Below are 60,948 nucleotides of genomic sequence, written 5' to 3'. Positions count from 1 at the left end.
AAAAGGCATTTAAACAAATAATATCAATGACAAGGATATGATGGAAATCTGGGGTCTTCCCATGTGTTTTTTTTTTTTTTCAAGAAATAAAGCCAATTTGCTCAGGTTTCAAATGGTTAGGTCTAGTCAATAGTTCAAATTCAACTAAATTATTCTGAGAATATGCAGAGAATGGTCACATATACTCTGTAAATAAACAAAACAGCTGAATTCTTGAATCTCAACTAATTAGCTGGTGAGCACGGCCATTAATGTAAATAATAATAATAATAATAATAATAATAATAATAATAATAATAATAAAAAAATAAAAAAAAAAAAAAAAAAAACATGACCAAATATTGTTTTGCAAATACACTATGATACCTAGTAGGCTTGAAATTTATATTTTTTGTTTCTGTGTAAAAATGCATATATTATGAGATCAAATCTGTTGTTTGTTTGGGGGGATTTATTGAGGTTTATTTGTGTGCATCAATTTATTTTCAATTCGGTTCATCCCATTTTTTTCTGTCTGATTTATTTATATTGATTATTCGACTGACTATTTATTTCATTAAAATTCTTTTTTCCTTTACTCCATGGCATTGTCATTTAATGTGTGTGTGTTTATGTGTGTGTGTGTGTGTGTGTGTGTGTGTGTGTGTGTGTATTTATTTGTACCTTTTAAAACTCTTTTAAACACCTTGAGGGAGATTAGTTTTCTTGTGCTGCCTTCAGATGCCTCTCACAAGCATTCAAACATGAGAAATTGGTTTCATATCTTTAAAAAAGATGGAAAAAGGCAACAAGAAACTCGGCAAGAAATGTCTACTGAAAAATGAACTGTCAAAGTAGGGGAGAAAATGACCTGAAAATTAGCTGGGATGATTACTGTGTATTATTAGAAAAATAGTTGACCAGGGAGGGAAGGAAGGCGGAACCTTTGTTCCCTTATCTTTGTCATCCCCTCGGGCTTGTATCAACGTTGCACAGGTCATCGTTTAGAATGAACGCATGCATAGCAGAATAACCTAACAGGACGGTCGCTCTCTTGTTAGCCATTTATATTGTTTATAATAATTTGTTTTGCACGTTTGACTTAGCACAATGAGCAGGCGCGTTTTAATTATTACCCGGCTTCATTTATGACAGTTACTTTAGCTCGGTTAGCTAACCTGTAGCAGAGTCCCAGCTGTCATTCATGCAGCCCAACTTCAGCGAAAGTTAGCTGCGCATTTATACGCGTCCGTTAAGCTAACATCATGTCACAGGAGGAGCTTTTTCTAGACTCGGCACCAGCAGGACAATTAAAAAGCGAAGTGAAGGAGGCAAAGAGCAGAAGTCGGCTCGGTGTGGTGGTCACAGGGGTGCTGGGAGGGTCTCTGGTCGCCCTGTACGCGGTGGCTGCTCCGTTTGTGGCTCCTGCCCTCAGGAAAGTCTGTCTCCCGTTTGTCCCCGCGACTACAGCTCAGGTGGAGAATGTCCTCAGGGTGCTGCGAGCCCGGTCAGGGACGCTGGTTGACATTGGGAGTGGAGATGGAAGGATAGTAAGTGCTGTGTTCAGTGTGGATATAGAGGCATAAAAAATAAGAATCAGTGCTATAGAAGTAAACAGCAATATTGGTGACATGCTCATTATACTGATAAATCCCTATGTGCCTGTGGTAAAACACATTTTCTCTATTTTTCTTAGTCATAACACTGTTTACTGTTACTGAACGCCAAACCTGTCTCCTCTGTGGCAGAGTTAAAGTCCCCATATTGTAAAAATCTGATTTTCATGACTTTTTGTCATTACAACACAGGTATAGGTCTTATATAATACTGTTTAAGTATCAAAACATTCAACCCACACAGAAATGTGCACAGCCCATATTCAGAAGCTGTGGCTTTAAACAAGCTGTCAGGACTTCTGTGAAGTTGTGATGTCACAAGCATATTATATGAAGAGCCTCAGTAATGAGCCCTAAAACCGTAAAGGGGTTAGCATCTCAGCACCTCTGGTTCCCTTGTCTCTCTTCAATGTTTTTTTTTTTGATTGTGTTTTTGGTTAGAAGCCTAAAACTGTGGTTAACACAAGCTTCAGTGAAAGTCATGATTAGTTCTTTGACATAAATACATCATTAAATACCCAATTTGTGAACTAAGAAGCTCTTATTTGTCTTTGAAAAGGTGGTTGCTAACAAGTGACTAAATGAGACTAAAGAATGTAATCACATCTAGCTGTGCCAAAAACTGCTTCCCGGCCTCATTTTGGTGGTGACTTTTAATCATTTGATTTAAGTATTGTTTGTTTATAGTGTAACATTAGCTTTTAACTCCTGCCAATCGCATTAAACCAAAAACATTCTTAGATTCATCCTAATGCAAGTGTTGCTACAGTTACTTCACGTTGCTGAATTGAATTCTCCTCAGTTGTCCTTCCTCCTGCAGGTGATAGCTGCAGCCAAGCAGGGCTTTCAGGCATCAGGCTTTGAGCTGAACCCCTGGCTGGTCTGGTATTCTCGCTACAGGGCTTTGAGAGAGGGAGTCCACCGCTCCACCTCCTTCCACATCTCTGACTTATGGAAGGTCAGTGATACATGATTGGTAAAGTATAGTATATGACTACATTTGGGGGAAATGCATTTATTTGATAATAGCAGTCAATGTATTTTTGTTGTTATAGGCATACGGTGTCACATAAAGGAGCAGTGTTTAGGATTTAGTGGCATCTAGTGGTGGGGATTGTGTTCATTCTTCAGAAGGTTTTTACCGGGAGCTGAATTATCTGCGAAGGTCTCTTCCTCTCCAAAACAAAAGCACTAGGTGATTTAAATCTAGTGGAAATAGCATGTATTTTCTCCTAATGCTAAATATAGTAAAAACTATGTAATCAGGTAGAAAATAGTAAAAGTGACAAATCCCAAGGCAAAAGCTCAGAATAACATCTAAAAATAATACAATGCATGCTTTTATACTTTGACAGCTGTTGGATTTAACAATTTAACAGTATGAATGTAACAATTTTGTTTGCACAGTGTATTTTAGACTTACTGTAGGAGCTGAGCTGGAATTTCCAAGATTAAACAAAAATACACAATCTTGCTAAAATGTATGTCATATGCATGAACACAGCCAAAATGATCAAAAAAATGAAGAATGGAAAGTGTGTAAAATGCACCAAACAGTTCCTAAGAGTTAAAGTAATTCCATTTTTTACTCCAGTGAATGTGTATATTTTGAAAAACTGTATGTTATGTCTGCATCTGCCACCAGTTGATATTCTCTGCAATTAGGTGGAAAAACACATGTGTATATAGCAGTATCAGCAATCAGCCCAAATGAGTTAAAAAGTTTCAGCATATCAAGTATCGGCAAGAATCCAATATCGTACATCCCCTAAAAAAACATACTTGTTATATTCCACTTCTTTCTGATTTCTTTGCAGGTCAGTTTTGCTCAATACTCCAATGTTGTCATTTTTGGAGTCCCTCAAATGGTGAGTTCTTCTGTTTGCGCTGCTGTCATTTTTAGCAGCATTTTTATTATTGCATTTTAAGCTTATTATCAATGCCATGTTTGCTAATGGAAGTTACTAAATTAGTAAAGCATATAGTCAGTAGGTGGGTTTCTAATACAGACTTGCGCAAAACATAAGCAATATTTTCAACTGCATTGCCACTGATGGATATTTTGCGCAATGTTGTGTGACTTTGCTCTCGTGATAACATTACAATAACCATGGCGATGGATGTTCAAAACTTTGACTGGTTTATTTCTATTGCAGCCACTCAATAAAGCCAATCAAATATCAGCGTAATTTCTTTGTCTAGTATAATAGTTAAGAAGATCTCTGTCTCTTCCTCTGTCCGCACATACTAAGCCATGTTTTGTAGAATGTATTGTGACTTTGTTGTACTTTGTCTTCTTTGGGTTTAATGGTGGTTGGCATCCATAAAGTCCCATTACCGCTACCTGCTGTTACACATCATATAAGCTATAAATGCAAAAAAAGTGTTTCCATTGCAGTTTTGCGAAATATGCCGAAATTGCCGTGTTTCCATTAGGCATATTTTGTATCCGCAATTTCATTTTGTGCAATTTGAGGGTTAATGAAAAACCTGTTTAGAGTGTGCACTCTGGTTGGCTAGTTTAAGTAACTGAATGAAATAGTACAATAGATAAAATCATTTATTGTTTGTGAGAAATTGCACCATCCACTTCACTAGAGAGAGCAATTAAATATGATCAGATGTTCTTGACCTCGGTTGTATCATTGTATTGCCTGAGTGCTCTTTTTTAAAATCGCCAAGTAAGTTTTCAGAATCCCAAAGTGGTACCCTTGATGTTTTGATTGTTGCTTTCTGTGTCTGCAGATGGACCAGCTGGAGCTGAAACTGGCAAATGAGTTACCGAGTACAGCCAAGGTGGTGGCCTGCCGCTTCCCCTTCCCTACTTGGATCCCCGAACATACCGCCGGGGAGGGCATAGACACTGTGTGGGTGTACGATGCCAAGACATTTAAATCACACGTACAACGTGGGATGACAAGGAAGACAACACCAGAACATGAAGATACACCAGATTCCCACACATAAATGCCAACAATCAGATATTGTTAAATTTTCATCATGGACTGCAACCCTGAGATGTGGTCCTGTTTTGAATCCATGCAATTTCCTTTGTGGGGTGGATCTGAAATGGGTGGAAAAAACTGATGTTCAAGTTTTAAAATGTGCCAAATGGTAGTAAGTCTTTACACATCAATGTCAAACTGAGCGAAGTAGAAAGACAAAACTAATTGGCACTTGCCTTAATGAGTGCTTATACCATGCTAAGGGGTAACATCAGTATTTTTCAACCTGGACCCTATTTTCCCATGTTTTTGTGTCAAAGTCACTAATAGGAGCAACAATTTTTAAAATTGGTCCAGTACTGAGCGAGAGAGTTGCAGCCGTAGTGGCAAATTTGTGCACTGTCAATTAACGTCTATTAGAGCCCAACCGATATATCAGTCAGCCCATTTTATCAGCTGATATTGGCCTTTCACAGATATATTGTTATCAGTGTATATGTTGTCCCATATGTACAAATATGAAACTTTTTTTTTTTTTAACAGAACATAATTTAGAAAAAAATGCTTGAAGTAACATATAATAATAATATAATAATATAATAATTAAATTCCCAAATAGGTGTTCTGTTTCTGTGCACTGATTTTATTTTGCCAGTAAATGTTATTGTTAAACTGAAAATATCCTGCCTCCAAAACATATCTTTGTCAAAAGTGTTTTATAACCATATTAGAGGGATAGCTGAAATAGATCAGATAAGATAGATAGTATATCTGCTGATATATCAATATCGGGATTATTTTACTCCCTAATATTAGTATTGACATGGGCCCTAAAAATCCAGTACAAGTCAGGCTGTAGTGAAAATATGGTGGCTCTACGCACACTTAAATTCCGGTTATTTAAGTGGAGTTTGGTGATAATTTGGGGGCTGTTTCTGGTGAAATAAAAAAGATATTACTCTTCAACAAAAAGGTCACAGACACATTCCAATAATCAGAGCCTGTGAGTTGCAAAAATGAGCATGTTTACAAGTTGTAAATTGATGATGCACAAATGCCCCACATGGCTTATTTTGCTCAATTCTGGACCAATTCTGTTCCCATAAGCCACTTAGACACAAGAAACATGGGAAAATAGGATCCAGATTAACCCCCCCCCCCCCAAAAAAAAAAAAAAAAACAGTCATCCTTCAAAGTCAATTTTCTCCAGTTATCAGAGGACAGTCAGCTCTGCATATGTGCACACTAGTGAAACAAATAGGTATTTCATGTTCCATACATTTGTGGGGCTCAAAATCAGACAAGGGATTAAAAAGAACATCAGTAGTAATGAGGTCAGTGTACTTTTTGGTCTTTTAATTGTCTTTTCAGAAACAGATCAATGAAAAAAAAAAAAACCACTCAAAACTATTAGTTATTTCATTTTTATTACAAAATCCAAAAAGGACAAATTAAAAACATCTGTTTTTAGTGTTCAGAGCAAGAAATGGAATATATATCATAGTAATGTCACTTTATTTTCTTTTTTTACTTGTAAATAAATAAATAAATGGATAAATAAATAAATACCAAGAAAATTAAATCAGATGTTTTGGGTTGTTTTTTTCATTTTCTGTAACTGCCGTTAAAAACCGAAAACATTGTTCAATACGCTGGCACCAAAATAGTTAGTGAGAGTGAAGTGAAGACTGGAGACTGAACTTATTGTTAAAACCAGCACTGTAATGGCTTTGGAACCACATTTTGACATCATTTTTGACTTGTCATAACAAGGTCTAGTGGTTTTTTTCTGCCAGGTGCACAAAAAGGGGAGTTTTTTTGGATAGGTGGGGAAAAACATTGCACTTCCCAGGTGAAAAATGTCACCCTTTTGAATAGGAGAAAAAAAATGGCATTTCTATTCTGTAAATTTAATAACTTATTGCTTTTTTCATTTCTGTTTCTGGGAGGAAAAATGAAAACCCAACAAGTACACTGCCCTAATGACAAGAGAAAGTAGGGCGAATTGTACTTGTCACAAATGATAGCATAAGTTATTATGATGATTTTAATGATTCAGCACAAATTGAGTTGTTTATACTTCCCAGACAGACACGTGTGTTGCCAAGACGTGCTTGGCAAATGTAGCAAGCCTGTCTACTGCTGCGCTGTGTGCTATTTTTAGCCGTGTGTGTATTTATAAATAAAACCACTCTGTACTCGTGAAGCTGCTTGATTGCGCGTGGCTGTCATCTAGTGGTGAAAACGCCGCACAATCACACGTTATTTCTGTAGCCACGTCCTGACCGTTAGCCGATATACTATGAAGTCAAACTGCTGTATTTAATTTCGAAGCGCACGGTCACGTTAAAAATGACTGGAGCTTGAGCTAAACAGCAACTTGAAATGTTTCCACGGAGATAGCTCGTTGTTACACTGACTGACCAGCCTGCCTGAGTGTTGTGGAGCAGGGCTGCCTTGTAGCCAGTCAAGATGGACACCGCCGAGGAAGGTAGCTAATGTTAAAACTTGATTGCCCCAACTGTTAGCGTTAACGGGCAAGCCGGTACTAACTTTGTCTGTATCTCATTTTAACTTCTTCGTAAGGACTGCTTGTGACAATGACCCAGTGGACATTGTGTTACACTTTTGATAAAAGTTCACCAGAAATGTATAAAACTGTTAGCCAATAAGCATTAGCTAAGTAGCTAACTAGCGTTAGCTTTCTCCCGTTAGCTATCAGCTGTTACAAATAAAGTCGGCAACGTAAGATTTCCGTTGCTTGCTTTGACTAACACGTTTTTATGTTGTGGTTCAAGACGGTCGTTACATATTATAGTCACTCAAAACTTAGCGAATTGTCTAGTTAGTCAGACGCTGCAGTTAACGCTTAATAAGTTTAATTCAACCGTTATCATAATGTTACGTACAAGCGTTAACTAATTTAGCTAACTTTGCGTTCACACGCTGGCGGTCCTGCAAATTGATAAGGTGTGTTTTAAAACGTAAGACCGATTAATACAAAAGATAAAATATCGCAAACATCCTGAACCTACTCAAAATAATTGTCGCATTCTTGGACAAATGTAACGTTGGACACCACATTTTTCCTGAGTATTATTTATGCAACAGTACACACGCTTGGTGTTCAGGTTTTCTGGGCTCACACATTATTACTTGGCTAGCTTGTTTATGTTTTTGAATATAGCTAAATGTTTACATGTGAGGTCAGTCAATCGAATGTACTCTGGGTATCCTAACTAGTGGTATGCTCTTGCATCTTGAGCTAATTATAGTTATTTTATTTTGGTCATCCAGTGACGGGTAATCCAAGGATTACAGTTCCTCTACAGTGTATATGACCTGTCCTGTTGTAGACCTGTTGTATTCACTGAAGATAAGTGCGTATGCTATCCCAAAAGGTTTTAAAATTCTGTAACTACTATGAGCGTAAAGATCTTGCAGAAAGCTTTCATGCATTTTTTCCCCTTTTTTTTCAATTTTATTTTTTTTAAACATTTTGCAGTGAAGATTTGTCCCCCATCCAAATAACAACATGAAAATTGCAAATATATAATGATTCGAAAAAGTTAAAGACAGTTCAACCATAAATTGATGCATAAAACCAGAATAGGGCTGCATGACAGATCCTAGATCATTTTCACAGTTAACTCTTTGAAAGTTGTGCAAATTGGTTTGATTTCTTTCAAAAACATGGTAAAAAGGCAGTGAGCAACCTAGCAAGAAATTGCCCAAAAATCATTAAAAACTTGCAAGAATTATTTATGAAAGTAAGAAGAACAAAGAGAGAAATGTTTTCTGAACATTTACCCCCCTTTTTTGATAATTTTTTTTTTCAGGTCATTTTCCTCTTACCTTTACTGATTTCTTGCAATTTGTGGGTCATTTCTGGCCAGGTTGCTCATTACCTTTCCCTGATTTTTTTTTTTTAAAGAAGTCAAACTCAGCTCAGGTTTCCAAGGGTTCAATAAACAGAGCACTGCTTTGTTACACTGTTACATTCATGCTTATGTTAATTTTTTTTGCATTAATATAGGACTAAAAACAAGACTCTTTTCCATCTAAAGTCAGTGCATCTCATATTGATACACATCCACCATTGTATTTGTTTTTGTTTTTTTGTTAAGTGAGCGAAGGCTGGAGTTATGGAAGTGCTTGATTTGATATGCAGCTGAGTTTCTAGGAGCATAGCACATATTTTAAATGCCAATTTTGCATATGGTCTAGTACATTTTATTTAGGGAAGCCAACATTGTGATTGTAATTAAGCTTCTAATGCCCAAATTTGTTGGAGAGGGACCTCAAGTCCTCTGTTTCATGTGTTCCCCATAATGTTGAAACAAAACCTGCACCCCAGCAAAGGGCTGTCATGAGTTTAGTAAATTACTAATCTGTTGATGGAATGAAAAGAAATTCAACGTGCCAAGTTGATGAAATAAAATATGTCAGGAGTAGGATCATGTCAAATAATGTTATTGTGTGTTTTTTGTACAGCAGATATCTGTCGGGTTTGTCGGTCGGAGGGCACCCAGGACAAGCCGCTCTACCACCCCTGTGTCTGCACCGGCAGCATCAAGTTTATTCATCAGGAATGGTAGGTTAAGTCAACTTTGTTTAAAACTGTGCTTAAATTTAAAAAATATCCATGGTTTGGTTATTATATTCATTGTTTTCCCTTATCTTTATTTGATTAAATTTTCTTAAAAATAGGTTGCAGTCTGTTAATCTTGTTGCTTTAACAGTTGTTGAAGTGTACTCCAACATGGGGAAATAATTCTCTGGGCAAGTTAGAGAGTAGCAGCGACTATAACAAAGAGATCACTTCATGGGAGTGTACCTGAATACAGTTTAGATGTAATAACACACCTGAAAAACAGTATTAACAATAAGACATGAAACAAAAGTATTTTTGAGCCAAGGAGCGCTCACATTTTAGCTGTAAAGAATTGTGGAAAAGCTGTGTGGTTTTTAAAATTCTTGCACAAGTGAAGCAAAGTTACCATGCACGGTCACAAGAGTAAACACACAATGTGTTTCTTTTGTTTTCACAGCTTATTGCAGTGGTTGAAACACAGCAGGAAAGAATACTGTGAATTATGCAAACACAGGTTTGCATTTACACCAAGTAAGTTGTCAATCAGTAAGTTGGATCAATAAGCTAAAAATGTATTTGTTTGTTGTTAGCTCCTCAAGTTATGACAACCTGTTTCTCTCATCTCTTTTCCCCAGTCTACTCTCCAGACATGCCGTCTCGCTTGCCTGTCCAGGACATCTTTGCAGGGCTGGTCACCAGTATTGGAACAGCCATCAGATACTGGTTCCACTACACACTGGTGGCCTTTGCCTGGTTAGGCGTGGTGCCTCTCACAGCATGTAAGTCACACCATTTCATTGTAAAAACAAAATAAAAAGAAGTTTTATCAGCAGTTGTATATTGTTTCAGCATATCGTACATATCCCTTAACTCCAAACTAAACTTAGGGAAAAGTTAAATAGAAGGTGAACATTAAGCAGCTGTTCAAATTGTGTAAGAACTGAAACTAGATAAAACAAACTCAAATAAACCTTTAACCCACTCCGCAGCAACAAATGAACTTGACAGTTTGAACCCACAATTGACTGCTGTTGTTTAGGGAACGGAACTAAGCTACTTTAATTTGTTCCCTTAAGCTGTAAATAAATTCCTTATTTATCATGAAACACAATACAGTTTAGAGGACTGAATTTTGATTGGGATCCTAAGTTATTCAACAGAAATCTTGTGGAATCAGGTGGTTTAACTTTACTGCGGGGGAGCGAGTGGCAAAAAAAACCAAACTGGACCCGGATTCTGTTAGAATATGACAAATTAAGAGTAATACTGCTGAGTAGTGTGTTAAAAGCTTTAGTGGCCCTCTCTGTGGGCCTGTCATTTACTGTTTACCTTAGATTGTGTGGGCTCACTGGCAAATCACATATTACCATATTATTTGAGTTAAATTTGGTTAATGACATTTGGAAAGTCCAACAGACTGATGATAACATGATGTGTCCAAGGGATTCACATAAACGTCGGCACATTATCGGTATTGGCAGATATTGGCTTTAAAAAGAAATGTTGAAATCGGCCAACATGCTGATGTCTGCAGATATGAAAAACATACATTTTTTATTGACAAAGTGAACATTGAACATGTGAAGTGAACCATTAGTTGAAGTATTTTTGTTATTCCCCCCCAAATACAATTCAAAGAAGATTTTAGAATTTGGAGCATAGTTTTTAGATTTAGTTTTTAGAAAATGATTCTCAGATTGATTTTTTTTGTCTTATTTTCTTACAGGTCGCATCTACAAGTGTTTATTTACTGGCTCCGTGAGCTCTCTCCTTACCCTGCCATTAGATATGCTTTCAACGTAAGTATGAATGACTCTCTGGTCTTTGTTTTGCCCAGATTCTCTCACAGTGTTATGCTTCTGTTCATTTTGGGTCTGTGTGTTCTTTATGTTTTTATTTACCCTGGAGTCTGAGTGGTGGTCAAAGTGTGGTTATCTGTAAAAGCCCTCCATCCATCATGTCATCTTTTCTTTCCCTTTGTCCAGAAGAATTGTGTGAAATCATTGTGATATATCTCAGAAAATCATAATGTTTCTTCCTTGCAGGCAAAACCTGCTTGCCGACTGCCTCCAGGGCTGTTTTGTGGTCACTTGCACGTTGTGTGCCTTCATCAGCCTAGTGTGGCTCAGAGAGCAGATTGTCCATGGTGGCGCCCCTCAGTGGTTGGAGCAGAATCCACCCCCTCTAGTTCCAAACCAGCCCAACGGTCCCGCACCAGCTAACGAGGTGAGATCAGTTTATAGTGCCAACTTACTTCTTTTTTTTTGTACCTCCACACAGAGCTGAGGGAGGGGACCACGAAGCAAGATTAGTGGGTTAGCGAGGTATGTTACGTCTAAAGCCATAGTTTTCCGTGTCACAATGGTGGTTTTCTTGTATCCTAGGTATATTGCCATGGCAATTTATGCTGCAAGATTAACCTGGTTTAATAAAGCTTTTGTTCAAAGTTTGACTTGACATTGCCTTAAAAGTGCCTTCCATCAATCAACTTCTTTGGAAATAGCATCACTCTATGGTCTATAGAAAATCTTGTGCAATATCAATAATGCTTACTGTATCTATTGTTTTTTTAAAATTTATTTTATTCAGTGTATCACTGATACAGCGACCTACAGAAGGGTATTAGGTACAGGGATGACAAAAAAAATTAGATGAGAAGGATTTTTTTTTCATTATGCACTTCAAGAAAAAAGTTGAAATGTCAAGAATAAAATTGAGATACAATGTTGAGAAAAAGTCAAAATGTTGAAGGTCTGGGTATCATGGGATACTTTGTAACTCACTTGCCATTTTAAAACCAAACAAACCAAAATGCCATTTGGATAACCATATAAGTGAAACGTTATGCAAGCACCAGATCTGTACAGCGTTAGAAGATATTTGGGCAATATAAATGAATCTCACGACTTTTCTGCGTGGTCCTGATTTGCCAAAGTCAGTTTTACACTGCAGTTGTATCACAGCAAATAGAACGTTGATTAGAAAATGTATTAGTCTGTTAGTAGCCTATTTATCAGAGAAAACAATCAGTCAATAAAACTCATTTCGCTTTTTAATGGCCAAAAACTAAGATTGATTTCAGTGTATCCTTCATTATAGAACAGTGTCAGCGGGGTAGGAAATGAACCTTTTTTGGAAGCCTGCCACTGTGGTTGGTGGACTCCAAAATCTCCAAGCCTCTCAATAGATAACCATTGTTATTTTGGCTGGTGAGTGAACCAAATCTAGCAGCATATTTCATAGGCATTTGGCTGGTGGCTGGTTGCTGGTGCCAATTTGCACCCCTGGTGTCAGTATACATAAGGTAAAGGCAATTCTTCAGTATAGTGTTTAAATTTTCTGCATCAAGTTTAAAGTGTTTGAGCTGTAAAATGTGCAGCTAATATAATCAATCATGTATTTATCACATGGAAATAATACAAGGTACAACAATGTACAAATATCCGATTGGCTCCTTCAACTTATGCTCTGTAATTTATTCCTTTTCCTTTATAATTGTCCAAGTTTCTGGATGATTCTGTCAGTCCATGATTTCTGCTTTGTGGAATGATTGAACTGTCCACACATCCCAGCCCCAACAAGATGTCTGCATGGCATTTACACAGTTAATTTTAAGCCATTATTCCTCTCTCACCTTAACAGGAGCAACAGTGTTGCTTTTTATTGTAATACATTTTTTAAGTATTCTTCAGCGGTGGAAATAAGTGGCATGCAATCGATCATTTTTAAGAGTGAAATGACGCACTGAATGCGTCATTTTACTCTGACGAAAAAAGCCTGGGTTAACAGAGCAAGTTGATAACCACCGTCATGGTACTCATTATCTCTTACTGAGGCTGGAGGCTTTGTCAAGCCAGCTACGGCAAAGAAAGCTTGGCTTTGTTTAACTTGCTCCCTGGTTCACCCCTATAGGCAGACAGTGGTTTACTGGCTTCCCAATTTACTCTACCACTAATGCACTCTGACACAGTTGGCACAAAGACAGGCTCATATCTGTAAATGATAAGCCAGTGGAGTTTGTGATTACCTAAGGCATTCATTCTTAGTTTGATTTCGTTTATTTAAAACGGGACATTAAAATATAGTCTTTGGATTTAGTGAAAAATAATCACTCCAAGTTTAACTTTCTCCCACATTTTGTCAGATTTCTGTGTCGGGTCACATTTGTTTTCTGCCTGCTGGGACTGGCCAACGCTTTGCCTCAGGGGAACCTTCAGGACTGTTATCTTTTCTGATAAAGAATGTGCTTGCCAAGCTAACCCTGACATTTGTCTGTGTTTACACACAACCAGATGAGGAAAAAACAGTGCTTCTTAGGTTGTTTCAAATCTCTGCTCTTTCGTTATGGTAATGAGCAATACAGTTCAGGACTGAAATGTCTTAGTTACAAGTGTCAAAACAGTTGCTTAAGAGTTTTTCTCTCTCATGTTATAAGTTTGAGGAACGCAGCAGACATATCCAAAGATGCAATAGAACTTTTTGAGACAGAAGCTCCTTATTTCACACAGAAGTCATCAAAAGGATCTTCACCATGCTGTGGTGTTAGCGTTAGCCAGCCTTTGCTTTCTAATGTTACAGCTAAGTTAACATTAATGACTTCAGCTGGGTGGGCTTTAACTACAATCTCTTGCTACAGTTGTCCAGTTGTCAAGGGGCAAAATTACTAAGACTAAGTTGAACACATGACATGATGAGCTAAAGTTATGAAGCTGAAGTTGGCCATAACGGTAGCTGCGATTAGCTAACTTAAGCTAAGTTACCTAGCAGAGTTTGCTGCAAGGTGACATGATACACGATGTTGCTGACATAATGTATGAGGTTATATATGCTTGTCACTTTGCAGCAAATTTTGTTAACATTATGTTGCCTTACCTTACAATAAATGTAGACATCCCTGTTAATTATATTCACTTGCCACACAGCTTAATCCAAAGTAGACACTTTGCTCTGTTTATGTGAGGTTTAGGGAATGATATAAAATGCACTCCATTCTCCAACCTCTCAGGATACCTCATATCAATGTAACATTTATCCGATGCAAATTGTTTGACCATTTTTCAAGTAATAACTGCATAAATTAAAATAAAACAGAAAATCAAAATTTCTGATGCTTTTCTATGGAGCAGGATGTCCGAGTACATTGTGTAGCTGTTCAGAATGTGATTGGCTTGTGGCATTCGACGGTGGGGCGAAGCAATACGTCAATTGAGCAGGATTGATACACATGCAAGCCATATTATCTTATTTAACAGAATTCAGGCGATGCTGTATGTCAGGACCTTTTGTTATTTCATGACTCTACAGGTTCCAGATGGTAACATTGGCGTCAATGCTCAGGCTGCTGCAGAAGCCCAGCACCCTGCAGACATTGCCCCAGATGGGCTGGCACCTGCCAACCCACATGAAGCCGGCAATCACAGAGATGAAGGCGAACTCGACGATGAAGAAGATGAGGACGATGGAGAGGAAGACGAAGAGGAGGATGATGATGAAGAAGGCAGGGAAGAGGACGCTGGTGATGCAAATAATGGAGGGCAAGGTCAGTGTTAACATGGAAACATAGGAGTGTGATGCACTTTAAAGGTTTTCAACCTTTTTACATAACATTGTTGATTGCCCACAGCTCTACTGTGTGGAACTGACACAAATTTTTTTTTTTTTGTGGTAAAGAAATTAGTCAACTGATATAATAAAATTGAAGTTATTAAATTATTATGGTTTTGTTGTTGGGTGACCAATTTAATTTAACAAGACTGACATAAATGCTTTAAGAAAAGTTTTAAACACTTTTTTTTTTTTTTTTAAACCAGAAGGGGTCTCTCACTCAAAACAATAACAAAAGGAGGAGCAATGCCATCAATGAAGCCAGTCAGAATCCCTTGAGTGTTCATTTTTCAGGAGGATCTTATTGGGTAGCCGAATTATTCAGAGAAGTCTCTTCCTCCCCAAAACAAACTGACAAGGCTTCGGAAGCAGTAAATTGGCTCGTCACTGCCTCTGCATAAGCATAAGGCATCAAGTTTTTTGGTTTTCCATCTGTCTGTCCAATTCTTGTTATATCTCAAGGACACCTTGAGGGAATTTCTTCAAATTTGACACAAACGTCCCCTTGGACTTAATGATAAACTGATTAGATTTAGGCGGTTAAAGATTGAGTTCAGTGTGACCTTGCATCTGTCTTATTCTTGTGAACGCAATATCTTAAGATAATTAGATTTTCATGGTCATAGCTTGAAGTTCAAGGTCACTGTGACCTTGTCTGTCTCATTCTCTTGACATGATATCTCAAGAATGCTGTGAGGGACTTTTTTCAATTTGGCACAAATGTTGACGAAGGCCACTGTGACATAACAAACATGTTTTTTCCATTACTCCAAAATTAATACACTTACTATAGAAAGATTTCACACAAATGTCTAAAAGTATATAATAATGAATAATTACATTTTATATCCAAAGATTCAAAGGTTTACAACGTAATGTTTGCAAAAACGCTTTTCAAACCATTTCTCACATCATAAATCAGGAACAGAAGGGAAGACATTTGGTCAGATACTGAATTTGTGACACTAAACTTGGATGCCCACCTTGAAACTGAAAAAAAAAAGCTGCTTGTAGAGATGTTCTATGCTGCCGGGGGGAAGATATACAACAAAATATGTACATTGGTCTAGTCAATGTCAGCCAATTTAGTGCAAAAAAGTTATACATTATATCTTTAAGAGAGAGCTCCCTGTGAGCTAGTGTCTTCATTCCTCTATAAAGACATAAATAAACCAAAATCATGGCAATGGACAGCAACCTACATAATAATGCAGCCACAGAGGCATATTTAAAGTACACATTTTGTTGTTTTCTGATTGTCCTTTGCAGAAGATTTGAACTGGAATGCCCTGGAGTGGGACCGTGCTGCAGAGGAGCTGACCTGGGAAAGGGTGGGAATCTATATTTTGTTTATCTGTCTCTTGTTCCATTAAGTGGTTTGATGTAGCTATAACACGATGCTAGAAAGAAAAGTGTACACAAGGAAGCAGTTAGTTGGCAGATGAATTTGGGCTAACAGAAAATATCCATTTTGGTTTAGTGTGTTAAAGCAGCACATCTTGCCATTTCTGGGGATGCTGTTAGCTTGGCTGTCAATAAATGTCATCATCGTATTAGTACAAGTTACAGGTTATATTAATTACTAGCAGGATGTTCATTTACTTTGTATGTATCATAAAGGATCAGTATATGACATTGCTTTTTGTTTGTGTCTCAGATGCTGGGGCTGGATGGCTCCCTGGTTTTCTTGGTAAGTGCACATGCTCTCTTTCTACTCTTACACACTTTCAAGTTTGCCTTCAACGTATATGTCAGTCCAGCATATTTCCCTTAAATGTGGTCATTGTGACTCCACGGATGCTTATTTTGCACTCCTAACCTCCCTAATAGAGACTCAGAGTAACTTGATGAATCATTTCTTTGTTTTAGTTAATGTAGTAGCTTTTGTCTCAAAAAGTGACAATTTGGTCCAGCCGGCCTCTTCTTTTTTTCTTCTTTTCTGTCTTGATTTTCAGGTGACATACATTAATTTGTTGAAATTTAGTGACACAGCTGGGATCATTGTCATTTGTGGACACATCTAAATTATATACTCTGACACTAACAAGTCCGACTCTCTGCAGCAAATGTATTCCTCCTCAGCTTTGACCGCAGGACCACCATCAGTTTCTTGAGGCATGTTGTCTCTTAAGACATTAACTTCTCGTCTCTGTAATCCTGAGACAAGGAGCTGTAGCTAGCTGTATTTTACAGCTCTGGGTGCATACATACAGGTGCATCTCAAAAAATTTGAATATCATGAAAGAATGAATTTTTCTTCATAATTTAACTCAAAAAGGTAAACTATCATACACTGTATATTTATTTGACATTAATTGAAATATTAGCCTTTTTTTGTTTTAATTTTGATGATATGGCCTATAGATCATGAAAATCAGTATCTCAAATTATTTGGACATTTTCCAGGAAAAAAAAAAGAAATGTCCAACTTCTGAAAGGTATGTTCCTTTATACACTCAATACTTGGTCGGGGCTCCTTTACTACAAATTCCTGCATCAATGCAGCGTGACATGGAGGCGATCAATCTGTTACTGAAGCCGATGTTGCTTTGATAGTGGCCTTCAGCTTGTCTGTATTTATGGGTTGGGTGTTTCTCATAGAGTCTCTATGGTCAGGTGACTTGGCTGGCCAATCAAGCACAGCAATATCATGGTCCGCGAACCATTTGGAAGTAGTTTTGGCACTTTGAGTAGGTGCCAAGACCTGTTGGAAAAGAAAATCGACATGTCCATAAAGCTTGTCAACAGATGGAAGCATGAAGTGCTCTAGAATCTCTTAGTAGACAGCTGCATTGACTTTGGACTTGATAAAACAGAGTTTCCAAATGAAATTAAAAAAATGCTCATATGTAAAAAGAGGACTTTGGACCACTGAGCAGCTGTCCTGTACTTCTTGTCCTTGGCCCAGGTAAGACACCCCTGATGTTGTCTCTGGTTTAGGAGTGGCTTGACATTAGGAATGTGGCTGTTTTAGCCCCTTTCCCAAAGACGTCTGTGTGTGGTGGCTCTTAATGCACCGACACCAGCCTCAGTCCACTCCTTGTGAAGCTCTCCCAAGTTCTTGAATCAGCTTTTCTTGACAATCCTCTCAAGCCTGTGGTCATCTCTGTTGCTTGCACACCTTTTTCTACCACACTTTTCCCTTCCAGTCAAGTTTCCATTAATATGCTTCGATGCAGCACTCTGCGAACAGCCAGCCTTTCCAGCAATGACCCTCTGTGTCTTACCCTCCTTGTGAAAGGTGTCCATGAACTGTCAAGTCAGCAGTCATCCCAATGATCGTGGTACTGAACTAGACCAAGAGATGCATAGTATTTATACTGTTTGAATAATAATTTACTCAATTTTGAAATGAAATATTCTAATATTTTGAAACAGGTTTTTTTCACATTTTTCTAGCTGTAGGCCGTGATCATCAAAATTAAAACAGAAAGATGCTTGAAACATTTAAGTTTGCATGTAATGAAATTTCACTTTCTTGAATAACTGATGGAAAATACTGAACTTTTTCACTCTCTTATTTTTTGAGATGCACCTGTATACATGTTAAAAGCCATCCAGAGACGACTGAGAAAGCTTGCAGTGGCCTATGAAAACATCACCTTTTATTCACGGAATCTTGTTCCATTGCACTTAATCACATTCAGAAATGAAAATTAATTGAAAATGTGCATAAAAACGGTTGGATTGAAATGCACCTTGTGACCTCAGTTCATAAAGAATGTTTGCCTTTTTGGATTCTTCGTTTACAGTGGAGGCATGTAAGAAAAACGTTTTCATCCCAAATTCCATGAAACACATTGTGAGGAGTTAACACACAGATGATAATTTTTAGGTTTTTCTATTACTTTAACAGCTTCAATGGAACTACATGTTGATAGGATGCATACAGAGTCTCCATTGCTTTATAGAAAGTAATTATTTTACATTGACCCGTGTGTGTGTGTGCCTGTGTGTGTGTGTGCCTGTGTGTGTGTGTGTGTGTGTGTGTGTATTATCCAGGAGCACGTGTTCTGGGTGGTGTCTCTCAACACACTCTTCATCCTGGTTTTTGGTGAGTTAAACCTGCAATGTAGTGTTGCTGTACTGTGCATACAGTCTTTACCTTTGAGAACCAGTCAAACCTTTGGTGTCCTATTACTGGGGAATTTCCCCCAATTTTAACAGGTTGTTCACTATAATTCAGTGATATAAGACAGTCCTTTATAGCTTCTTATTCACCCCATTAAACTACATGTTCTAACTCAGCCTTTGTATCTCTGTCTAGCTTTTTGCCCGTATCACATTGGCCATTTCTCTGTGGTCGGACTGGGCTTTGAAGACTATGTAAGTGCACAGCAATGCATGGAGAGACATTTGTACAGTTGAAGTTCCTTACCAGTGTCTGAATTGTCATGCAGTGATGGAATTTGTTTGATGATGTTTTATCTGGTTGCAGATCAAAGCTTCACACTTTGACGGCCTCGTCACCACCATACTGGGGTACATCCTCCTGGCTGGAGCCCTCATAATCTGCCATGTATCCTTTGTTTACAACAATCTATTTTGTTCCCAATTTGTGTTAATTTGTTATGCATTTTTAGGCCTGTGAGTATGGACGGAGATTTATTTTTGAGAAAACGATTAAACGCTCATGTGTACAAAGAGTGTTTTTATTTACATAAGCAGTTTTAAAATGACATCGTATTAGTGTGGATGTGGCTTGAATCTGTATCATATGCACTTAAGTTCCGTCATGTAAACAAACCACAAATCTATCAGCTTTGCGCTCAAATAGAAATGTAACCATAAACACATTGGGCAAGTACTTGCAATTTTTTCTTTTAACATCTGTTGTTTTTCTAACCAGAAAGCACACATTTTATATTCTAATACTTATTGGAAATTAAAAACCAATAGCCAACAGCAAGTATGTTGTTATGCTAGATGGTCAACTATCAGACTTTTAGCTCCTTGGCGATCGCCCTCTAGCCAGCTGTCTCCTAACTCCTCATTTCACTGTCATGAATCAGCCGTTCTTTGTCTGTTGCAGAACTTTCAAAGTGAGAGACACAAATTAATTCAGGCAAGTTGTTCGTCAAATGTTTAGCTCAAAACTTGCAGCAAATGCCAACATTCCAATAGAAAACATTCATTCAGTTAATAAACAGTGTTAGAGCACGAAACAAAATAATCCCTTCAAGTAATCTATTTTTAAAGAAAGTAACTGTATCCAGAATGCCACTAATTTAAACTGTAATGAAATACATTTTCTCATATTTGTATTTTAAATATGTATGTGTGTTCCATTATTTCCTAACCCCTTATGAAATATATACCTGAAATTAAGGCCACCACTTTTTGCAAATAACGTAAAATGATCTAAAATTTAGTTTCTTATCTATACATTGTCTCGGTAAAAATGTAAGTGTTGGAGGAACAGGAACCCAAAAGATCAGGTCAGTGGTCCATTTTGGTTTTGAGAATTTGAATAAAATGTGTTAATGAGTGATGCTAAATTTGGGTACATTACATTTGAACTGAATGTTTATTTATCTCACATTTTGGCGTTTGTCCTTAACTGCTCCTCCTTCAGGCACTGGCTTCATTAGTGAAGTTTCAGCGGTCCAGACGCCTCCTGGGAGTCTGCTACATTGTTGTCAAGGTAATTTAGAGATGCAAGATTGGAATGTTTTCAAAAGCCTGTTTTGTTTTTTATCGAACTCGGCAAGCTTTCAGTCGAAACAGTAATTAGGTAAATGATGATTGCAGGAACAAATGATGAAAACTGAAACTAAATTACATTGTATTTTTATGTTGCAGGTGTCCCTGCTTGTTGTCATGGAGATAGGCTTGTTTCCGCTGATTTGTGGTTGGTGGCTCGACATTTGCTCACTGGTATGACAGTCGTGCAGAATAAACACAATTAAATGCAATCATGATGATGAACACATTTAGTGGCTGTCATTGGTGTTAAACAAACACAACACAGCACGTCTCCTGTTCATTGCAGGAGATGTTTGATGCAACTCTGAAAGACAGGGAGCAGAGTTTTGATTCAGCCCCCGGTACCACAATGTTCCTCCACTGGTTGGTTGGCATGGTCTACGTCTTCTACTTTGCTTCCTTCATCCTTCTGCTCCGGGAGGTAAGTGTAGCAGCCAGTCACTGTGATGGTTTGCAACTTGTGTAACAACTCACAAGCCATCTATAGCTGTTAAAATCTTAAGATTTCACCTGTTTCTGTGGTTGCAGGTGCTCCGGCCGGGCGTGCTGTGGTTTCTGAGGAACCTGAATGATCCAGACTTCAACCCGGTCCAAGAGATGATCCACCTGCCCATCTACAGACACCTGCGGAGGTTTATTCTCTCTGTGGTCAGTCAAGTATCCTCCTCCTCTGTTCTCTTCAAAATATAATCTTCAGTGCCAGATTTCTGGTGACTCTGATGCTAGATACATAAAAATAGGCCATCGTCATATCAAGTCAAGTACATCATGTAGAATTTTAAAGAACGTAATTGATCTCAAGCAGTTAAAAAAAACAAATTGACAAAATCTGGGATTGTAAAAAATAAGCACACAAGCACATTTCAATAATGTCTACCATACAGTAGATGACTTTTAAAATAGCAAAGTCTAACACCCTCTCATATTTGAAAACGATGCAAGTTGTTAGTCACACACTGTAAGATTTAGCAAAGACTGTGGACTTTTCTGAGTCACTGTTTGCAAGATTTCAGTTTTATCGCTTTTCAGATTATTTCTCATCCTGCTCTTGGTGGAAATGTGATGCCAAACTCCTTATAAGAAATACGACACATTAACAATTCCTTATATGTCTTCAAGAGCACAAAACACTAGAAACACAACATGAAAGGTGTCATATGTCAAAAGTGTTCTTGTTAATCCGACATCAATCTCTGGTTTGGAGTTTACTTTTACTCCTGCTGAGTCCCTGTTTGTGCTTTAGATTTCTGCTTTATTTTACCGTTTCATGTTCGCCTTCAGTCGTACAGGATGTGGACTGTGAAGTTGCCCCCGATGAAAATCCAGCATTTCCTTATTTTGCTACTTCACAATACAAGCTTCTACACAACAGTGTAATGGGGGACTTTCATTGAGAAGGATCTATAGAAAATTAAATGTGCATCACCAAATGAAGAGAACTTTGTAAGGAGATTATCTTTAATAAAAAGCAACTGTACTTGTACCTCAGGGAGGAAAGTAAAAGCAGTAACAATGGAAGTGAGATGTTAGATAAGCAGTAGCAGACATAAGGCTTGTAATGCACCTCTGCTGACCTCCAACAGGTAAACTTCTTTAACCTGCCTGCTGTATGGTTGAAATACGCCTGCAGCAAAAATAATGGGGGACTTTAGCCTGCTGCTTTTAAAATTATTCTCTTAGGACAAGCTGTCATCAGTTAAAGACACATCTTCAAGCAGATAGCCCTGTTGTGATGGAGATGCAAGTCTCTGCTGGTCTGGGCTGATGTGCCAAACCAAACCAAGTCAAGACAGATCATGAGTGTGGAGAAAGGGCTTTACATGCCTACTAAAATACACTGAGTTGTTGTTTTGTTTGTGTGTGTGTGTTTGCAGGTGGTGTTTGGCTCCATAGTTCTGCTGATGCTTTGGCTTCCTATCAGAATCATTAAACTGCTCTTCCCAAACTTCCTGCCCTACAACGTCATGCTGTACAGGTACAAACAACAACACTAAATTATCATTTAACTTTCAGCATCTCAAACTTTAAAATGACATTGTCTGTTCTCTATTCAGGCATAACCAAAATAGGAATCTGCCAGAGAAAATGAGCTGCCATTTCTCATTACATTGACGGTATATTAGAAATGGAGTGTGAATTGGTTTATGTCTTGTGTCTGCAGCGACGCCCCGGTCAGCGAGCTCTCACTAGAGCTGCTGTTGCTTCAGGTTGTCCTACCAGCACTGCTGGAGCAGGGTCACACTCGCCAGTGGCTCAAACGGCTCGTCCACGCCTGGACATTCACCGCTGGATACATGCTGTATGCACAAGACACACACACACACACACACACACACACACACACACACACACAAAGAAGGACCACAGTGTTCACAAATGATATTTTGCTCCCCTTGTGCTTTGTCATAATGTCACTTCACAGTCATAGTAACAAGACAAAATCATTCCTCACCACAGAGACCTTCACTCCTACCTGCTGGGGGACCACGAGGATGATGACAATCAACCAAACAACAATCCTCCCGGTCGCAACAACAACAGGATCCCTGGCCTGGGGGAGGGGCTTCACGCTGCTCACCAGGCCATACTGCAGCAGGGCGGTCCTGTGAGTTTCCAGGCGTACCATCGGCCTGTCAACTTCCCCCTCAAGGTGTGTCCCAACGTTATATCGGATATCAGTGTTAAAGCCTGTACTGCTATAAATGTTTCCTTCACAATTGATTTTTGTTCTTTTTGGTTAAGATCATTCTGCTGGTTGTATTTATGTGCGTGACACTGTTACTGGCTAGTCTGATCTGCCTTACACTTCCAGGTAAGTTATGGACTTTACCTTTCGTTTTCCTGTTTTCAGTTGTTCTTTATACCTGTTTTCACTCACCTTCCTCCTTCCCTCTCCCAGTGTGTGCGGGTCGCTGGCTGATGTCTTTCTGGATGGGCAGTGCCATGGTTCACGAGCTGTACACAGCGGCCAGCGGACTGTATGTCTGCTGGCTGTCCATTCGAGCTGCCACTGTGATTCTGTCCTGGATGCCACAGGGGCGGACAATCATCATGGTCAAAGTCCACGAGTGGACGCTCATGGTAAAGCAGATTTTTTTCTAGTCCTTGCTGCCAATGGAAAAAATAAAGCTCCCTCTGTGTTACGTGGGGAGCTGTTGAATTTTGATTTTTGATGTATTTTGATGGTATGTATTGTCAAAAACAGATCCTAAAGACCATTGTGGTGGCTGTGCTATTAGCTGGGGCGATTCCTTTGCTGTTGGGTCTGCTGTTTGAGCTGGTCATCGTGGCTCCTCTTAGAGTCCCACTGGACCAGACGCCTCTCTTCTACCCCTGGCAGGTAGGACTAAGGAGTTTGTGTTTGCGCGCGCGCGCGCGCGTGTGTGTGTGTGTGTGTGTGTGTGTGTGTGTGTGTGTGTGTGTGTGTGTGTGTGAGTGAGAGTGTGAGTGTGTGAATATTATTAAAAAAATCATACACATTTATACATACACATACACTACGGCGCTACACAGTTGCTGCGGGTGCCTGTTGCACAGCAGATATCTATCTGGGAACTGTGGATTGTTTCTTCACATTTGTTTAAGGACACAAAAACAACTTTAGAAGACAACTGACCTTGATACTGAGCAGATACAGATCTTTTTAGACAAACCTCATTATGTCTTGGTTGTTTATTGGTTGTTTGTTTGTTTGTTTGTTTGTTTGTTTGTTTGTTTGTTTGTGGCAGGACTGGGCCCTGGGCGTGCTCCATGCTAAAATCATTGCTGCCATCACACTCATGGGCCCTCAGTGGTGGCTCAAAACTGTCATCGAACAGGTCAGTGTGACATCCTCCCAGCTTCATTTCATCTAGAACAAAACAAGTTCACTGACATTTAAAAACACAGTAAAGATGACAAATCATGTAAAAACATTTTTCATATGATCCACATCCAGTGGAACTCCAGTGGGAGGGGGTTATGAGAATATAGTAGATATAGTTGGCAAAATCTCAGCTTTCCATTCATTTCTGGGAAGAAAACTAAATTAAGTTGTTATTTTTTAACTTTAAATATTAAACTATAAACTTGCATCTCACAGGATAAGGGTACAGTGAACACCTGAACACAAGCTGCATTCACAGAGCCTTCACTCCCTGTACAGTTAATTAGTTTTTCTGAACTGTTATTGTTATGCATTGAATATAACATGAAATAACAACAAAAATTGACACTAAAACCCTTTTTCCTGTGTACAAAACACCTGCTAACATCTGGCTTTTTACTGTAATGGGAGATGTTTCAATTAGCATTCACACCCAGGTCAAATGACTCAGCCGTAGTCAAGAGTATTTATCAGCTTTAGCTCTGATTGGCACTGATGGAAATGTAACACCTGGGTGAATGCGCTAATTTAATCAGTGAAATGCAATGACGCACCACCACAACCGTCTGTCTCTGCCCAAGCTTGAGTCAAACATGGATTGAAATTCGTCTGCACAAAGTTTGAAAGAAACTGAATAAGTGAGAGGTAAAGAAAAAGTAACCACCATGAAGTTCACACAGGCCTCTATCCATGCTGCTTTCTACTGTTTAGTAACTTTAGGCCTGTTTGTGACGTCAAATGTGACACACCAAAAAAAAAGGATAAAAACCACACAATAAGGCTGCTGCAGAGCCGTGTATACAACTCTGGTCTACTGCCAAAGGGGACCTGTGCGCACACACACGCTAATGTTGGTGGAAAAGGGGTTTTACTTTGTTCATTTATTTAATGTTATTTTATTTTATCTTGTTTGTGAAGCACTTTGTAAGTGCTGTCTGTGAAAGGTAATATATAAGTAAACTTGCTTGCTTGTTAGTCAGGAGTAGTCGATTTACTCCATGATAGAAAAGGGGTGCCTTAAGGGCAAAGGTTAGGATCCACTGTTATAAGAACTAGTCCACCTTTGTTGGGCAATATACTCTTAAAGCTAAATTTGATAGCTTCTATGTAAATAACTTTTTGTCATATTTGTTAAAACTGTCACTATATTCTGAATGAACTATATAACACAGATAATCTTTTGCTACAATTCATTGCAGCTTGCTGGAAACAGCCAATCAGAGCTGAGGAGTCTTAGACACAGCTGTCAGTCATGTCACTGCTTGTAAACTTCAGCCAAACTAGGCCCGCTGATCAATAATGGAGATTAAGATTCTATAATTTGTTTCGGCTCAACTGTATCCAACACGATGGCTGGGTCACAAACTTTATCATACAGCGAAATAGTACACCTATATATGTTTCTGAAAACGTTTGAGTTAAGAAAAAGGCAATGCAGAAACAGAATCTTAATTTATATATTATCAGTGCTACCTAGTTTGACAATTTGGCTACAGTTCATCAGCAGTGATTGACAGCTGCATTAAAGATTCCTCGGCTCTGATTGGTTGTTGCTGTTCTTGCAAATGCCATTAAAGGCAGTAGGAAAAGACTGTCTGTCTTGTGTACTTCTCTCAGAATATAGTGACCGCTTCAGCAAATATGACACAGAGTTACGAAGTGTATCTTTAGGGGACAAAAAAAAAAACTCAGTTGACATTGGAACGAAGTAAAACAAAGCTTTCAGTATCCCCTCTCTATTTCTGTCCTGTAGGTGTATGCTAACGGTATCCGAAACATTGACCTCCATTTCATTGTGCGAGGACTGGCTGCCCCAGTCATCTGTGTCCTGCTGCTGTCTCTCAGTGTGCCCTACACTATCTCTAAAGGCATTACACCACTGCTGGGTGAGTCTCTGTGGATGCCTCTGCATCTGGTTTGAGCATTAACTTCAGGTACTGTCATGTACCCTAAAGAGCAGGTAATGGAGTAAAAAAGAAATGATTTTTGCTTCTTTCACCTGTCCTCCTTTCTCTCACTGCTCCAGTTTTCTCAGTCTTCACCAACTCTCTCTTAGTGGGGTCAAAGATGGCCTCATGAAGAATTCTACCTCTAAGTTGTTACTCTTCCTACTTCTGGACTTTAATATCCACTGGTCATTTACACAAATGCAGAAACATTACACCGTGTCTTAACTGGAAGTGAGCGTCTGACTATCACGCCTCTTCCTGTTATATCAGACGCTCACTGTCCACACTGCATTCGTTAAAATATAGAACTCCATTGCGTCATGTAAACAAACCACTTACCTATCAGTTGTGCACTCAAAGACATAATTACTAAAAAGATGGGTGAATGGGTACAATTTAGAATAACTCTTGAATAATTCAGCAGGAATTGTGTGAAAAATGATAATGAATGATTTTTTTAAGAAATGTTAATATAGCTGATAAACCAACATGTGGAAAAGTAAGAAAGTCCTTATTTTGTTTTGGGTACTGACTAAATTAGAAATTGTGGTAGATGAAATTGGGGCCCAGAGGTAGCAGACACTCTCAGATATCATCAGGCCTCTGCAAAGGCAAATCCTTACTAATTTGGACATGGGCTCATTTGGGGAGTGTTTCTTATTCAAAGCCTACCCAAGGCACCAATTTTAGTTTAGACAAGTGCTTTTGATGTTGATTCAGACAACACTTGCATTTAAACAACTAGTCAATCAAGAATTCCCAGTTCTAGCTGTAATCAGGAGTTTAGCCTTTGTGCGAGCCAAAGTGCAATTGATTGTTGTTTGTCTCGACTTTAAGTCCATCGGTTGTTAGAGATAAGACACCGCAGACATGCAGACTTGTTAAGAGGAGATTTTGTTCCAGTTTTCCTCTGTCCTGTCTTTCTTTCCCTCATCTCCCCATCTGCATCCCTCCCTCTCTTTATAGGTGTGCAGCCAGAGATGCAGATGCTGGTGGAGAGGAGGATCTATCCCTTCCTGCTGATGGTAGTCATACTGTTGGCCATCCTGTCCTTCCAGATCCGACAGTTCAAACGCCTCTATGAGCACATCAAGAACGACAAGTCAGTAGTGATAAGTGGCAAAGGGGCAAATAAGCTCACTGTTCTATTCCAATTGTGCTGTTTTACTGATTCAGAGAAATTCCAGTCGGTGGGACTGTGTGATATGTACAGAAATTGCACCCTGATAATTATTATGATATCATAGCATTCATTAGGACTCCCCTGTGAAATTTGGAAGCTGGAATCATCAGTCAGAGACCCTCAGTCAGCTGAAATTGCTTCGAGTCAAGCAGTCATTTTGTTTTCTGTGCAGTGTACCACTGGGGGCGTTTTGGTATTCAGATTTTGCTGTGAAGTGAGCACTCTTGATATTACACTACTCTTTGTAGCGTAAGGCGTAGAAGTGGAGAATTTACAGATCACAGCAACCTAATAGGATACACTTTCTGACTTTCATTCATGCCGATTTCAAAGTTGATTATGATCTTAAAACTCATGTAGTCTAAGTCGACTTTGCAGTAAATCGGATCAGAAAGTATATGACCCAAATGAAGAGTGATCAGTGAAATCTCAAAATTAATTGTGTGCATAATAGAGTGAGTTTAAACATTAAAAATCATTTGTAAACTACTCTTTTCCTGTTTCTCCCCCAGGTACCTGGTTGGACAGCGACTGGTGAACTACGAACGCAAGACAGGCAGGAGCACGTCCACTTCCACATACAGCACCTCCTCATAGACGACACACAGCTGTGGGATTGGTGGAGCTGAGTCACTTTGCTATCATCAGCTCCTGTGGTGAAACATTTTTTTGTTTCCTCTGTGCTGTCAAATGCCAACCTCTTAACTTTTGGCTGCAGCTTCTTATTCACCAACATCTACTGCTGTCACAGGCTGGCAGACAGAGACAGAGTAAAGACAAAATATTCACTAAACTTCCTCATGGAAAAGTTGAATTTCTGAAAAAGGTTGTTCACCGACCTGAAAAAACAGTCCGCATGATTGAAACTCAGCAGAATCACAAAGTTGCCGACTGTCTAATGTGTCCGTTTTTGTCTTCAATGCAGCTGACATTTTATTTTTTTGTGATTTTATTATTTTAAAGGTTTGAGTTGGAAGTCAGATCAGTGAAGCACAGTTTTTACCTCAAATTTGTGCTCCCCTGTGAATGTTTGTCGTGAAATATTATCTAGCTCTCACTCAGTGTCTCTTAATGGGACGTATTTGACATTTCAGAACTGGAGAGGCGATATTTAGATTAACATGGGTTCTGTTCCAATTGTTGATGCGTCTCAAATGGCGCTTCATCAGATTGAGGTTGTCAGTGATTAGTAGGGACATACATGATGTAGCAATGTGATTGTATTTTTTTTTCTTTTTAGATGTTTTTTATTGATTTTTAGTGTTACATTTTTGGAGTGAGCTGTTAGATAGTCCTATGAGAATTCCTTTGAAGTAGAAAGAAAAGAAGAAGAAAATTATGTTTTGGGTTTTTTTGGACAATCTGGACACAGCCAAGGACATGGTTTTTTTAAGATGTGCTGTGAAATTTAAAAACTGGGTTGCAAGGTACCTTCCTGAGCAAATCCGCCTTCGGGAGAGGAGAGGTCACTAAGTTTCAACTATAAATATTTCAACTGGAAAAAAGCCTCAGAACATTTCAAAATATGCATGTTTTACATCCTGAGAGTGACGCTAATTTTACACATTTATTTTGATGGAAATTTTAAAAATGGTGCTGCTAATAAGCTGCTCAGATCATATTCTGTAAATAAAGATGGACACCTTACAGCTCCCCGACAGTGAAGCCAAAACATCTCAATCGCCCCCTGGTGGCCGGCTGCAATTTAGGTCACAAACCCCGCCCCCTCAGTGTTTGTGGATTGGCCCAACAGAAAACTCAAAGTCCACTGTCCCTGTCCCTGATGTTAGTTCAGGTATTTGTTTCTCTGATAGTTTGGTTTTAATTAGTTATTTAATGCTATAGAAATGCAGTTTGACGCCACGTCCAGGCCCTTTCCCTTAAGGTTAAAGTTACATTTCATACCATTTGTTTACGCCTGCATGCCACCTTTTAAAGACACTGCTCACATATTTACCTGACAGAAACAAAAAGAAGGAAAACCAAATGTTAAACTGGCCAATACTTAGTGGCACATATGTTCCTCATAGCTAATGACTGACTTGATAATATAGATAGTGACAGTTCACTGTAAAGTAAAAGGAATGCGTAGAAATGAGAGTTGGAAACATATTTAAAATGCCCTGCGCCCTGCTTTTTTTAATAATCACTTTTTTTTTTCAAACAAGATACTAAACACCCACATCTTTCAAATTTTATATCTTCAGATTGTCATGTAGACCAAATACATCAGTCTGACATAGTAAAAGACCTGACAAAGCACCTCCTTAAAAAAACAAAACAAAATGACATCACACTTCATGGGGGCTGACGTTACATTAAGTTTAAAAAGTAAAATAGTGTGTGCACAGAAAGCATCAGCAGTTAAGAGACAGTGATGCTACTTTGCATAATTCGTGCCACTAAAAGACTGCTGTTGCACAGCTGGTGCTTTATGCCATCCGTCTTGGTTATGTTGGAGAGAAAGTAGTTTTATGTCAGATCAGCAGTCAGATCTGGTTCTGTTAGTCTGTGAGGACAGCAGCAGGAGCTCATGTAGCGCTGTGTGTGGTTCTGTTCTTTTCCACCAGATGCTTCTCCTGTGACTCAGAGCATTTGTACTATTGAATTCCCTTCTTGAGGCACTCTGATCTGCTGTGAGTCTTTTACCTTCTATGACTTCAGCTGAGTTGAGTCACTCTGAATTTGATCTACTGGTCTGTTCAGTAATGGCAACCAACAAATTTGTGGAAATGCAATGTGTCACTCACCTGTAATAACTACTTCTGTCCACGGTGGCCACTGTTTAGCATAAGTTACATTGTCTCCCTTTAACCCTTTGAAACCTGAATGGACATCAGTTTTCTTGTGCTGCATATAGACATCTTTCACAATTATCTAACCCTTTGAAACCTGAGTGAAAAGTTTTAATTGTCTTGAAAAACATGGGAAAAGGCAAGGCAATAAGCAAATTGCAAGAAATTTGTAATAGATGACAAGAGAACAACCTGAATATTAACGTTTAAAAAAGGAGAGCAAAAGAGAAATCATACACAATTATTTCTAAAATACAGGAAGATTTATGAGAAACTATATTTATGATTATGATTAGAATTGTATACTCAAAATATGTTACAGAATATACTTTTTTATTTTAAGGATTTTGTGGGGGGTAATTTCCTTGTCAGTTTTGTTTTGTACTTTCTTCTTTTTTTGTGCTTATTTTCAGACAACTTTTTTGGAACATTTTACTAATTTATTGCTTATTTTTGGGTCATTCTTTGTTATATTGCTCATTTCCCTCCTCCCATGTTTTTGAAAGAAAACATGCCGATTTGCTTGGGTTTGAAAGGGTTAAAACATTGCTCTCTTTGTCATACTGGTGAATGTCTCCTTGGCAGGAGCATTCCAGGTGCTCACACTGATGAGCTGCAGCTCACTTGAAAAGATCCTCTAAAATCAACTCTCGTCTTTACCTCTTCACAGCTGGTGCTCTGATTTATCTGAAGGTTGACACTTAAATAGTGACTGGAAGAATCAGGGTCAGCTCAGTTCAGGGAGTCACGTTTCAGGGTCCTTCATGTCTTGAAAGTTTGTCTCATGTTAGAGGAAAGAGCCTACTTACTCAGTTCAGCCTACAGTACTCGTATTTACAATATCAAAATCACAGTATCCACAACAATCACTATGTATGTGCTCTAAAAGAAGAAGCGTTCAGGATCATGTTAAACAAGAACAGGTAGTTAGGAGAAGAAATCTGAAGTGGCTGGCATATACGTAGTCCGAGAGTTAACTAACTAGCTAACTGAAGAGCACAGTGAAAGTCAAGCTTAACTGTAAACTCAAAACAGACAGACTTAAATGTGTCTCTAAAGGCATCAAAAATATTGCATTTACAACATAATGCATAGAAACACGCATAAATCGATGTAACAGGCGTATGATCATTTTGATTCAACATGAGTTCAGAAGTTTACAAAGGAATAGTTCAGCATTTTTTAGATAGTTGCTTTCTTGCTTAAAGGTACGCAGGTTTAAAACTGGACACCGGAGTACTGCTAAACGTGTCGATTTTCTGTCGAGCAGTGCTCACTTCCTTTTTGTGCCCATGTTAACCACTTGGGCTGTTCACACTAGAAGCGCCGTGTTGCCAAACGCTGTGGGGCCAGCTCGCAATCTGCAGAAATAGTTTCAGCATCTAGTTTATTTTTTCTGTGAGCCACTGACAGATCTGGAAAGAAAATACACTGACAATCTATTGTTAATGTTGTAAAAGATATGTATGAAATAAACAAACAGATTCTTTATGAATGATAAAATAAGCATCCTATGCTTATTTTATTCCACATATTTGTTACTTGTGTTGAAACAAAGAAAGAGAGAAAAATGAGCAAATATAAACACAAGCTGACATTGGTGTGATTAGAAAAGAGGGGAGAAACAGAGTCACTTGTTGACTGGCGCAGCTTCTGGTGTGAGCTGCCAGGCGACTACTTGTGCAACAATTGTCATATTGTGGTGCTTCCACCTCCAGTGTGAACATGGCGTTAGGTGAAAAGATCAATACCACAATTGTATCTGCACACTAAATGTAAAGCTAGAGCGAGGAGATGGTTAGCTTAGCTTAGCATAAAGACTGGAAACGGCTGGCCTGACTCGTGCCAAATGTAAAAAAATCGACTTACCTCCTCAAAGCTCATTAATTAACACATATATCTCCTCAATTTTATATATACCAAAAACAAAGGGTTACATACCAGAACTATTTCTTGACGTCTTGGAGTCTCTGCTGGTTGCCCAGCAAACTCCAGACTCCAGGATTTATACTCACCTAACTCTTGACAAGAAAGCAAATAAGTGTATTTTTCTAAAATGTCGGACTATTGCTTAAGGTTTCAAACATTTCATTTTCTACAACCTTTAGTCCTCCCAAAAGAACTCTGCATGAGGATGTAAAGTCTTGGTGTTGTACTCCCTATGTCTCACTTTTATGACAGCATTGTCTCCTCTGTCTACTACCCCTGAGAATATGCCTGAAATTTATTTTCTTTCTTTTTTAAAGCAAGTTTCAGGAGTTAGAAGTCATATATCCACACCTAGTATGGAACAAAACACAATTACAATATAAAATTTGAGAAGTAAAAGGGTATTATAATTGCTAAAAAATATATTTAAAAAAAGGTAACATATTTTCAGCACCAGCCATTCTTTAAAACTGCTTCTTGCTGCCAATAAAAACTGAATCCCATTCTCTGATGGGCTTTTGCTTCTAAACTGAGAGCTATGTTTGAGATGCTTTTTAAGTTCCTTTTTTGGAACAATACTGAGTAGTTTTTTCATGCTTATATTTTATATGTGTTGCACTTTATACCACAATTTGCAATCATTTCAGAATCCTTTGTTACACAGTCAACACATTTTATTTCCCTCCCACTGAGACTGAGAGATGTCAGTATTTCACTGTGGTGACTCTGCACAATGGATTTTACTTAAAAGGTGAATTTTAAGTTTTGCATCTTGTTTTTTTTTTTTTTTGTTTTTTTTTTGACACTGCATTTGTGTGAGAATTGTTTCATTAGGAGTTTGGTAAACATAAGAACTGCTTTTTTATTGATAGGGATTGTGAATCACATTAACTTTAATGCTGAGAGCTGTAGTGCTGCTGTGTGGAATGCTCACATTATTTATATATATACATATATATATACATACATATTTATTTATGTGTGTGTGTACATATATGATGCTATAAAGTGATCTTTAGGTATCTTCTTGAACTGACCTGGACACTTCAAATTTTGGTCTTGAATTTCAATTTCTAGAAGCAAATGATTTCTATTTTTATATGTTCAAAAAGGCAGTGGCATGTACTGTAATATAAAGGTATACACACTAAAGTCTATTAATTGTTGGTTCAGTAAGATGAAACAATAATAAATAGTTGAAATGATTTCTCAGAGTGTACAGTTTTGTTCTTCACACTGCAGATAATGTACTGGATGATCCTCAAACAAATGGTTTTACTTGTGTGTGTTTTGATTTTTGGATTAGAGCTGCGGATCCCAGTGATGGTGTTGTGATGTCCTGAAGGGGTTGCACGATAAATCTCAGGAGTGGTGAGGTGATAAGGAAAATGTATTCTTGCAACTCAAAAAACATGTTTTTTTCTGACTTTGCTTTTGTTCTCTGAGTAATTATTTCTCCACAGGCCTTTAGCTCAAGAGTAATCTTGAATTACCTTGTTGTTTCTTCATTTTTCAGGGAATGTTAATTTTGTGTGGGTCGATATTTTCTTTTTACACAGGTTATGCCAACTAAAGATTCAAAGGTTTGAACACTTTTGTCTGAGAAAAAATGCATAAAAACATAGAGTACTTGCCAGCTCGTACCAACTAGGATCCCCGCAGATCTTTAAAAACAAACAAAAGTATGAAAGCCAGGCCAGGAAAAAAAAGCAAAACTGATGAATAGTAGGTGAGAAAATGAAGTTTCTTGTTATAAGATGTTATTCATGTTTTTACAGGATATTTTCGTGCTATAACAAGATACTCCAGTTGATATTGTTTTCTTTCAGTTGTGGTTATTGTAAAACTGGTTGTACTTTTCCCGCCAAGTGGCTAAAAAAGGTGTATAAAGCCTTAAATCAAGCTTGCCTAAAGCTGTATGATCCCTGGAGTTGTATTCACAAAGGCCTTCAATACAATGTTGCTCAATATAAATTTCTAAGAAAACTGTTACAATGATGATGTTTTCTAAGAATTTGCCCCTAAAGTTAAAACTAAATCCCAGTAAAGATAAAATTTATTTACAAAAGATCTTAGCCCTTAAGAGAGCTCCTAAGGTGAAAAACAGGAGGAGGGATGAGGACTTTTAAAGAGGCTTTAGTTTATTAAGCAGAGGAGAAAATGGTGAATCACAAAGAGGTAGGAGGAAAAATATTCTCAAAACGCCAAATGACAGAGTTAATGAAATGCAATAGATAAGACTGTGCAAGAAGAATTTTTCTCAATGGGAATTGCAATAATCGAGAATCTTGAGTTTAAGCATGTTAACCTGGGGCAGCTACATCTGACAGTTTCCTTAAACTTCCATAACTTCCTGCCTCTATTTCAATCTCCCCACAAGTATTTCCATCTCTTCTGACGAGTGCAAAAAGTGCAGCGCTATCAAGGCAGTGCATCAATTCTTTAATGTTGATGTGTCAAAATGTATTTATCCTTCATTCCACATCCAACATCAGCAGTTTAGAACAGCCCCATTCTGATCTGGGATCATGTCTAGTACTGCTGAAAAGCGCAGCTCTAGGAAACAGGCCGTGGGGTTATTTCTGCTGAATCCAATTACCTTTTCTGCTAATGCATAGTCTTAACATTTGTGGAAGCCAAGTGCAGATTAGGAGCATATGCAGTTGAAACCAGATTTCTGCTGTCAAGCTAAATCTGATTTTTTTTTTTCAACCCATGCTTCATTTTTCACAAGCACAATGGGATCAACCTTTCATGGTGATCATATCACAGACTAAGTGCCTGTGATTTGTCCCTCCTTATGGAGCTCTGAAGAGATTAGTGCTAGTGTGTAAAACCAGACTCCAGGCAAAGAACAAGGCAAAGAACCAGAACAAATGTACACTCTCTGGCACAGATGACTATTTTGCACAAGATATTTCAGACTTGGGTCACAGAGAACTTGCAGATACTTATATAGGTGTAAGGCAGTTCAGTACAAAGTGTACATACAGTCAGGTAATGTGTGTCAGGAAAGGCAGAATTTGACTGTTAGAGATTAACATCTCTGGGCCTGAAAACATGTCCGCTCAGAGATGACTTGTCATGTGACAAACTTCACCTACCTGAGGCACTTGGCAGAAAACACTTTGACTCCCAAACTGTCTGGCTCAGATACGCAAGTCAGACACTCAGTTCATGACCATATGAACTAGACTGATTTATGAGCCAATCCGGCCATTGGAATACAAGCTTATTAACCGTAGTCAACTTTGTATCATTGGAAACTCTGCATGTTTGTGTTCGCAACTTATTTCTGCTGCCCCCAAAATGCCACAAAATCTTTTAGAATTAGATTTGGCCTGATTGAAGTTGAGCAACTTCAATTGTTGAATTTCTATCAGTTGAAAGTATCTGCTGGATATTTTGAACATCAGGATCCAAATCACATGAATTCAGATAGGTGGGTCTTGGAGAAAAGTGTTTCTATACTGTAAATCAGTGGTACTAACATGACAAGTTATAAATATTGGATGCATTAATTGGGTATTTAAATTTCTATAGTTCAATTCAATTTTTTGTAACTTGCTTCCATTGGCTTGCAGCGTTCTCTTTGCTTAATTTATATCCTGTCGTGCAATTCTGTTATGTTTTGTTTTTACTGTAGTCTTTTAAATTGCCTAAACTGATTCTAAAGTGATTTATTAATCAGAAAGGTTTTACAAGTCTGATTTGTAATTTGAAAGAATGCCATTGCACCCAACAAGAAGTATGTCTTAGACACTAATGTAGGTGACATTATGGCCTGAACTGTCTGGGTTTAACGGTGATCCCAGTCATTCCACTGTGCCCTGTACACAAATTAAGTCACGTGGATGTTAAATCCAATTTAAGCTGGCGGTGTTAAATGCAGCATGAGAGAAGGGTGGGGTCAGCGTGACCTGTTGGACTGATGACATTCTTGTGTAAGAATACCTTGGTCAAAGCAAAGGTAGTAAATGAATGTTGGTTTAGACATTGGCGTGGTATTTGTTGCATTAACTTTGCATATTCTTTGTGTTAAGTACTTTTAGTGTCCTGTGAAAGAACTTGCTTAATTTCTTCAGCTGACCCTGTGTAAAACATCTACAGATAATAAGAGAGAAGATTTTCTAAAGTTAAGACATTCCCTCTGTGCTTGTACCACTCAATTTTACATTTTATTGTATTTCAACAGAAAACATTCAAACTGTCTTGTCACAGAGGAGGGGAACATGACAGAACAGCTACTGCTAGAGAGAGAGCGACTAAAGGGATTATCATGCGTCAGTTCAAGAGAATGTCTCTCCTCCCTTTGCCGGCCAGCATCAAAGGAAGCTCAGTGTTTCTCCACAGGGAAACACAATTAGTTGCTGTTGGTGGTGGATGTTACAGCTTCCAACCAAGACGACTGCCTGGTCTACTTTCCAGGGGACAACTTGAAGCATCCAGACTTCAAGGCTTCAAACTGCCCGTCTGGGTTCTGATGCCGTGATTAAAAGATTTGACGGACAAGGCTTTTGGTGCCGTTGCGAAGAGTCACATGGAAACTGGTAAGGACTTTTCAACAAATCGTAACTAATGGAAACTTTTGGGCTTTTCAAACTCAATTTGTCTGGAAATGCACCCTTGGCAGACTCATTGAAGAGGAAAACTTTTGATGCTTCTTTTTTATCGACCCTCTTCGGTGACCTCACAAATCCAAAGTGACTACCTCAGATCATGCATATGATAATACCTTTCTTAATGACATTGTCTTGTGGACCTCTGGGGAATCCCAAACTCTATGAATTCATCTTCTCAGGATGCCAACCATGACTGAGGACTGGGAGCATGTTTAATGATCTCATGCCTCTGCAGTGACCTCTGGTGACACTTATCACTTCGGAAACCTGGCTGAAACAGAAACAGATACAGGTCAATAGTCTGGCATGATTGGATCTTCTGTCTGGTAGGATGAGACAGCATACTGCAGCAGGCCAGTGGACATAAACTCTAGATCCTCCTACAATGTTCATGGCAAACCACAGGAATTTTAAAAAAGCGTGCGGGGGCAAGGGAGGGTTTAAATGGTGTTAATAACAGAGGAACAAGGTGATGGTTCAAAGGTTCGGGAAAATGGAGCATCCAGAGGCGCAGGACTGTGTCAGATTCCGTATAGGACGAGTACAGCGGCAATGGATACACCTGTCATGTCCATCACTGGTGTTGACAAAAATGATGATGAGTGTGAGGAGTCAGAAGAGGACAATGACGAGGAGATTGAAGTTGATTACAGGCAAAACTATTGGGAGGACGAGGATGATGTCTACCAGGAGTTCGAGGAATTGGACTTCGAGTCGCTGCCGGATCGCTCGGACATGCACAGCATTGCCTCGGATGATTCTTTCTATCCCCCAGACAGTTCGGATATGTCCGACTTGTACCGCGTGCCAAGCCCTGACAGTCCCGAGCCTATATCCTTCTTTAAGGCCTGCTGCAACAACAACGCCATCATTGTCAAAATTATGATCAGACAAGGAGTGACCGAAGAGGAAGTGAGAGAAACAGATCGAAATAGAAGAGTAGGTGTCTTGAAATCAGACCACTCTGGCTTTGTTTGCTTTCTTTACAGCTTCCCCGATGGAACCCAAAAGAATCCCAATGTTTTTCAGTTGGAAACCTCAGTTTCGCAAAGGTTTTAATAGGCTACTGTAAATGTAGTCTCATGAGTATTAGTCACAAAGCAATGTATCAGTGTTAATGTTTAGCCATATTAAGTATCTTTACTCTAGAATTTAAGGTTTCTGGATGTATTTTACTACTTTGCAGAAAGCCTATTGTATCTAATACACTGACTATACATAAGTATCTGATACAGCCCCACTTTAAAACCCCAAACTATCCTTTTAAGCACAGATTCCTTTTAATAGTATCATTTTGATACTAAGATAAAATAATTACCATCTGAAAAAGGTCAATGAAAGCAACCCGTATGCATTTTTTTCCATTGCAAAAATACATTTAAAACTATTAAACACCAAAGCATGGTGTGTAAAATAATCAGCAGTAATGCAATGTCCTTTGAACTCGGTCTCAGCTCTGAGACTAATGTGTATGTGCATCATCAGTGCTACAACAGGGCCAGTGTCGATGATTATGTAAGCCACCCACTGCCCCTGAAAAAGTGTCATTATAACACTTAAGTTCAAATTCAGGTTCAGAACAGTCCTGTAGATGGAAACACACACCTGCAGCTCACAGTCAGGAGCTGTTGTAGCACTGAGGAATTATATATTATCTAAAATCATAATGACAGTGTATATGGGAGCTGCTTTTTTTTCCAGCACGCATATGACTTGTTTTAAACATTTGTGCCTGCAATGTTGACTGGCCACTCAGTCCCATTTTAGCCTTTTAGATTTTCCCCTTTTCACACTGTAAAGTGTGATGTCCACAGTTTACAAGTATCATTCAGAACTCTTGAGATTGTGCAATTGCGAGTTCAGCAAACAAAACTGTAGTCTTTTTTTAAAAAGTTCTGTTTGATGATACATATCCTCCTATGATTCATCACTTTAAGGCCTAATACCTAAGATGTGTTGTGGTCTGCAACACAAAGGCATGATGACGGATGGAAGGCATGTTGACCCTGAGTGAACTTGGCTGTTCTTCTCACTGGCAGGCGCATCAGGTTTTGCGGTCAGGTCAGCTGACCCTGGTGCAGCTCCTGGGCACCAGAGAGCCACTGAGGGTCAAATCCTGAAGGAGGGTTCAGAGCAGTTGGTTAAGCCTCTCATGTGACAGATGGGGAGTGCAAACTGCACAGCGACAGTGTCAAGAAGCAGCTTGCCGTCAGGGCTCAGCTTCTAAAGGGCTCGCTAAGACATTGACCTGAGAACTCAGTAAGAGATACTGCATGCTTGCTGATCTGATAGAGACAGAGAGGGATTGTCCTGGAGTCCTGGAGTCCTCCAACCGTAACGTCTTCCAGGTCATCTTGAAGTGTGTTGACACAGTATATAGGTCATGGAAATAAGCAACGGGTGACAGTTTCTATTGGGATATTAAACTAAACAATAACTTTTCACTGATTCAGAACGCTGCTGAATCAATCCACTTGCTGTTTGTAGTGTGATCCAGTATAAACCTTAATGTTAGAGATTGGTATTTAACTGCAAATTCTGTGTCATTTTTAATATCTGTTGCATTAGAAACCAGGCTGGCAGCAGTAACTTCATCCCAGCTAGCAGGGAACATTCCCACAACACTAGCTAACGTTACCTACAAGTTACAATAATGTTTTAAAGAAAACATTTTAAGCTAATATTCAAAGAACCTTTAAAAACTATTTTTCATGTCAAATAATGTTCCTGTAAATGCTAAGTAATATGTAACGTTTTAACTGCAACATTCTGAGGATGTTTTGGTGATGTTTAGAGGTGACAGATCATAGAATAATCTTTTATAAAGCGTTCACACAATGTTACCTGAGAACAAAGGAAGACCGTTTTCAAAGCAACATTCAAAAAATGTTTTCAGGATGTTTGAGGCCTGAGATCACACATCATTTTTGTGAAATTTTCCATAATGTAAAGAAAAAACATTTTTAACATTTTAATGATGTTTAGAGAGAATGTTTGGCAAACTTTAAGAACATTCTGAGAACTTAAAGAAAACTTGCTGCTGAAAACATTACTAAAACATTGCGTTGTACTATTCTCAGGCTAAAACAAGACATCCCAGCTAGCAATTTATGGTACTAAAATCGTCCTAAGTGTTCACCTACCAACTATAGCTCATAACCCTTGTATAACTGCATACTGTGGCTGTTACATTCCCTTTAAAGCAAAGGGACGATAACACTACAACCAAGAAAGATGAACCCGAGTAGAAGTGGAAATTAAAGTAATTTATTGGTGACCAAACAAAGGGTTCTCAAAATGTGATAGAGGATGGGACCAGGTGGTTGTGCCAAAGAAAATAACTGAATAGAACAAAACTGGGCCTAACTAAACCACTATCTCAGAAAACAAACTAGAAAAAAAAACTTAACTCTCTTCTATAAAGAACAGCTTTCACAAACAAAACAAGGGGGTAGCAACAATCACTTAACCTAGTGTGTCTAAACAAAAATTTCCTAAGTGTGTGAAAAATTTCCAATTTTAAAAATTGTCAGCTTTCCTGACTACGAAAATTCATCTTTCTGCAACCTCACCAATGGTTTGAGTTGCCTTCACTGGACATGATTGCATTTTTTTGTGTTGTTTCAAAATGTGCGTGCAGGTCACATAATGTCATGCCGTTGTGGTCATAATTATTCCAGTTATTAATACAAACTCTTATTTGTTACCCCCCCACCCCCCAAAAAAGCTTGGAAATAATTCCCTTGAATTCACAACTTTGCCATTGTCTCATGTCCCCAATTATCCTCTTGTTCTGTGTTGAAATTAAGTTCTTGCCTTATCCCATAAATATTTAATTCAACCAGCTTTGTAGCTGTCCTTTTTGATGTGCTTTGTTACTCTCCAGAGGTGGGTTGTGGGAAAGGCTTAATTTATTGCTTGTCATACCTCATTTTGAAAGACTGGCACCTTAGCGGGAAATAAAACAGAATGCTGCTAAATTGGTGGGATGAATCAGAATGCAGATTGTGAAACTTTTTGTAATACGACGAAAAAATTGTATCAGTGTTTTTCTCTTTGGAATCCAAAGGCAGAAGGGAAATCTTTACCTAATCTGTCTATTGTAAACGTCCATTTGATTTTGCAGAACAGTTTTCCCCAGTTACATCTCATTTTAACAAGTGATACATTATCTGGATAATGACATGATGATAATGATTCACACACCACCTCACATATGAATCACAAGGTGATCTGCATGCATGTACACTTTAAATTAACATTTATTTCTACATTTCATGAAGGGATTATTCATAATTTTTGAAGTGGGGTTGTATGAGGTTCTTATCCATAGACAGTGTGTTATACAGTAGATGGAGGTTTGCATGCGCCCAGAAGCAGGGGTGCCAACATGGAAACTGAACAGTGATCTGCTGTGGAAGGGGCTGTTGCATATTCTGTTTTAGTCACCTGAAAAAGTCCTACCCAAAAGAATCTCTAACAGTTTAAGTATAATGAGAGTATTTTCACTACTCAACCTTTCCGTCAGACAGCCTGTTCCAACAGTGAAGCCATTAAAAGCTTCAGATCCCCATCTATGCTCCTGTCAAAACCACAAGGTGCCATTGACAAAAACCACAATTTTAACTCTCTGAACACTGTAGCTGCTGGCCGCTTCATTCAGTTAGTTAGTTTGTGATATTATGCTACTTTGTTTTTTTATTTATTTCTAACTTTGGTGTATCTGAACCATCAGTTTTAAATGCCCAAATCACACACTGACACAAACATAACTGATTGAGGCAGCGGTAGACCAGTAGCTCGTGTTCAGTGCTGTTTAATCACTGATTTTCTCAATAGAGTCTGGCACCAGGAGATATAGAGATATAATGGTAAAATTTCCTTCTCAAAAATGGCTGTCTGATGAAAAGGCAGAGCAGTAAAATTATTTTAAACATAGAGTACACATGAATTGATATCTACTGTCTGCAGTACCCTGACTATGGGTAAATACCTCATACAATCCCACTTCAAGAAGTCCAAACTATCCTTTCAAAGGGATCTCTCCTTTCTCTCACCATCCCTTTAAGTTAATAATAATAATAATAAGTAGTTTAGGGGCCGTTTACATGGCAACAGTTCTTGCATGAAATGTTAAATTTTTGTTGTGATTTGGCTTTTTGTTAACACAACAATGGCCTTTTGGGGACCTGAAGACGCAGTTTTGAAATGGCCTTCCAGAGTGTAATATTTGAAAAAGCAACCCTTCTGTCATGTAAACAGCACGTGTGTTCTTCCATGCTGTGTCATTATAAAGTTACAAGGTACAAGGTAGATTTCTTGTCAATTTTTTGTTTAAGGAAAAAATAAATTGAAGTTGATCCTACAAACTTACACCTCCAACTACTTGCCTGGTATGCATACAACAGCGTTGTTCGTTGTTTTTGCGGATCCGTGTACATGGCAGCTGTTTTCACTGTTTCTCACAATGTTATAAAATGAACGCAGATTTTTTTTAAATTCTTCTTCTAGACTTCCATTTTCAGTAGGGCTGTTGTTTGACTGACTGGGCTTATTCTTTTCAGTAATGTTAGACTGAGGCCAGGTCCGCAGTTAAGTTGATGATAAAGTGATACGACTGTCCTTTCAAAGACCTCCACCTCCAAGGTGGATTAGAAAGTGTGCATCACCCTGTCATCCTCAACAATCCCCAAAGATCTAAACAAGGCAAAGACTAATTGCTCAACACAATCTGCATCTATTTTAATTGTGACTTATCTGTGCTTTCTTTAGTCTAGTTCAAACTGCACTGTGGTTAACTCCTAATGATCTTACATGTTGTCACACCACCAGCTGCTTAGATTCTGCATGCATTTTTTAAAATTATCAGTAAGGTTGGTAAAAGTATTTAGTGTCTCAAAAGCTTGAAAATGCACCCCTGTCCCTTTTTTTAAATTTGGATTTTGTGAGCGAATATGAGAGATTCTTTTTTTCATTTAGTCCTAATCCAAACACTAGCTCTGATTTAACAGATATTACCCTTTTAAGTAAGAGCAACCCAGCCAGTAGCAATTTGGACAATTCGGTGCTTGGCAAGCGACCACTACAGTTAGACACCTGTGTTTAGCCAGTTTATTACAGACTCACTATCTGTCTGTTACACACTGTGAAAAACAGCCTTTTACTGTGCTTGTAGGCAGCAGAAGTGATAAACATTATTTCTTTTTTAGATTCACGCGATTTTCTCCTGTGAGGAAACATTGCTATGAAATTATAGATAAGCTTTTCCCATAGCCCCAAGAGACCATTTTGATGTTTTCAAACCACAGACAAAGAGAGAAGAAGAAACTCAATCACTTTTGTTTTTGTGTTTCAGTCCGGTCTGATCGTGGCGTGCTACAATGGCTACGTGGACGTGGTCATCGCTCTCTCTCAGTGCCCATATGTTGATGTCAACTGGCAGGACAATGAAGGCAACACAGCTCTTATCACTGCAGCCCAAGCAGGTAAACACACCTCACGCCTTTAAATGAAAGCATCGCGGGTGCTTGAATTTTTAAAAAGTCCATGTACAGTGAAAGACCAACAGCAGGTGTTTAGACTTACTTAGACCACTGGGCATGGAAAGTACTCATTTTTTAATTAATGTTAGTTTAGTTTCTTGTTCTGACTTGAACAAATTGTCTTTTTTATTTACAAGGTCATTTCAACTTTTTAACAAGATGTTTTTCTCATTATTAGTAGATACCAAATTACTACTTTTTTAACAATGTCACAAAATGGCATGTATGATAAGTATATTGTCATTTAAAAAAGGAAAACCCAATAATGGCTTCAGAGGGGGCAGATTTATTTTTTTTAAACTATGACTGGTTTATGTGTTATGATTAAGTTTTATTCAATGCTAGGGATGATTCATGTATCATATGTACCTACTTATCAATTCTTAGTTCATGGGTGGCTCTAGCTAATCCCATCTGACACTACATTCACACACAATAATTACACAAAATGCGCTGAACAATACCAAAGCAGCTCACAGCCATATCTTTGTACATAAAAACAACCTGCCACATTGATCAGTCATGTTGTGTTATGTATCAGCCGTGCTGTATGATTAATCCATCATGTTATGTTGCTCTGAGCTACAGTGTCTCTAATCATTGGCTGGTGTTATAACAACAAACCAATCATGTTAAAACAAGAAAAGTTAAGTTAAAAGTAATTCGCTGCTGCAAATATTACACTCATTTATCATTATTCGTTACTATTATCAGCATTCAATTAATTTTCTCTCTAATACAGAATTGTGCCAAATGAAAAATTTCATTTGCCATAAAATTCACTCTTGCTTAAGTCAGTACATTGAAATGGTTTACTGCTGAAGCCATATTTAGACTGGCAAGACCAGTAGCTTATAGCTGCTAATGGATGTATATGACATTATTGAGTATATTTGCTGACATAGTGACACTTATTGGAGCTACTGTTATACTGTTACTGTGTTTTATAATCTTGGACAAACATTTCAGAGTTTTTTATTTTATTTTTCCTAGCACCAGCCATCAGTTCTAATATTGTACCCACCAAAATAATTGCCAAGATCTCAACTGAATCGCCCTAAAAATGTTACCACTATATTATGTTGCAGACAAGGGGTACATTGCATATGCATTTTATATGCATTAAGCAGTGGAGACACTGACATTGCACATTTCATCAACACTTGCGTTAACATGTGGTTAGGTTTCAGGACAGAAATTACTTGGTTATAGTTAGGAAAATATCATGTTTTAGCTTAAAATACCTGATTTAGGGGGTACAATCCTGACAGGAAAAGCAGCAATGTCTCGGTCAAATCAAAACAAAACAAACAAAAAAAAAACTGTTTTTGTGCCTATAAAGGTGACGTAAACACAGCAAGGGGTCACTACAGAAAAATAAATAAATAATAAATGAAATGTAAAAAAAAAAAAAAAAGAAAGAAAGAAAAGGTGCCTTAAAAGACGCTAGAAACCATTACTCACTAAATCCCCACAGGTTTTGTTATTTGTCACTCTACGTGTCAACCATTTACCATCTCCTGCACCTCCACCTCCATGATTTCACTTTTAAACGTTAATATGATACGTGTGAACCATGCAAATTTAATATATTTGCATTTTGCAGAAAGGTACGAAGCCAGCATTTTGTAGTAGCGACCTTTCTACAAATCTTTGACCACAACAGTGGTGCTAAAACAGCAGATGAGCAGTCAGATAATTGTAGAGGTTGTGAACTAGCTGTGTTCAGCCAGACTAGTTACCACATTAATTTGAGGTAAAACTGAGCAAGTACAGGCTAACGTTGAACCAGGAGCTTCGTTTGTAAACTGTGAATTATGTTAACGCTCAATCTTTTGGGCGCAGTAATAATTTTAGTGTTTGCCTTTCTTTCTCTTCCAAATAAATTTGTCGAAACTGTTGGTTTGTTTACAACTTGTTTAAATCTTCTGAGCGCTAGTGTTTCTTGACGCAGTCTATTTTTAGTGATTTTGCTGTGTTACGAGATTCTAGTAATTAGTAAATAGACCTGACAACCAGAGCCAAAAAAACCCAGTTGCAAGAAACTTAAGTTTTCCTTTATTCAACTGAGTCTTGTAATGTAATGTAAAGGGGATTTAATGTGCAACAATCCTGTAAATGTCACTTATTGATATGATTTTGCTTTAAATCTTTTCTGATTTAAAAGGAAAAACCTGTGCGAGTGAAGCATAAACTTAAACCAGTCTCATTCACACAGATCAATTTACTATTGAAGCATTGATAAGTTGAAATATCTCTGTCTGACTACCCACCCAGTCAAAGCTAATGGAGTCATCATTGTACCTATTTGCGTGAGACGGAGTCATGACATGCTCACTTTGACAGGGATCCATAAAAAGATTTGAAGAAATGGCAGAGAGCTTATTGAGTTTGACTTTCTCATTTTTCTCCTCCATTTACTGCAAAGTGTAACAATTTAACTATTAGAATTCCAAATCTAGGACTAAAAACCTCTGATGTGACCTGCCACTAATGAATTACATGACCAAACATCGAATATTATCACCACAGATACACACAACTTTGCAGATGTCTCATTTCATCTCATTTCACTACTCTTACTGCATAATTTACAGTGGTAAAAATGTTACTGCAGAGAATTGAGTTTCCAAATTTGGTCTAAAATAAAAGCATAGATTATACTATATTATGGTCCGGTAATTTGGGTCGCAAGAATCACATTTTTTGCTTGCGTTAGAAAGTACCACGGCGAGTCATTTCATAGTGATGCAGCCACATGTATTAGACACGGCGCCTGGACCTCTCATCTGCTAACGATGATGAATGGCTCTCTGTGTCCTGTGATGAATAGCTGCAGACTGCTCTTCATTTTCTGCTTCATTAAAAGAAGTATCGATCCCCTTTTATGACAAAGTACTCTGCGACGCCTCGGGGGGAACAGGTGACCAAGACTGTGAGTCCACAAGGCTGCTGCAGAGTGTGAACACATGAGGAGAAAAAGTTTCCATAAAACCTTTCACTAAAAGTGGAAAGTGTCTAGACATGTACTGGGAATTAAAACTCAGAAGAGAACTCCCAGTATTAACCATCCTCTCCACCGGACTGGTGGAGTTCAACCATGCTTCAGGTTATAGCTCCTTAATGGATTTCTATTGTGTGCTAAAACCTCGGCATTGTAACCACATTTTTTGGTGTTAAAAGAGAATATTACCCTTTAAGAAGAACATTAACTTTAAGAAGAAAACTCTGGGAACTAAAGTCCAAGTCCTCTGCGTATAGGAGAGAATTAAACTGTCCCACATAGTAACACCTGGATACATGAAATATGTTTTATATATGCTTATATATGTTTTGTATATGCTAGAAGTGATAGAAGTGGTGGCTGTAGAAAATTAGACAAGCCAAGTTAAGTTATTGATGAGTGTTGATAAAAACAGAGTGGTAGCTGAAATGTAGAAAAGCAAAAGACAATATGGGAGCTAGCTCTGCTTGTGTAAGCTGGAGAAACTAGCCTGCCGAACACCTGTCTTTGTTTCTCTCCCGGCTGCAGGTCATGCGTTCATCTCCAACTACCTCCTCAACTACTTCCCCGGGATGGACATCGAGAGGAGGAACTGTCATGGTTTCACGGCTCTGATGAAGGCCGCCATGCAGGGCCGGGCTGAGTGCGTCCGGGCTCTCATGCTTTGTGGTAAAGATAACACAACATTTAATTAATGAAGGTCAATGGGCATCTGCTATCGAAATTGACATATTGAATAAAAACCTTATTCTTCTTAATATATTAGATGTATCGAGGTAAATTACAGAGGAGCTTTAGTTACGGATTCTCCGTCGCATTGACGACTTTCATAACTCTTCATGTTTCCAGGGGGAGATTTTCAGGCAAGGGACAGCGGCCGCAAGATGACACCCAGAGAGTGGGCTCTCTTCACTGGTCGATATGAGACAGCCAATCTGATGCAACGGCTGATGTCAAAGCCCTGTGCTGAGCAGTTCTGTGACTCCTTCTCCCTGGAGTGGCCCATGTTGGAGGTTAATGAACTCATCATTGCTTCCACTGTACACACCACATAGTGCTTTAACCATTTGAAGCCTGAGCAAATTGGCTTGTTTTATTTTTCTTTTTACATGGGAAGGAGGCGATTAGCAATGAAGAGAAATGAGAAATGACCCAAAAATGAACAAGAAATTACAAAAAAAACAACTAGAAAATTACTGGAAAATTGGTAAAAAAAAAAAAAAAAAAAATCTAAAAATGCAACATTATTTCAAGTTTTAAATTGTTTTTCCCTAACTTTTCTTTTTTACCCTGAACAATTTCCCATAGCTTCTTTCTTTTCTTTTTTCTTTTTTTCCCCAAGACATTTTTGCCTAGCTTTAAAAAAAAAAATTTTTTCTAAATCTACTAATTTCTTGCGATTCCTGGAACATCTGTAGCAAGTTGTCATTTGCCTTTTTTTCCCCATGTCAAAAAAGTCAAACCAAATTCCTTGGGATTCAAAGGTTAAAATACTTTTTAGAGGCATCTGAAAGCAGCACAAGTAAGTCACGGTGCACCAGGTTTCAAAGGGTTAAATTAATGATTTCTTTAAACTATAACGTTGGATCTTCTTGTGCAGGAGCTGGTGGCCCAGGCCCAAGAACCAAAGTCCTGCTGGAGGCGTTTGTTGAACTTCCTTTCCTGCTGCCCTTATAAGATTTCCATCACTAACAAAGTAAACCCTGTGGATGATGGTGTTCTTGACCACATGGTGCGGGTCACCACCAGTATCTGCAATCCAGTCATCGCCACTGCTTGCCGCACAGTGTGTCCAGGCAGCCCGCCGTGTGTCGGGAAACGCCGTCAGGCCGTACAGGAGATCCTGAGGAGGCAACGGATCTCTGAACTGAAGCGTCTGGGCCCGGACAGACTGAACAACTACAAGAGGTTTTTCCAAAACTCACGAGTCTTGCTTATTCCCAAGGTGAGGGATCGGAGAGCCAGCTTGCAGCCTCAGCTGTTGAACGACGTGGCCACAGTGGCCATCAGACGAGCAAGCCTCCTGCCTCTGCACATGCTGAGGAGGAGCAGCGTGCGGCCGGGCATTGTGGTGCCCAAAGTGAGGCTCTGCAAAGCCCCGGCTCCAAGCTTCTTACCAGAAAAACTCAAACGGAGCAGAAACTGCAACCAGCTCCAGATCCCCAAATGGGACTACAAGATGAAGAGAATAGAGAGGAGGCAGGAAGACGAGAGGCGACGAGCATTACCTCTGATAAAGAGGAGATGAGGGCAAAGGGGAGCACCACTCTACGTTCACTTTATCTCAGAGAGCGAGACATGGCTTGCTGAAAATTCAGAGATCTCCAGTGTGTGTTTTTAGAAAGCCCTGACAATGCAGTGTTACAGGCTGACAGAAATTAACCTCAAGAATCAACTCTGTTGATGTGAAAATATTTATTTTTTGAGATTGCCGACATTGTTGGATTTGTTGCCTTGTTTCTACTCCAGTTCACACGCTTTATTTGTGAGACACAATTTGTGATGCAGTGTGGGAGATTTTTGAACTCAGGAAAAAATAAAAAGTCCACATACAGTATAGAAGCTATATTTGTAATTCCTGCAAGGAATCCGACGACTTAGATTTTTCTGTGTTGACATATTATATAGTAAATTTAGTGACACATGGCAAAAGAACAAAAGAAGATTAAGTGTAAGAGTTACAGTATGCTTTAGCAGAAGGTTCCCAGTTTGGAATATTTGCTTCTGGGCCGCAAAGAAGGAACGTTTAATTAATGTTATAAAATTATCTATTTGTTCTCAAGTAACATTACAACTTTTTCTCTTAAAAGGACTTCATTTGTGTAATACTACATCTTATTTTCATTGAAATATTTTATTTTTGTAATATTCCGATTTTTTAATCCTTAAAATCACATTTTATTTGTGTTTGGCTTTTTTCCTGAAAATACTATGACTTTATTTTCGGAGTGTCAAATGTCTATTAAAATTATGACTTAACTGCGTATTGTGACAACTTATTTTCCTTAAAAATACTCTAATTTGGAAATTATTTTTTCATTAAAATTCCATCTTTTTTCTTTAAATAGATTTTTTTCCTCAAAATTCCAACTTTATTTGTCATTGTACGCCTTTTTTTTTTTTAAAAAAAAATTGTGACTTTGTTTGCATATTATTACAACTTTTCGATCCAAAAGTACTGATTCGTAAGTAATGATTTTTTTCCCCCTCAAAATTAATGACTTTAATAATAATAATCTATTTATAAAATAATAATAATAATAATTATAGGACTTATATGGCACTTTACCATGTACCCAATGGAGCTTTCATGAAATGCAAAAAGAAAAATATAGAATAAAAAGAATACAAAATACTGAAAGATGCTCACATGAAACAGCAGAACAAATACCAAGAACAGAGTACAAAATGAAGAGGGTATGGCAGCTCAGATTTAGGAAAGCAGCGGGAGACAGGTATTGTATGCTTTTTTGAAAAGTTTGGGTTTTTGAGGTGATTTTTTAAATGAGTTGAATGTGTCTAAGTTGTGGATATTTGGAAGGAGGAAGTTTTAGAGGATGGCGGCAGCAATAGCAATGCGGTGCTGGGTCCTGGTGATGGGGGTTCAGGAGGTTGGCATCTGATGTTCTGAGGTGGCGAGTGGGGGAAGGTCTTTGAGGGCTTTTGTAGGTGATGAGAAGGATCATAATGCATTTCCTTGAAAAAGGAAAATCTGTCTGTAGTGTTATCTCAGAATTCTGACAAATGTGGGGGAAAAAATATTTTCTTGTTTTTCTGCATTAACAATAATCTTGGGATTTACATTATTAGCTCATTAATTCAGAAAAATATGAGCAGATTGATTGATCAAGTCAATGCATTATGCTTTTGTACAAAAGAGGGAGAAATGGGGCTTGAAAATGCAGGAGGCTGACAGCCTGTCACATGAATTTTACAGGATAGAAGGAAGGGCTCTGACACGGCCAAATGAAGATTGGTGGCTGGTCTTCAGCAGTAGATTGCCGCAGGGAAGGATCACTGAGCATGCAGGAGGAAGCCAAGAAGCCATTTTACACTGATACATAGTCCAACAGGTATTTGCAAGGGAGAGCTGATGAGCAGTGTTTGACAGCTGAGCTGAGGGGCCAGCTCACATAGGCTTTGTGAGAGCTTTGTGGAGAAGTGGGAGAGGCAGAGCCAAAAATAAACAGCTTAGTGCTAGACTGTGACTTGTTGACTTCCAAAATAATCACACGCAATAGTCCACTGCGACTGTTTGGTACTGTAAGCATCTTCTGCTCTGTGAGAAATGGAGGGTCGCCATTAGTTGTTCCTGCATGAGAACATTTGAATTTTACATTGGAATGGCAATTTAGTGTGTAAATATTCTACTATATGATGTATTACATTCAATACCATCCAGTGGCAACTACCGGGAATTGCAACTTTTTCTTTTTTTTTTTTTTTTTGCTCGTTTACATGCAACATCAACGCAAGGATAAGCCCTGCTCCTTTGTCTTCGACCTGTTCATCTCTTGGACTAATCTGGACTCTGAACCACTCTGGTGAACTATACTTTAGTGGACTTGAGACTGTCAAGGTTTTTTTTTTTTACCTCAATGGATCTCTTTACATTTCTGCCAAAAAACTGAAACTATTACGTCGCAAAACACAAGACAAAGTACTGAGCAACAACTCATTTCTACCAGGTTCAACCATTTTTGATCTGATCTCACATCTTGTTTAGATGATGGAGAGAAAATGCTGGTGAGTGGGATTTAAAAGCATTAATGACTCAACTCGGAGTCACTTCAACAAAATGCATTTCATTGACTTAACTTCATAACTGACTTGAAGCTCTAATGCAAAGGAAAACCATGCCAAAACCACTGACTTGAAAACTGTTGATGGCCTGACAAATACGTCATATAAAGATGGGACTAATCATCATCCCACTGTACAAAAATGAAGCCAAAATCCCAACCATCAGTTGTACGTTTGAGTCCATTTGGGTTGTAATTGTGCTGAAAAATGGGCCTATATATAGAATTTTTTCCAGAAGCCCTGAGGGGCAAGCGAGAATTTTTTTTTTTTTTTTTTGCTGCTGGTCAAAATGCTTTGCTCATGTGTGAAATAGAGTGAACACAAGAAAAAACACTTTTTTTGGGGGGGAAAGAAAAAACTTTTTTGGGGGGGCAAAGAAAAAAAAAAGTTTTTGGGAGAAGTCATTTTGGTCATAGTGGTCACTGTCACTTGCAGCAGTTACAGTGCACTGCGTTTGTCTATAACAAACAGAATAAGCAATTTTGATGCATTTTGATCTTGTCAATATTAATGACTGGTTATTATTCATAGTTATTAATTGTTTGAATTGGAAGATTTGTTTTTTATATATAGTATAAAATTAAATTGATCTACCCATGCAATGAAAACATAAGGGTATTGTTTTGAAATTATAGAATACATTTATTAATCAGAGCACAGGGACGCAGAACAAGCTGAGTGCTAAATATGATTTGAGCCCAAACAGTTGAATGCTCCCCTGCTGGAGACTGCTGGTAACTACTACTGTTGATGTTCGATTTTGCATTTTGCATTTTGAAGATAAAAAATGAGAAAAACAAAAGCAATGTACTGTAACTGCTGCAAATAAAAGTGACCACTATGACCATAAACCTTTTATGTAACACATAGTATGCTGTGTTTAGAGCGCAGAGAGAAATGAGTCCCCCCTGGTGGTGCGCTTCAGCCTCTTGTGGTCAAAATGGGTATTATAAAAAGGTTTCTTGCCCCCACCAAAAAAGATTTCTTTTTCACTCTACTTCACACATGTAGAAAAAAGTTTTCTGGACATAGAAAATGGACCCTGCAGAAAAAAAAATTCTCTCATGCCCCTCAGGGCTTCCGTAGATTATCCACGGGTTCCATAATTGCCTTGTGCATAAATGCCCACATTGGTGGGTTACTTGTGGGCCCAAGATGAGATTCCCAATTTCGGCCCATTAGCGATCTAGGTAGCCCCAGTATTACCCTTTTGGGGCCAACTTGGTAACCCTACTCATGTGGGCAATTGGCAAGGGGCCATTATGGAACCCACGGACAATCACAAATATTTGGAGATTTTAGTTTGACCCATGTACTCCATGTTCTAACTAACATGGAGTAGGCAGGGTTCATAACCTGTATTGTACTTGCCAGCACTTGCCCTTCTAGGCCACTGTAAGTCTCTGGTGCACATGCTGTATGGGCCCCATAATGCAGAAGATCCGGGTAATGTCATACAGTGGAAATGGAACGTTTTTGTCTTCATGTGCAACTTTCATTGGAATAAAACAGAGCGCCGCCTTGAATACTTTATTCAGGTCTCTAAATACAGCCATGGTAGTCCATCTGTCTTTCAGAGTCTGTATGTCACACCATCACTGGGCATATGTGGAAATACTGTGAATCAAACTTGAATATCCATATGATTTTTTTTGTTTTGTACTTTTACTAATTGCAGAAACCGCCATGTTAATAAATATCTAAAAAAGTGCTGTGTACTTGACAAAGGATATTGAAAGACAAGCTTTCAAAAAGGGCTATGGGTCAATTTCATGCCCCTCTGTCATTCAAGGAGAAACTCTTAACAAGGCATTTTTGCATGCAGTTGTCAAAAAAACCCCTCTAAAACTGTCTTTTTTCATAACACACAAAGATCATTCGAAATTCTGTTAAACCTTTTTTGTGATGCTCTAAGCTTGCACGACTAAAAAAATCACTCTCATATCTCTTAGCTATCCTCCCATAGTATTTAAAATTGATATTTATATACAGAGTATTGTGCAAGCTTCTGTCCTCTGCTGGAGGGACTTTGTGCTCTTTTTTTCGCTGAAAAATTATGGCTTTATGACTGGCTGTATTTTTGGGGTCAAATGTGTGTAATTCTCAGCATCAAGATGACCAAATCCCAAACTATATTTGCAGAAATGCAGCCCCAGATCTGCAAGAGACCTCCTTTTTGTTGCACGGTTGCCAGATGACACCTTGTCAACTCTCCAAAACATTACAAACTTTGACTCATCCATCCAAAACATCTGCTGCCATTTCTCTGCACCCCAGTTCTTGTGTTTGCTTGCATAAGTGAGTCTCTTGGTTTTGCTTCTATTTTTGAGGATTTTCTGCCATTTTTAGCTGATGGTGCTGTTGGACATCTTTCAATTACAAGGGGAAGTCAGCTTGAAGTGTCATCTGCTGCAATTAGTTTTGGCCCTCAATCTTGCCCATGTCTTTTCTTTGTCTCTGCAGAAAAAAAATATCTAGAAACACTTATATGCCTAAAAATGCCTGTATGTGAGACACACTGCTGATGCAGAGTGACTACCCTGTGTGTTTTTGATATGCACTCTTGTCTCACCATAGTGTAAGAATTCTTAGATTAAACTGTCTTGAGCAACTTTATTGTTTTTGGATGGCTGTTGTTAGTGCATATTTATTCCTAAACAGCTGGTTCTGTTTGAGTTCAACTTAAACATTATTGAGTTGATCATGAACACATTTTTTCGTATATACAGTATATATATATAGTATAATATATATATATATATATATATGTATACATTTAATCATGTAACATGTAAAGGGCTTTTGTATGTGCTAAAAAGGTGTGCTACACTGTAGCACACCTACTGTTTCTTCATTTTCTTTAAAGGTCCAGTGTATAAGATCAGGGGAATTTCTTGGCATCGAGCAGTGAGGAGTACTGGTTGTAAAATACTCTGGTCAAAAATTCTCTCTTATGATTTAAAATGTGGTTTTGGTTGAAATTATAATTAGAAAAAAAATGAAAAAAAACACACTGTAACCATATTCAACAACTATGGTGGGGAAGTTGCTGATGGGCCATTTCATATTCCTCTTTTGCTTTAATCCAACAAAAAGCTGCAGAGACACTGTATGCATGTCATCTAAACTAACATAAAAAAGTCATACTATCACATGTCATCCAAAACAGAGCAAAAATGTGGAAGAATACGATGTGGTACAAAATTGCAAGAAAGAAATACTATTGTATGTTATCCAAAACAGCAAAAAAAAGTCACACTATAGTACGGTGTCCAAAATTGCGCGAAAATTTGGTGCTATTTAGGGAACATACTATAGCATTACACTGGGGTGCTATTTTTTTTGATGACATTCTGTCGTCCAAAGTAGTAATAGTATGTCATTAAAAAAACACAAAAAGTCCACACATTTCTATGTTGTCAGAGATAGCCCGAAAAGTCATACTATATTATGTCGCCTGAAATTGCACTGCAGTCCATTCTCTAAACCTTGCATGCTCGTGTTGAAAATACAACAAAAATACTTACTATAGTATTGTAGGTTTTCAAAAAATTGGCCTAAAATCGTCATGCGTAATATGCTGTCCAAAATGGCATAAAAACTTCACAGTATGACATGTTGTCCAGTATGGCATACTATTATGTCAAATCCAAAAATGCATAAAAACTTGGTCATTTTATAGTATATCATCAAAAAATGCATGAAAATGTCAAACTATAGTATGATCCTTTCCAAAAATGGATGGGGGGGGGGGGGGGGGGGGGGGGGATGAAAACATCACAGTATAGTATGTCATCCAAAAATCAGCAAAAAAACGCCATACTATGATATATTACGTCTACCAAAAATGCATAAAATGTCATAATATAGTTCTATTGTTCAAAACTGTAAAAAAAAAAAAAAACCCCCCCCCATTATAGTATAGTAAGTTGTCAAAAATGGCATAAAAACATAATATTATAGTATTTATCCAAAATGCATGTCATGAAAATGGCTGAAAAGGACTCCTATTATAGCTTGTAGAGTTTTCTTCATGATAGTATACAATGTGGAAATAGAGGCCAAAAAAGGCCAAAAACTTCCTAATTTAGCATGTAAAAAAGAGGGATGGCCTAATAACACCATAGTAAACTTGTCAAAAAATGTGGTAAATTTTGACATATTGTAAAAATGGCTGAAAATGACATTTTAATAGAGCTTGTAGAGAAGCGTCATAGTATTCAATGTGGAAATAAGGCCAAAAAAAGGCCAACCACTTCCGAAATTTAGCATGTTAAAAAAAATGTCTTAAAAAATTGCCATAGTATAGTATGTCGAAAAATGACAAAAAAATTTTGACTGGTCAAAAAATGGCTGAAAAAGACATATAAGTAGCATGTATGTCCAGAGGCATCATAGTATACAACGTGAAATGACAACCAAAAAAGACCAAAAACTTTTATTATCTTTTTTTTTATTATAGCTTGTAGAGAAAGCATGATAGCTTACAACAGAGAAAAAAACTTCCTAATCTAGAAAGTCCAAAGAAATGGACAAAAACGCCAAAATGTCAAATTTTAAGATGTGATAAAAATGGCTGAAAACACATATAATAGCTTGTAGAGGACGAGTCACGGTATAAAAAATGTGGAAATGAAGGCCAAAAAGGCCAAAAAAACGTCATATAATTTAGCAAGTGTCAAAAAATTGCCAAAAACCCCATAGTTTATTATGCAGAAAAAAGTCAAATTTTGACATGTAAAAATGGCAGAAAAACACATAACACAACTTGTAGAGACACATGATAGTATACAATGTGGAAATAAAGGCCATAAAAAAAGTCCAAAAACTTCAGAATTTAGCATGTCAAAATATGGCCAAAAACGCATAGCATACTGTGTCGAAATATTTTTAGACAATTTTTGTCAAAAAAATGGCTGAAAACGACATAAACTAGCTTGTGGAAACCCATCATAGAATAAAACGTGAAAATAAAAAAAAAGTCAAATTTTGACGACTTGAAAACAGCTGAAAAGTCACATATATTAGCTTCTAGAGGACGCATCGTAGTATACAATCTGAAAAAAAGTCCAAAGACTTCCTAATTTAGCATGTCAAAAAAATGGCCAAACACACTATAAGTATAGCGTGTCGACCATAACAAAAATGACGTGTTTTCAGCTGTTTTTGGACGTCATATTTTGACAATTTTATCCATACTATAGCCTTGCCTTTATTTGGTCATTTTTAAACATGAATTATTATGGTGTTTTTGGCCCAATTTTTTGCAACATTCTATGCAAATGCATGTCTCGGCATGTAATTTTGTGCTGTTTTGAGGTGTTTTTCAGCAGTTTTTTTTGGCCAGGCTGTCATTATTTTGACATTTAAAGCTTTACTATAGCCTTGCCTTCTTGGTAATTATTTCAACATGCATTATTACGTTGTTTTTGCCATTTTTGCAACATTCTATGTTATTGCCTGTCTAAGCACACTATTCTATGCTGCTCATGAGGTGTTTTTGGACATCTCTTTGTCACATTTGCCATTTTTGCCATACTATAGCCTTGCTTTTTCTGTCATTTTTGAGGGGGTTTTTCAGCTTTTTTTGTGACATTGTCCCCATTTTGACATTTTGCCATACTAAAGCCTTGTCTTTTGGGTCGTTTTTTTCAAGATGCATTATTATTGTGTTTTTGTCTGTTTTTTTACAAAGTTCTATATCTACGGTGTGTCGTGGCATGCTATTTCTATGCTGTTTTGAGGTGTTTTCAGAATTTTTTTGGGACATGTCACATTTTGACATTTTTGCCATACTATAGCCTTTGCTCTTTTGCTCATTTTTTCAACATGCATTTTATGCTGTTTGGGGCTTTTTGCAACATTCTATGCTATGGTGTGTTTTGGCACGCTATTTTATGCTGTTTTTGAGGTGTTTTCAGCATTTTTTGGGACAAGTTCACATTTGAAAGTCACATTTTTGCCATACTATAGCCTTGTCTTTGGGTCATGTTTTCAACATGTATTATTATGGTGTTTTTGGCCGTTCTTGCAACATTCTATGCTATAGGTGTCTTGGCACGCTATTTTATGCTGATTTGAGGTGTTTTCAGCTTGTTTTGGGGACATGTCATATTTTGACATTTTTGCCATACTATAGCCTTGCGTTTTCGGTCATTTTTTCAACATGCATTATTATTATGTGTTTTTGGCCGTTTTTGCAACATTCTATGCTATGGTGTGTCTTGGCATGCTATTTTATGCTGTTTTGATGAGTTGTTTTCAGTTGTTTGGGGACATGTCATATTTTGACATTTTTGCCATACTATAGCCTTGCCTTTTGGGACGTTTTTTCAACATGCATTATTATGTGTTTTTTTGCTGTTTTTGCAACATTCTATGCTAATGGCGTGTCGTGACACACTATTTCATGCTGTTTGAGGTGTTTTCCTCTTTTTTGGGACATGTCACATTTTGACTTTTTTTTGCCATACTATAGCCTTGCTTTTTTGGTCATTTTTTCAACATGCATTTTCATTATGGTGTTTTGGGCCGTTTTTGCAACATTCTATGCTATGGTGTGTTTTGGCACGCTATTTTATGCTGTTTTGAGGTGTTTTCAGCTTTTTTGGGGACATGTCACATTTGACATTTTTGCCATACTATAGCCTTGCGATTTTGGGTCATTTTTCAACTTGTATTTTTATGGTGTTTTTTTGGCCATTTTTGCAACATTCTATGCTATGGTGTGTCTTGGCACGCTATTTTATGCTGTTTTGAGTGTTTTCAGCTTTTTTTGGGACATGTCACATTTTGACATTTTTGCCATACTATAGCCTTGCTTTTTTGCTCATTTTTTTTCAACATGCATTATTATGGTGTTTTTGGCCGTTTTTGCAACATTCTATGCTATGGTGTGTTTTGGCACGCTATTTTATGCTGTTTTGAAGTGTTTTCAGCTGTTTTTGGGACATGTCACATTTTGACATTTTTGCCATACTATAGCCTTGCTCTTTTGTCATTTTTTCAAACATGCATTATTATGGTGTTTTTGGCCGTTTTTGCAACATTCTATGCTATGGTGTGTTTTGGCACGCTATTTTATGCTGTTTTGTGGTGTTTTCAGTTGTTTTTGGGACATGTCCCATTTTGACATTTTTGCCATACTATAGCCTTGTCTTTTGCTCATTTTTCAAACATGCATTATTATTGTGGTTTTGGCCGTTTTTTCAAAGTTTCTATGCTACGGTGTGTTTTGGCACGCAATTTTATGCTGTTTTGAAAAGTTTTCAGCTTTTTTTGGGACATGTCACATTTTGACATTTTTGCCATACTATAGCCTTGCTCTTTTGCTCATTTTTTCAATATGCATTTTTATGGTGTTTTTGGGCCGTTTTTGCAACATTCTATGCTATGGTTGTCTTGGCACGCTATTTTATGCTGTTTTGAAGGTGTTTTCAGTTGTTTTGGGGACATGTCATAGTTTGACATTTTTGCCATACTATAGCCTTGCCTTTTGGGTTGTTTTTTTAACATGCATTATTATGGTGTTTTTGGCCGTTTTTGCAACATTCTATGCTATGGCGTGTCGGGGCACACACTTTTTCATGCTGTTTTGAGGTGTTTTCCTCTTTTTTGGGACATGTCACATTTTGACATTTTTGCCATACTATAGCCTTGCTTTTTGGCAGTCATTTTTCAACATGCATTTTATGTGTTTCGGGCTTTTTTGCAACAATTCTATGCTATGGTGTGTCTTGGCACGCTATTTTACGCTATTTTGAGGTGTTTTCAGCTTTTTTTGGGACATGTCACATTTTGACATTTTTGCCATACTATAGCCTTGCCTTTTTGGGTCATTTTTTCAACACATTATTATGGTGTTTTTGGCCGTTTTTTGCAACATTCTATGCTATGGTGTGTTTTGCACGCTATTTTATGCTGTTTTGAGGTGTTTTCAGCTTTTTTGGGACATGTCACATTTTGACATTTTTGCCATACTATAGCCTTGCTTTTGGGTCATTTTTTCAACATGCATTATGGTGTTTTGGCCGTTTTTTGCAAACATTCTATGCTATGGTGTGTTTTGGCACGCTATTTTTATGCTGTTTTGAGGTGTTTTCAGCTTTTTTGGGACATGTCACATTTTGACATTTTTGCCATACTATAGCCTTGCTTTTTTGGTCATTTTTTCAACATGCATTATTATGGTGTTTTGGCCGTTTTTTTTTGCAACATTCTATGCTATGGTGTGTCTCGGCACGCTATTTTATGCTGTTTTGAGGTGTTTTCAGCTGTTTTTTGGGACATGTCACATTTTGACATTTTTGCCATACTATAGCCTTGCTTTTTTGGTCATTGTTTCAACATGCATTATTATGGTGTTTTTGGTCCGTTTTTTTTTCAAAGCTCTATGCTACGGTGTGTCTTTGGCACGCTATTTTATGCTGTTTTGAGGTGTTTTTCAGCTTTTTTGGGACATGTCACATTTTGACATTTTTGCCATACTATAGCCTTGCTTTTTGGTCATTTTTTCAACATGCATTATTATGGTGTTTTTGCCGTTTTTGCAACATTCTATTGCTATGTGTGTCTTGGCACGCTATTTTATGCTGATTTTAGGTGTTTTCAGCTGTTTTTTGGGACATGTCACATTTTGACATTTTTGCCATACTATAGCCTTGCTTTTTTCGCTCATTTTTTCAACATGCATTTTTATGGTTTTTCGGCCATTTTTGCAACATTCTATGCTATGGTGTGTCTTGGCACGCTATTTTATGCTGTTTTGAAGTGTTTTCAGCTTTTTTTGGGACATGTCACATTTTGACATTTTTGCCATACTATAGCCTTGCTTTTTTGTCATTTTTTCAACATGCATTATTATGGTGGTTTTGGCCATTTTTGCAACATTCTATACTATGGTGTGTCGTGGCACGCTATTTTATGCTGTTTTGGGGTGTTTTTCAGCTTTTTTGGGACATGTCACATTTTGACATTTTTGCCATACTATAGCCTTGCTTTTTCGGTCATTTTTTCAACATGTATTATTATGGTGTTTTTGGTACGTTTTTTATCGTTCTTGCAACATTCTATGCTATGGTGTGTTTTGGCACGCTATTTTATGCTGTTTTGAGGTGTTTTCAGCATTTTTTGGGACATGTCACATTTTGACATTTTTGCCATACTATAGCCTTGCGTTTTGGGTCATTTTTCAACATGCATTATTATGGTGTTTTTGGGCCGTTTTTGCAGCATTCTATGCTATGGCGTGTCTTGGCACGCTATTTTATGCTGTTTTGAGGTGTTTTCAGCTGTTTTTGGGACATGTCACATTTTGACATTTTTGCCATACTATAGCCTTGCTTTTTTGGTCATTTTTTCAACATGCATTATTATGGTGTTTTGGGCCGTTTTTTGCAACATTCTATGCTATGGTGTGTCTTGGCACGCTATTTTATGCTGTTTTGAGGTGTTTTCAGCTTTTTTTGGGACATGTCACATTTTGACATTTTTGCCATACTATAGCCTTGCCTTTTTCGGTCATTTTTTCAACATGCATTATTATTGTGTTTTTGGCCGTTTTTGCAAAGCTCTATGCTACGGTGTGTTTTGGCACGCTATTTTATGCTGTTTTAAAGTGTTTTCAGCTTTTTTTGGGACATGTCCACATTTTGACATTTTTGCCATACTATAGCCTTGCTTTTTTGCTCATTTTTCTACATGTATTATTATGGTGTTTTTGGCCGTTTTTGCAACATTCTATGCTATGGTGTGTCTTGGGCACGCTATTTTATGCTGTTTTGAGGTGTTTTCAGCTTTTTTTGGGACATGTC

At 38.0% G+C, this 60,948-nt stretch overlaps 3 protein-coding genes across 5 annotated transcripts; all 3 read left to right on the top strand.

The window, feature by feature from the left end:
• The first annotated feature begins 981 nt into the window (after window positions 1–981).
• On the top strand, window positions 982–5,106 carry atpsckmt (fATP synthase c subunit lysine N-methyltransferase). 2 transcript variants are annotated; one of them, XM_042497230.1, is made up of 4 exons: window positions 982–1,529; window positions 2,416–2,553; window positions 3,413–3,463; window positions 4,341–5,106. In XM_042497230.1, the coding sequence occupies exons 1-4, from the start codon at window positions 1,245–1,247 to the stop codon at window positions 4,560–4,562; spliced, it is 696 nt and encodes a 231-aa protein (XP_042353164.1). In that variant the 5' UTR covers window positions 982–1,244; the 3' UTR covers window positions 4,563–5,106. The 2 variants fall into 2 exon arrangements, with proteins under 2 accessions (XP_042353164.1, XP_042353163.1); XM_042497229.1 differs by having other exon boundaries at window positions 2,398–2,553.
• A 1,660-nt stretch (window positions 5,107–6,766) lies between these two features.
• LOC121951045 (E3 ubiquitin-protein ligase MARCHF6-like) lies at window positions 6,767–29,597 on the top strand. 2 transcript variants are annotated; one of them, XM_042497228.1, is made up of 26 exons: window positions 6,767–7,031; window positions 9,038–9,134; window positions 9,592–9,665; window positions 9,770–9,913; window positions 10,861–10,933; window positions 11,180–11,360; window positions 14,439–14,673; window positions 16,008–16,069; window positions 16,396–16,428; window positions 18,741–18,792; window positions 19,006–19,064; window positions 19,177–19,257; window positions 20,314–20,382; window positions 20,541–20,615; window positions 20,731–20,865; window positions 20,973–21,092; window positions 22,319–22,419; window positions 22,606–22,743; window positions 22,902–23,094; window positions 23,187–23,256; window positions 23,344–23,525; window positions 23,650–23,784; window positions 24,173–24,262; window positions 26,063–26,195; window positions 27,225–27,360; window positions 27,954–29,597. In XM_042497228.1, the coding sequence occupies exons 1-26, from the start codon at window positions 7,013–7,015 to the stop codon at window positions 28,036–28,038; spliced, it is 2,772 nt and encodes a 923-aa protein (XP_042353162.1). In that variant the 5' UTR covers window positions 6,767–7,012; the 3' UTR covers window positions 28,039–29,597. The 2 variants fall into 2 exon arrangements, with proteins under 2 accessions (XP_042353162.1, XP_042353161.1); XM_042497227.1 differs by having other exon boundaries at window positions 9,035–9,134.
• Window positions 29,598–37,231: 7,634 nt separating this feature from the next.
• ankrd33bb (ankyrin repeat domain 33Bb) lies at window positions 37,232–48,581 on the top strand. Its single transcript, XM_042497035.1, has 5 exons — window positions 37,232–37,726; window positions 43,143–43,272; window positions 46,862–47,002; window positions 47,183–47,346; window positions 47,934–48,581. The coding sequence occupies exons 1-5, from the start codon at window positions 37,232–37,234 to the stop codon at window positions 48,579–48,581; spliced, it is 1,578 nt and encodes a 525-aa protein (XP_042352969.1).
• The last annotated feature ends 12,367 nt before the right edge of the window (window positions 48,582–60,948 follow it).

The sequence above is a fragment of the Plectropomus leopardus genome, chromosome 12 (assembly GCF_008729295.1).
Source record: "Plectropomus leopardus isolate mb chromosome 12, YSFRI_Pleo_2.0, whole genome shotgun sequence".
In the NCBI taxonomy this organism is placed as follows: domain Eukaryota; kingdom Metazoa; phylum Chordata; class Actinopteri; order Perciformes; family Serranidae; genus Plectropomus; species Plectropomus leopardus.
Note: the sequence above shows the minus strand (reverse complement) of the source record. Positions and strands in the feature narration are given on the sequence as shown.

What these genes read in the sequence shown, in the direction of transcription:
- LOC121951045 (XM_042497227.1), top strand. An exon ending in CAGGTTTGCATTTACACCAA is followed by an intron (nt 9,666 to 9,769) that starts GTAAGTTGTCAA and finishes TCTTTTCCCCAG; the next exon opens with TCTACTCTCCAGACATGCCG. An exon ending in TCCACGAGTGGACGCTCATG is followed by an intron (nt 23,526 to 23,649) that starts GTAAAGCAGATT and finishes TGTCAAAAACAG; the next exon opens with ATCCTAAAGACCATTGTGGT.
- ankrd33bb (XM_042497035.1), top strand. Translation starts at nt 37,232, where the DNA reads ATGGTGTTAATAACAGAGGAACAAGGTGATGGTTCAAAGGTTCGGGAA. An exon ending in CCGGGCTCTCATGCTTTGTG is followed by an intron (nt 47,003 to 47,182) that starts GTAAAGATAACA and finishes TCATGTTTCCAG; the next exon opens with GGGGAGATTTTCAGGCAAGG. An exon ending in TGGAGTGGCCCATGTTGGAG is followed by an intron (nt 47,347 to 47,933) that starts GTTAATGAACTC and finishes CTTCTTGTGCAG; the next exon opens with GAGCTGGTGGCCCAGGCCCA.
- atpsckmt (XM_042497229.1), top strand. Translation starts at nt 1,245, where the DNA reads ATGTCACAGGAGGAGCTTTTTCTAGACTCGGCACCAGCAGGACAATTA. An exon ending in GGAGTGGAGATGGAAGGATA is followed by an intron (nt 1,530 to 2,397) that starts GTAAGTGCTGTG and finishes AATTCTCCTCAG; the next exon opens with TTGTCCTTCCTCCTGCAGGT. An exon ending in TTTTTGGAGTCCCTCAAATG is followed by an intron (nt 3,464 to 4,340) that starts GTGAGTTCTTCT and finishes CTGTGTCTGCAG; the next exon opens with ATGGACCAGCTGGAGCTGAA.